Below are 72,089 nucleotides of genomic sequence, written 5' to 3' on the forward strand. Positions count from 1 at the left end.
CTTCATTGTTTGCCACCTTTCAATTTCTCCGAAAAGCCCCACTCGCAAGTTCCAGTGCACAGAAACCATTCTTCACACTATACATCAATACTGGTCACTGCATTGTTCTGAAGATCTAGAACCAAAGGTGCAGATTCCATTAAAATGCAGAGGTATTTATTGAGGTGTAGGATATATGCTGCTGCCAAACATGGGAAAACACACAATAGAGACATCCTGAATATATATATATACTAGGAGTAGTAAATGTTTGGAAGTCAGCAGGTAAACACATCGAGTTCAAGAGAATCCTGAGAAGGTGGAACCCCACAGAACTGTGACCGGCTGCAGAGGTGGGAAGTTGCACAGGTTTTGAAAACTGTTTTTAATAGGGATCGGCAAGTTCAGAGACGAATGGGGGCCATACTGAAATGCCCAGAAAGCCACTGAAGAAATTAACCCCCTAGAGTTCACGATATTGACTGAGCCCCTCAAAAGGAAAGGAATCTCTCTCCTATATAAAGAGATATTCTATAACTAGGCTTAAGGGAAGTGTAGGACAGACCTAAGTGAATTAACAAATGAAGGGTGAACTGAGGATCTACAGGGTCCCAGTGAAGTAGTGATCAGGACACAGCCTATTTCTCTAGGGTATTACTAGCCAAACAAAGATTAACAGAATAATGTCGATGCTTTAAGGGATGCAGACATGCAGAGAGGTTCGTACACACAAATTGGAACATTCCGTGTTACATTGTACTGGGGAAGGGTTGTCAACGGTGAACAACCTTTACAACGAAACTTTTACAACGCACTACCATTACAACGCAACCATTACAACGCAAACCATTACAACGCATTGCGCTGGGGGCGCTGTAGGATAGGAAATAAGTTTAATTTACTATCCAACACCTTCCCTAGTGTCCACGGCGACTGGAGTTGGAATAGTAAATTAAACTTTTCACTATCCAGCACCCCAAAGCGCTATGCGTTGTAAAGGTTTGCGATGTAAAAACCGCGTTGTAAAGGCATGCGTGGTAAAAGTATGCGTTGTAACATCATACATCCGTTGTCAATTGTCATGCTTAGGTGTTCAGAGTCTCAGTGGAACTTGCCATGAAGCTGTGTATCTTTAGGATGTGGGGCTAAGAGGGTGTCCCCAAGGATCAAAGGTTATTCTGCAATCTTGGAATGGTTGTTGGCAGATGTAATGTTGAACAATTGTGGGGTGGAAATGCACCTTCAACACTGGAACAATGTGGGAAAGATTTTTACTAAGGACTTGTACACGAAAGCCATGGAGATTATGGGGACCTTAAAGGTTATACGGAGGATACCAGTGATTTAAATGGAAAGTACTGATACATGTTCAAAATCAACAAGCAATTTTAAAAGGGATTGTCTACCTAATGTTTTTAATGTAAGTGATTCTTTGCCAACTGTAATGACTCACTGTTCTGAATTTGCTTAATATTGAATGCTCCAGTACTATTAAATAGCATAACCTCCATAAACAATATAAAAAAGAAAGAAGATGTTTGCAAGAAATGCAATCTGTATTCTTAGTCCTCTTAGTGCTCCTGGGGAGGTGTCTCATGATTTCCCAGGTATGCTCCTACTATGTAGGAATGCGGACCCTACAGCTCCATATGATGTTTGTGTACTTCAGATCACCAACCGTCTTCATTGTTATTCATCAATCCGGTGCTGGGGTTCAATTGAAATCATTTAGTGAATGCGGACACAATAATGCCCACTACACAATCTCATGTTCTAGCAGCACTTGAAGTTGCACATTGTATAACTTTATAACTGAGCTCAATGAACTTTGTAGTAAGAAGCCAGGGAGTTGTCCATCCATCTGGTCCGTACGGCCTGCCTTCATAGCTCCACCCACCTTATCGATATGCACTATTTAGTTGCTGACCGACATAAGGAAGGGGCTCAAGACCTGGCTCTTGGAATGAGACTTACAGCAAGTGTCTAGGTATCCTCTCAGGTGACAAGTCGCGCTTTACAAATAGTGATTGAATGACTGATAAAAAAGGACACTTTCGAGTGGTTGGTGGTAACTAATGGGAACAGTAAAGTAGCCATCCAGTCTACACAAAACAAGTTATCTTGACCCAGTCCTGCATTACTAAGCATCACTATCAGTAGGCATTCAAAAAAGTTCCTTTGTTTCATCATGTCTTTTTCATCTATTTATTGATTTTACAATTATTTGATATGCCATTATCAAGTAGATCTAACACCGTAATAGAGCTAATTTAAAGCATTAGGTTGTATATTTAAGACACTCTAGTTGCTCTTTAGCGTCTCTTATAATCATCCCATAGTGCAAAGAGTGCTCCTAGGAGATGGCGAGCTGTTTAGGTTTAGATCGGTCCTAAATTAGCTGAAAAATTAATGATAACAATAACATAAAATAATAATTCCCTCTGGCTGTCAATCTCAAACTATCTAAAGGTAGGGTGTTATAATCCTAACTGAAGATTGGGGGGTCTCAAACGGTAGAGTAATGTAATCCTTAGAATGAGCAATATGTCTCTTATGGGCTCCCCTCTTGGCATCCCCATGAAGGGAGGACCTCACTCTATCTCCGTGTAAAAACATCTGCTCTCCAATTCACCAAGGGGAGCTGATGCAGACCTCCAGCATATTACAATCCTTCTTTTTGTAAAAGCAAATGTTAAATCAATAAAAGTAGTACCCTCCCTCTTTCAGCCGGAGGAACAGACCCTAAAGAGTCTGCCGGATAACACAGACCTTCTCTGTTCAGAGTCGACTCAAGGGACCTCGATATTGTTTTCCAGAATGAGGCTACCCTCAGGCAGCTCCTTATCATACGACAGAAGCTAGTGTTGAACAGAACACATAGTCGGCATTAAATTACCTCAAATCCAAGACCGATGTTTATTCATTTAGGCGATATATAAATGCGGTGTGCAGGAAAATAAACTGGGGGTATTTCATACGAGCATTCTTAAATATTATATGAGTGTGTTCAAGAGCCTAAGCAAATTCTTGGTCATCATGTTCCCTGGCAAGATTGTTTTCCCATTTAGATGTAATTGTGCATAAATTATATCTAGTCATGTTTAAGAGGTTCTTGTAGAACCAGGTCACCTGCCTGCAAATGTTCTCCATCATGAAATGGAGCTAAACTGCTTCATGTGTTTGTGGTCCAACTAGCTTTGTTTCCCATTCAGTTCTAATGCTATGCACCAGTTGTTTTTATGCCGGTGATTGGGAGTAAGGTAATCCATGGTCCTGCATCATTGTCTCAAGGGAGAGTAATGCACCCATTTGGAAACAGTTTCCTGCCGTGTCAATACCTTCTTCTGTCCGGAAACCAAGTGGGGCTGTTTCAGACTGCTGCATCACCCTCCATAGACCATATATGGGCACAGATGGGCCTAAAATGTATTGAGGGGTGCCCTATTAACAAATCTCTTCAGGATATCTAAAGCTTTTTGCAATCTAGAAAAATCTTGCTTTGAACCCGTCTTATTGAAATGTGTGTCACATTTCCATGTTGTCTCTCTCAGCCCCAACCCATGTAAGTATCTCCAATCTAACCATCTTGTCATACATTGTATCTGGCCTATTAGATAATATAGCTAGGAATTTGGGGCGCCTAGGACTCTCTACAGGGCTGGTAACTGAAGGATCTTTGAATTCACCCTAGGTCTGCCTGTGCTCATGGAAAATCTTTTAGAAGTGAGTCTAGTTCCCTCAACCATCTTGGAGGAATCCCAATTGGTAATTTGAGGAATTTAATATAATAGTCTACAGAGTATCATCATTTTAGAAAGAGCTACCTTTCCCATAATCGATACATTTTGGAACACACAACATTGGACATTCCCCCTTATAGCCATTAATGCCTGTTCGGGCTTACCTTCAAGAAGATCCTCATCTCGGTTGTAGACATTTACCCCTAGGTACCGAAATCTGTGGCATTCCTGCTTAATATTTTTAAAGTTGGATCTAAGCTGATTTGACTACTGTGACCTGGTCTATTGGATAAGCAAACAACTTATACAAACAAACCTTAGGACCTTAAAATCTACCAAATTCCTCAAGATAGCAAACCACTGGTTCAGCTCCTATTTGTTCATCTTTCAAGAACAGGAGTATATATTCAGCTTAGAGTGATAGGGCATGCACTCAAACCCCTAGCAATATTCCACTTTCTGTACTGTCCGCCCTGATCAATTTCATGAATGGTTATAAGGCAATCATGAAAAAGCATCAGCTAACCATGTCTGGTACCACAGGATGTTCGAAATGAGCTCAAACCCAATCTTCTAGCTCTCACTCTTTGGTGTGGGGTCAGTATACATTCATTCTTTACACCTGATCCTACTTGTTTTATGATGTCTTCTTGGATTTTGAGACCTAGTGTGACATGATTCATCAGATGGATAGGTTTTCATAGACCTGACCAACTCTCTAGCCATGATGACTGCATTTTAAGGCTCCTGATTTTAATGTATTTAATAATTGTTTTATATTTCTTAATGTATTTATCCAGATATATTTGGTTATCTGTATTGATCTGTGTTTAATGTTTTCTGTGAGAATATGCCACAGGCATATAAGAATTTAAACCCATCCCACTGGTATACACTGATAAAGCAAATTTCAAGAGGTAATTGGGTTTCAGTTGCAGGATACGATTCTGAAAGAATATTAATATGTACTGTAATAGTTGCCTACTATCTACTAACTTCTAACTTTTAACACAGGTCCTATTCTTGATGGTGTGAAGCTTTCAATATTTTGAAAAGCTAACTGGAACATAAAAGGCAATATAAAGGTTAATAACATTTTAGGATATGAAAACACTCATCATTTTTCAAGATCTTCGGCATTAAAGTTTGTTGGACGGTATAGTCTGTCAAAATGTGACGACATCCCTTCCCGTTGCATAATCCAACTACTGTAGGCTATAATGCACTTGCAATAAGGCACACAGGACATCTGGCACTGAGCATCCTATCTTCGAGACTCTAAACAAGGACCTCTGTCCGGGGCGTAACTTGGTCAGTAAGATTGGGGGAGAGATGACCGTCAGATTCTCCAACAATCAGGCTGGCATAGAATGATAAAATACATTATATGACTAGCAGGGGGCATAAGAGGGGCTTAGGGGCAGTGGAATAGTAGAGGAATGCGGATTGGTAGGAGTACTAAGAGAACAAGCATTGGCATAGCCAATAGTCTCGTTTTTGGGACCTTATAAGCATTTAGTTATGCAGCACAATAACCTTGGTGCAACAACATTAACTGTTACATGGTTAAAAACCTATAAGGCCCCAAAGGCGAGACCTATTGGCTATGCCAATGCTTGTTTAAAATCGGAGCTCTGAGTAAGCTGGTGATTTGTCAGAACAACTCTCTGAGTGACTTTGGGTATTGTGTGGAGTAGAGTTCTGAGTTGGACAGGATACTGTAAGAAGCAAAGCTCCGGCTGATTCAGAGCTCTGAAAGTCTGTTTGTGTGAGTCAAAAAAGTGGACAATAATGACAATTATAAGGTGACAGTGCTGGCTTTTATACACAACTTTTATGCAAACACATGCTGAGCCATCAGATCCAGCGGCACCGTAATAGAACTCTAGTAACCGGAATAGAGGCACGTACACACCGTGCATAGATAGGATTCGGAGCAAGTGCAAAAAAATACAAAGACGGCGGTAGAATAGCAGGGAAATGAGCAAGCGACGGGAACGAGCGACACACAAAACGAACCAAGACGATGTGAAGTGATGAAGATAATAAGCCAATGGATACGGGGCGACACCCATGGGGAAAAAAACATGCGTGCAAACGTCACAAGATGTGGACCTTACTAAAGCCTTGCATTTGCTGAAAATAAAAAGAAAGAACTGCCAGTTTTATCTTGTGAAAAGACAACGTATTACGAACTCCTGAAACAAGGAGTTAAGCATTAATAAAAAACGGAAGCAGTAACAAAGTATGTAGCGTGAAAGTGATGAACAAAAAAATGCTGATACCTTATGCACGAGGTACGATAATGAACTGCCAGTATCTTGTGAAAAGAGAGCTACCTACTAACTCCTGAAACAAGAAGTTAAGCGTTAAACAACCGAAGCAGTGACAGAATATGCCAAGTAAAAGTGATAAACAGAAGAAAGCTGATACCTTAAGCACTTCAGCAAATGCGGGTCACCTATAACGAAAATGATGAAATACACTAAGGGGCAGATTTACAATTACTGGCGCATCCCTGCAAATTAGCAGGGATGTGCTAGTAATTGTGCGCCGCAGCTCCACCACCCACTTTGCCCCGCATTTACAATGCGGCGCACCATGGGGCAAAAACGGCACAGATGCGTCACGCATCTGTGTCGTAAAGGCGGCGCATTGCTGGAGTTGCTTCTCAAGCGCGACGCAGCTCCAGCAATGCTCTAGGGGGGCCTATTCTTCCAATGCTGCGTTACGCCTGCTTCAAGCAGGTGCAGGGTTTTGACGCAGCATTGGCCTAAAAGTGACTGAGTGAAATCTTGTCTCCTTATGGCGCAGGGCTTTACAACGTGACGCATTTCCCAGATGCGTCACGTTGTAAATACCCCGCACCATGGTGCATCTTTTGCGCCGCCGCTGCGTCACAAAAGTGACGCAACAGCGGCGTAAAAGAGGCGCAAGGGGCTTGTAAATCTGCCCCTATGGGTCATAGCATACTCCCAAAAGGTCTGCATCGGTACAACTAATACAAAGGAAACAGCATCGGATTGCTAACCTGGGCACTCGGGCAATGCCAGAGGGGCCAGTATCCAAATTCCTGCTGTGGGCAGCTTTTTTGAACAGCCTGGGGAGCCGATTTGGGCGTTTTCTGCGTTGTTCAATGCAGCCAGCGGCCCAGTGGGTGCCTGAGTGGCGTTTCTGGAGGTAGTTGATTGTCCATTACCTCCCTTTTATCAACAGCAGAGGTGTCCCTCCCTTTCTCTCGCTGGGCCAGCCAAATAATGTATGCATATTGAGCGGGGCATGAGCAGAAGTGGCCTCACTTGTTTTCAGGTGTGCTTCACCAGTGTAAACTAATCCATGCGTTTTTTTTTAACCCACCCCGCCCCCAACCTTTTTATAAAATTTAAGAAAACTGCTCAGGGGTTTTTAAGAAAACTCAGATATCAAGGGCGCACTGCCTCAATTTCTACGTTACAGTGTGTTGTTTAAATAGTTGACGTGTAGTGCATAAAGAGCAGGCGGAAAAACACCCTTAACCGTCTGAAAAGGTCAAAGACTATACAACAATTACACAGCTGTGCTCTCGCAACTACAATAAGGTGTCACAAAATGTAGTACAATGACCAATGTAATTCAATGAACAGAAGCAGATTCTTTAGTGTGTTTCTTGTCACAGCAAGATGATGGTTTATTGTATCCAGACTTGAGGAATGTCACAGTAAGCTTTGGGGAAAGTCAATATGCAAATGTGGGCCAATTTTTTTTTGCGTGCCCGGGCCGATTTTTAATTCCAATCCAACCCTGAAAGGAAGCCAGGTCCTGAGACTAACCAGAATGTACGCCAAACATTATTCAAACGCTCCTCTTGCGGCTGCAAGTAACACAATGCTATTACAAGCATGTGTATACGCGGGCCCGGTTTTCTAACGTGGGGAAGGACAGTTGATACCGTGGCGGATCGCAGTGAACCCAACAGTATACAGCAACCATATCGGGAAGGTGTGGTGATCCTGAAAGCTCTGGACACCCAAAGTAAAGAGTAGACATAAATAACAGCGCAACGAAGGTTACTGATTGCAATGTGGATTTAATTAGCGACAAGATGAAAAAACCTGAAAAGAGAGACCAGACACATCAGCTGAAGAAAAAACGGTGTGAGAATGCCTGCGTAGGAGTATACAGGAACACGCAGCCTGGTCATGTGCACAAACACTTAGTGGGCAATTGGAAGGCAAATAGTAAGAGGGTACTGTACTTTTAAAAAAACAAGAAGCGCAGAAAACAAGACCCACGGCCGCGAGATGCACTCTGTGGTGGGGGAGGGGGAGGGGCGTTGAAGCGCGAGGAAGACAGAGAGGCGGAATGAGGCGTGCGCCCTTGGGAGAGCGAAAGGAAACCAAATGATGCCTCTGCTCATGCCTGTGCGCGTAATCGCATGCTCTATGCCACCCAAAAAGCTGTGGTCGGCTTTTTAAAGCCCCACTCACTAAATATTTCGCCAGAGCAGCGCATGCGCTGGCTCAGGCAAGAACTAAAATAACACAAAGATTTTGTAAACTAACAGAGAGAGTGAGAGAGTGTGTGTGTGTTTTTGTCTCTTTATATGTAAAAACTTCTGGTGAGATCCGACAGACACCTCACCATAACCGACTGAAAGCGCTTGTACCCAACTACTTGCAGAAAATACACTTATTAAGGGGATGCAACACCACAAACACTCCTCCTCCCCCATGCTACGCCGCTGGCCATTTTGATCATTAGGTGTGTGCGAGGTTGCTATTTTTTCTTAGAACCTTTGAAAAGCTCTTTGAAGTTAGAAGGTTTAATGCTTTTCTCGTGTTTATGTGAAAACTGTAACTTTTGCAACAATTTATGTCATAAAAGTTAAACGTGCAGAAAACATGTTTGTATACATTTGTTATTCTTTGATGAAATTTAATATTATCTTGCAGTGCGGTGAAAGTTACCTTCAATGCACAGAGGGCAAAATCAGAATTGAACCAGGGAACTTTGAAAAGTTCACAAACGTTGAGAATCAGGACTTTGTCAATTTTGCCAGCATATAGTAAGATCTCACTGCCACCAGCCCTGAACTGTATATAATTTCTAATGTGTGCTTAAGACTAGAGGAATCATGGAAAGGTTGCGATATCAGAGAGCAAAGGCAAAAAGAGCTTTGTGTTGCACACCACATGTGGTGTGCAAAGGAAGAACATGCCCACGTTCCAAGTGAAGGATGAAGAGCTAACACTGGATCCTCTTGAGATGAAGACCAGATGTTCATTCCTTCTTAAATATAGTAACATCTAAAGCAGCTGTAACAATGTCAAGTCTTAGATCCCCTTCCAAAGTTTAGTCTAAGAAGAGAGCGAAAGCGTGGTCTCACCAGTGTTTGGTCTTTTCCTGCAGCATAGGGGCCCGAGTGTCTCTGGACCCTGGTGAGGGTGGTTGTGAGAGCTAATCCCAGCTGCACCATTAAGATCCAGCCCTTTCGAGAAATATGTCACTGTAATCCTTTAAAAAGAGACAACATTGGACTCTTTCAGCCAAGATTGCAGATGGATCCAAGTCAAACTTCATCTGCCTACATAAGTCAGAGGGTATGCTCAAGTGAAACAGACACACTTCTGTGGGTGTTACTGCCTGGAAGCACTCATCAGTGGCATGCAACTGGCTTATAAAAAGGGAAGTGCTGTTCAGTCCAACCAAACTGTTGCTGCCCTTTTGGTCACCAAATGTATTGCATATATTTTGATGATCAAGTCTAGCTCTCAAAAATGTTGTAAATTGCAACATATGTAATCTAGAGTTCCACATTTGTAAAGCGAGAATTTATCGCCCACAGGGTATTCAGGTGCGGGGGGGGTCCATTGGGGAGATTAAGTAACCTACTGCCCAGAGTCACATGATGCTGAACTGAGCTGTCGCCGGCAATCAAACCATGAGCCCGCGCACCAGGGTCAGCCAATCAGCTGCTGAACTACACCTCTCCATTGTGGATACAATTGTTGCGAGTGTGTGTTTTACATCCAGGGTTGGGTGTTTACATCCAGAGTTGGGTGTTAACATCCAGGGTTTGGAGTTGAACTGCTTTTGGTAATTGAAATAGTGTCATTTTTGGCCTTCTCATAGAGGGATCTCCTCTTGTAATACACAAACACAAATCTACAAATTCAGTTTGTAGTGACAGTATCAGGTGTATAGTATCTATTTATTTGCCCAGAGGCATGGCATAGTTGGCCTACAGAGGATTAGGTGGACTGTGTGTTTTGGTCTGTCTCAGTACTGAATGCAAAATACATGTTCCTTGCTATCTAGGCCCTTTATGCAAAATAAATCCACTAGTGAGATTGCCTCATTACTGTTTGGTATGGCATTAATGAGTGATTAGGACAGTTTGCTGTAGTCAACACAGGAGAGCTACCCTTCCCATATCCAAGGGCCCAGCAAGACACAAGGGGACGTTGGACAAGGGGACTCCATTAATGTGTGCTGCTAGAACAAAGCTTGAGATTTAGCAAATGTCTGTTAATCTCCTAAACATACTTATCCTTTTACAAACCATTGTCGTAGGAATCCTCTGCAAAGAGGGATATGGCATGCACTAGAACAACTAACAGCATTCCTCTTTTTGCACTGCCTTCTCTGATCAGTCTAATTACTGATTCCAAGACAATCATGAAAAAGATTCACGCAACTCTGTCTGGCTCCACAAGGTATTTGAAATGAGTTGGAAATCAGCCTTACAGCTCTCACTCTGGCAGTGGGGTCAGTACACAATAATTTGATCCACTTGATCCATGTTGCTTTACGATGTCTGCTATAGCCTTAGAGCCGACGTAGTGGGCTCCACCAGCTTTTAAAGGCCTGCTCCAGCCTTTAGCTCCGAGCCTGAGGCCAGGGTCTTTAACAAGGGAGTGGGCCTTTAATGGTCGTTAAAGACCTCTATGGAGGTCTCTAATGCAGACAAAATACAGCACACATTGAAAGAGGAAGTAACGAGGAGAAATAAAGATATTTATCCTCGTTACACATCTGTCGGGTAGGCGATCCATTTTAGTGCAAACCCAGGTATACATGTCTTTAAAAATCTGGGGTTGGGTCAAAATACATGGGTGGATGCATGGGAATGCCCATTCTCCACCCATGTAACGTCTCCCCAACACAAAGTAACACATTTTACTAAAACACGGAAAGCCACAAAAATTTACTATGCATGGGGTAGTAAATACCATAAAGAATTTTGCATCCAGGATGTGCCACAAAAGTGACGCAACCCAGATGGAAAATCTTAGTGCATCTGTGCCCTAGTCTCTGCACAGACATTGCTGGGCAGATGTTTCTTGTTGAAGAGCGTCACCTTTGCGTTCGTGACGAAGGAATGATTATGTAGGGGTGTTTCCCACATGAAATTCCTATAGTTCTTCTGAATGCTACTTTACTACTAGTAGTTGGTAGTTTTTGGTATGTGGGTTTTGTAGTGGAAAACAGGGGCTTGCACCCTTTTTAAGTTGATGCAAAAACATCTGCATCCAGCCACTTTAGAAGTAGTGCGGAAGATGGTTTAAAGACTGTTCACCAGAACACAGCACAGCCATTTTCATAGTCAACTAGTATCTCCAATGAAACAATGGCACTCGTGAAGAAACATTGCCAGTTTGCAGTGAAAAACTGTATGTGACTACAAACAAGAAGAACGAATTCTCAGTGAATGACAGGCGACAAATCGGGATCCATACAAAGCTTTGCTTGCATAATGTACAAGCCCTGGTGCGATGCACCCCCACAGGCAGGAGGCTGGTGTTTGTGTGCACCCGCTCGTACAGGAGACTTCCTGATTTCCGATGCGACCCTTATCAGGGAGCTCCTGGCGCAGCGCCAAGAAGCTTCAGGCCGGCGGGAGACAGGCAAGTCGCCACCCGAGCACAACCTCGACCATTAGCATCCCAAGTGAGATTCAGCATCCCCCGTGAGATTTAGCTTCCCACCTTTCACCCCGTACCTTGCTGAATACCTCCAGGTCATCGTCCTCGTCAAAGTCCAACGCATCAGTGCACAGGGGCAACGTGGCAAGTAGGGCTCCCGGGGGCTGGGCTGGGACGTGGCGGCGCGAGGGAGACGGGGGCGCTCCCCCAGTAGGTTCAAGTCGCTGGACCTCGGGGTTGGCTGACATGGCCCCGGGCAGCGACTTCAGTCGTCCAGAGAGCGATTCTGGCGGCTGCCTTCCAAGGCGTTGTGTTCAGGAGGAAGCAGCCGTGCAGTGAACTTGTGTTTTTTCTCCGTATTTGGAGTGACGCCGGTTAGGCTTTATGTTTACTACTGTATGTTTTTTGTGACGTCACTAGCTCGGATGGGCGCCATATATTTGGGGTTGACGCAGATCGGTACGCGATGTGAAAGGATATATATGGGGTGTGAGAGGCGCTGGGTGATGGATCTGTAACAGGTGCGTTTCGAATGCAGGCACATATTGTAATTTGTGGAATGGCAGCAGGCATGTCTCGTGCGGGACTTCAAGTTTCATTTCACGGGAAATGGCAGGCGAGGGGGGGCGGGAGCAAAGACACGGACAGCGGGAGGGGGGCGGACAGCAGGAGGGGGGCAGGATACAACCACGCAGGACCGGGACGAGGTTAGCAATGAGGAAAATCATCGGTGTAAAAAAAAAAAAGTAAACGCCCACAACTTCATGATGGAAAAAAGGGGCGGGCCTAAAAAAGACAGGAACGCCCACGAATCTGCTCCGAGATTTACTGACATCATTCTCTTCCAATGGCTAGCCTCCATTTATGGAGCTAGCCAATGGAAGAGAGAGGCGGGTTCAACCCCAGTACTAGAAGACATAAGATCTCCCGTGCGAGACTGCACAAGCGCAGCCTTCGCAGGCTTCGACCTAAAAATCGGTATACCCCTAGTGTTCTGTAAACTGAGTATGAAATGTAAACGCTTTGAAAATGTTTACTTAGAGGGGGCAGGGATAATCAGAGTTGATTGACATTGCATGGAAACAATACCAACAGAAATCAAGAGGAATCCATGTCATCCAGGACACAGTGCTCCAGGCCTGAGCTTCATTTAACACAACCTATGCATTCTGGAAGCCTCACCGCTATTTAACTAATTAAGATAGGTAGGAATTGTAAAACAATGAAAAAGCGAGCCAGAGCAGCAGTCGCACCTCCGTCCTTATCCACAAAAGAGTCCAGATATATATCGTAGAGAACAGCGTTGCGTGCACATCCACTGCACCTGCTGTTTCCAAGGTGCGTCCGCAAAGGATCAGAAAAGCTCTACATATATATGTGAAGTGCACCACATAATCAAAATTCCACAAAGAGTTAGTCCATTCTTTTCATATGACATCCAAGGTAATCTTTATTTTTCATAGAAATGGAACAGAACAGCCAACACGTTTTTTCCACCACATGTGGACTTCATCAGGGCTTTAAAACATACAAATACATATACTATAAAACCCAGCAATACAACATATAAACATATACCAGTTGAAAACAACATATAAAAAATACATTAAAGAATTCCTCAACGATATATACAAGGATGCAGGGAACAAGAGAATAACAGAATACAATTTAAAAAAAGTGAAAGAACAACACCACAAACAAACAAAATACCCCAAAATTGAACATAAGTACTTGCTACTTCAACCAAACCCTGTATGTTGGTTAGACACAATTGGAATGAGGTTACCTAGTCGGGCTTTATTGATAATTGTGGCCACGAGCAAGTTGTATTCCATTTCATAGTACTTGAATTGGCAAGTTCTTGATTCGCAAAGTCATCTGCCTAAAAGTCATACTAGTCAAGTCCACTATTGAGTACCACCAAGATATCAATTATATATGTGCAACATTGCGAGTATGATAAATGCAAATAGTGGTAAATGCAAAAATACAAACACACCGTGAAGGAAAAAAAATGAGAAAAAAGTGCCACCTATATACTGAGTGATAATGAGGAAAGCTGTTGAAGTAACATGCGGAAGAGAAAGTGGTAAGAGCAAACCATAGATTTTGACTTTCAAGGTATTGGAGCCAAAGGCGAACAGCAATACATCTTAACATTCACCACATTTTGCATTGATCATACTCGCAATGTTGCATAACGAGGAACATGCAAGCCTCCAAGCCACTGTCTGAGCCCCGAAGCATGGAGGTCAGACGAATGCTGAAGGCTGCGTAGTGGTTGGACAGGGGCTTCTGGGAGGCTGGGAGCTTACTGTTCGCATGGAGGAGATGGAGGAGAAGAGGCAGCACCCGGTGGCATTTAGGTAAGTGAGTGTATTTGTATTTTTATTATTCCCCCTCCGCCCTTCACCACCTGTGCTAAGTAGCAACTGCCAGATAGTAAACACCGGAATATGTATAATTGCAGGTAAATAAACAATTAAATGAATAAAACGAATTTTGTTTTTGAATTTCGTTGTGCGCCCTGCATCGCATTGCAATGCAGGGCGCACAACGAAATTCGTTTTATTCATTTAATTGTTCACTTAGCTGCAATTACCCATATTCTGGTGTTTACTACCCCCTACCCTGCCCCTCCCCCGCACCGCCTTTCCGCCCCACGGAACTCCCTCCACGGGCCGTAACTGCCAGATACTATGTAATAACCTGGTATCTTAAAAATGGATCTACCCTTACATCTTTTTAACCTGGTAAATATCATTAGAACTGGGTAGACAGTGTAGTTGTGTCCTTGATGTATCAGTTCCTCAAAATATACTTTGAGTAGTTTTTGGCTCTACCCAAATGAGTATTGCTCGCTCACCTCATGCCTATTTGGTGTATTACTACATCTTACAGGAAGTGCTTTTAATCAAACAAATGAGGGACTATTATACATCTCAACAGTACACTCAATCAGTGTAGTTTGGGCATTAACAAATGGGAGAAATGAAGAAAGAACTCAACAGTAAATCCATCTGGTCCAGGAGGTTTGTCTTTTTATTTTAGTGTGTAAGTGCATTCAAGAGTTCTTGTTGTGTCAATTTAGTTTCTAGTGGCGATAAATCATCTGAAACTGTCGGGGTTTGTGAATGGATTAGAAGAAATGTGAGTGTGTCATCTGTGAGGTCTGTTTCAGAGGAATACAATTTTTTTTTATCAAATAAAGCGAATTCATTCAAGATTTCTACATCCTTGAACTTTAAAGTACAACTATCATCATAAATAGAATCAATAGTCACTTTGTTCTGTTTGGTTTTAAAATAATTAGCCGGAGGTTTACCTGCCCTGTTTCTTCCACCATAAAATTTTGCACTTGATTTCAATAAATATAACGATGCATTATCTGCAGATTCTTTATTAAATTGAAACTTAGCTTTTATAAGGGAGTTGAGAACATCTTTTGAGTTGGATGTGTAAAAAGAATGTGCCAGTCTCTTAATGTCTTGAAATAAAGAATGTGTCTTCTTACGAGCAACAGTCCGTTTCTTAGTCACGTAGGTTATAATAAAGTCCCTTGCAATAGCTTTAAAAGCATCCCAAATGATTGAAGGAGGTAAGGAATCATTTTGATTTAGGAGAAAGTAATCATCAAAAAATGTTTTAAAAGAAGAAGAGTATTGAGGATCTGAGAGTAGAGAGTTAATGAACCGCCATCTTCTGGGACCATAATTTTAGGTAAAATATCCAAATCAATTGATATAGGGGCATGATCTGATGATCTGATAGTAATATAGGGCCAATTTCCGCAGCAGTCAGTGCTTGCGAAAGGTTATGTGAAACAAAAAAATAATCAAGTCTTGACTGGGAATAAAAAATGTATTCCTTTGTGGTCGGATTACATAATCTCCAGGCATCCAAGAGTTTATGTTGTGTGACCATATGGACAAAAGATTTGTGTGGTTTGTTACGGATAAATGAAACTTTAGAATTCTGATCTAAAAAAGGATGGAAAACCTTATTACAGTCACCTGCCAATATAAAGTTGTCTTCTATATGGAGGGTGATCTGCTTGGCTACTGACAACCAAAAAGAGGAGTCACCTCCAGTAGGGGCATAGACAATGGAAAAAGAGGCTGGAACATCCTTTAGCAATAATTTGACAGTAAGCCAATGACCATCTGTGTCAGAGTCCTGTGAAATGAATTTAAAATGGAGGGACTTGCGACATAACATCATAACCCTGTTACGTTTACCATCACTGCGGGAGTAAAATAATTCACCCATCCAACCTTTTTTTAATTTTAACGATTCAACTGCTGTAAGATGGGTTTCTTGCAGGAAGACTAAATCTGCATTCAACTTAGCTAGATGAGATAGTACTCTCTGTCGTTTAATGGGAGAGTTGAGCCCTCTAACATTCCATGAAACTGACTTTAACGGCATAATAAGCTAGAGATAGCAAAAAACAATAAGAGTCTACAATAAGAAACCAGAAAGATCAAACCTTGAAAATAGACATAAAAAGAAGAAAAAATCGTACAAGTAATAATTATAGCTGGAAAGGAAAAAGAATAATATAAGGAAGATAGTATAAGAAGATACAAAAAATCAAATAAGAAAGAAAGGCAAAAAAATAGCAAAATGATAAAGAAAATTGAACAAAAGAAGTTGGAAAATAGCAACATCAATGGCACATTTAAGTGGAGAACATAGGTTGATATAATAAAAAAACATCACAAAGAAAGAAGATATCAGTGACACCTGAAAAGAAAAGGAAGGTATTAATTAGGAGAAGAAAGAGAAGATGAGTTAGGAATAAAAATAGAGTGGAAACTTCGGAGGATGACGTACTTACATGAGGAAAGAACATGTATACGAGGAGGGGGAATGGAACCACATGGGATGGATGACACATCTACGGACGACTAACCGGGATAACCAGGGACACATCATGTAACAGTGCTAAGGAACCTGTGAATATGGAGGAGATGAGTACAAAGTTAGAATGATGCAATTAAAGCGAAGAAAGAAAAAACAATGATAACAGTGAGTACCGATGATAACAATAATTAACAAATAAATAGAAGCATAAACTGTGAGTAGCACATCTTAAAAATGCAATGCTAAGTAAGGTGAACAAAGAAACCATACAACATTTTAGAAAGACATATCATTAAAGATCAGCCAGTAAATGAAGAAGATGGTCCAGAAGAATCCATAGCAGACGTTTTGCAAGAATTTATGAAACTTTGAAGGCGCAACGGATCTTCATATGTAGTTGTTCTATTGTTGTAGGTAACTTTGAATAAACATGGGTGAAAACGACCATATCTGGCTCCCATTGAACGAAGCTCAGCTCTCATTTTTAGAAAGGCCTTACGTCGATTAGCTGTAGCTTTAGCATACTCTTGGGCAAAAAACAAAGAGGAACTCGACCATGTGATTTTCGGAGAAGATTTAACAGCTGCTAGTACTTTCAATAAATCTGTATATTCTAAAAAATACAGGAGGACTCCTCTCGGCTTTTGTGAAGGTGATGCAAGAGATGGTAACCGACCAAGCCGGTGTGCTCGTTGAATATTAAGAACTGTGTCCTCTAACATGTGAAGAATTTTAGGAAGGAAGGTTTTAAAGAAGGCGAGCAAGTCAGATCCTCCGAGTCCTTCTCCCAATCCATAAATACATAAATTGTTCTATCTGTTGCGATTTTCTTAGTCCTCAACCTGCTTTTGGAGCGTCGAAACTTGAGAATGAAGATGAGAGACAGTGAAACAGGATTATTTTAAAGAAGTAACCGTTTGCTCCACTGAAGAGACCCTTGTTTCAAGTTGTGACCAATTATCCGTCAAGACTTGGAGTTTAGTGTTAGTCTCTTCCATAAAAGGATGGAAAGCTCTGATTTCCTCTAGTAATACCTCCATGGAAACCAGCGACGTTTGTTTAGGAGGCGAAGGAGGATCTTTTTTCAATCGCCTAGTATTAGATTTCCCTGAAGTAATAGGAGGTTCCATTGTAGAATCCAAATCTTGCACAGATGGAGTCAGAGAATCTTCAAATTTGAGGAAGTCAGAAAAAAAAATTGAAATTTTTATAAAGATGTGCCTTGGTTTAGAGGGTGGAGGATGTGGAATATTTAATCTTCCCATAGAACTGTACCACACTCTCTCCTGGCACGCACTAAATTAGAGAAGATCGCAATGCAAAGAGAGTCTCACAAATAGGAGCGTATCCTGAGAGAAATATGTAGCATAAACATTAGCAAATAGTCCTTGAAGGCTGGAACACAGGTAACTCATTCAACTGAAGAGAGCACACAGAAGTGCGTGAGATATCACCTCAAATAGCACGGCATAGTAGCAGACAAAGAACGTACACACAGAATGCATGTGAGAATGAAGCTTAGATAAAGCTAAAATGGCTGCTACACAGTGTGCCTTATCAGGGCTGAGGTAAGTATTAAATGGTAACATACAGCATTAAAGCAGTCATTTCCAGCTTGCAGGAAATCGGAAATGAGAATTATTGGGATTTCATAATCCATGGTAAGCAAGGAATAATTAATATGAGACCCTTTAGTGGCATATGTTTGCTTGAGGAGGCAGATTAGGGAATGAGATAGCTCCTAAAATGGCTGCTCCTCAGAGGATGATGCAAGCGGTAAATATGGCATCTTAAATGTAAGCAAACTCTCCAAGTCTCAAATGTTGCAAAGAAAGTCCTTGTGTGGCATTCTGACAGCATAGGAGAGTGGTTTTGTCAGCAAAGAAATACGTGGAGGAGTGCTCAAAAGCAGAGACAACGTTGCGCGAGTAGTTCGAAATGGCGTCCGTTACATAAACGGAGCCGCAAAAACTCACTGCTCTGAATTTGATGCGTTAACGTTCGTCGGAGGGAGGTTTACATGCCGCAATCCATTCCTGGCATCTTCCGATGGCTGCTTTTGTCCTCGTTACAGGAAAAGAATGGCGCCCAGCCCCAGTTCTCCTGGGTGAGTCTCGGGGCGTCACTCGGCTGCCGCCATCAGCCTCGGGAACCAAGCCACGCCCCATCGTGTGATGTAATTTTTTTACAGGTTTGGAGGTCTATGATCACGTTTGCAAGATCAGGATATCTTAATTAATTTTGTATATTCTCTGTTTTTACATTGCCAACTTTCTAAAAGTGGCATTTTCAGAATTGTGATTCAAAATCCAAATTTAACATTAAAGAGGCCTGCCCTAAAGATGACTATGGTGTATTGAAAAGTAGGTTTGGGCTTGGCAAGAGGTTTTATTGCCCAGTCGAAATTGCAGTTTAAAACTGTGCACACAGGCTACAATGGCAAACCTGAGACATGTTTACAAGGCTATTCAGGTGGGTGGGTGGCACAGTAAGTGCTGCAGGCCCACTTGCAGCATTTAATTTACAGGCCCTGGGTACATGTGCACCTCTTGACTAACTCCTTCGACGCTCATGACGAGCTCAGCTCGTCATGAGGTACACCTCCCGTACACTCATGACGAGCTGAGCTCGTCATGAACGCATAGGTTTCCGTTTGCGGTCAGCGCACAGCAAAAATCTGCACCGCAGGGATGCGGCTAAGGACGTATAAGTGGACTAAATATGTCAATTGAGTGTAAGCCAATTTTACCATGTATAAAGGAAGCTGGAAGGCAAAAGTTGGGGAAAAACCACGCCAAGTATGTCAAGTCCAACAAATGCCCAAAATATGAAACTATTTCAAAAGTTTTAGAAATTGACTCACACAATAACAAATGGTATATGTTTTGGTTGGGGCCCAAAAAATGCCAAGGACTACACTGAAGACGGGGGATGGTTGAGACAGAGAAATAGAGGTGATATATAGAGAGAGATCACCTTATGGGGTTCCCTTTAAAGCTAGAGGGCCTGGGAAAATGCCTTCCTTGCCCATGTCTTAAAATGTGTCTAAATTAGAAGGTGGAAGTGAAACTACTCTGGGCTTGGGTGAGGTTGAGAAAGTTCACTCCAATTCTCAAAGTATGTTGGTCTGCAACTTTGCCCAACAATGTGGGCAGAGGAAGCCACTTCGCCCTCCGGTATTCCTAGGCAGAGCCATTGGAATTATGCGGATGAGGAGGAAAAAGTTATATGGTAGGGCTGACAAAATGATGTGGCAAAGAAAGGCAAATTGTACAGAAAATACAGCTGCTGCAGAATAGTATTATTTCAGTGTCCTTACCTTTGAGGCATTCAGTATCGGCGGCCACAGACAACACACTTCTTTTTTTTTTACAAAAACTGTGCTAAACACCATTGGCACATTTAAGTCACTGATTGCGCCAGAATGATAACTGCTGGCATGCAGAGTAAGTCATATGCATAATATGTGGGCCCACCATTAATTCAGATTAGAAGCTGACTTGGGAGGCCCCGGATTTCTTGCACGGTCCATACTTTGTGCTGTCAATGGCCAGGCAGCACATCCGTCATGCTTACCTGCAAAAAGGTCACGAGCCTGACTCATGCATAAGGGCCTCTGAACGGCTAGCATCTGTTTCCATGGTAACTGCGAGGACAGAACAGCAGCACAGAGAGCGTCCTGCTCAGTTCAGCTTTAGAAACAGATTTACCATTTAGAAATGTTCATAAAACGGATGTGAACAGCAGCGTATGTTCCAAAATCTGCAGGGACCTGCCCCACAGGACTTTAATGAAGCCGGCCAGACCAGCATCAACCTTCATTGGTTATTGGCCAGACCGTTCCGCCCTCGCTCAGAGCGCTAGGACTGTAAATAAAAACGTCTCTGACACAAAAAATCTGAATTTTCAGCATTTGTTGTGGTACCAGATATCTGCTTAGACCGAGCTATTCGCCTGCTGACATTCCTGTTTCCTGGAATTTAGTAGAGATAAGTCTAGCCAAGTGAGGTGATGGGGGTCCATACCGGCGCAGGCAGCAAATGGAAGATTTCCCTATAGGCTGCTACGCATGTGCCTTCTGTGTGGATTCACAATGTACCTAAATATTTTGCCAAACCCCAAAGCAAAGAAAAAAAAATTCTGGGCTCATTCTCAAAAACATTAAAAAATGTTCTCCTAATGTACTATATAGCTGTTTCCATTTACCCAAGAGTAGTTCTGTAATTCCTCTCTGAATGTTAAATCATTCAAAGGCATTCGTACGTGCGTAAATGTGGAACACGCCTTCTAGAGAACATTAGAACATTTATTTCCGGTTTGCCCCCTTTCAATACACCTCATGCGCATTTTAGTATTCAAATTCAATTTTCACCTTGGAAACGGATTTACTTACATTATATTTCCGGCCGTGTCTCAGGATGGAATGTGGAATGAAAAACGTTGTGAATACCCACCCACAGATGTTTGTGGGGGTTTCCAAGCTTCTTAAGGTAGTCTCTCCCCGGAAGGCAAAACCAAGGAGATGTACATTTTTTTACGACTATGAATAGAGTTTACTCCCAAAAATGTTAACTGACAAAACAGCCAATTGCACACCAACATAGGTATGCACAATGCCTTGCAGATTGTACCCACCGTTTTTAACCTGGTCCTTTCAGACTGTACTTGTGTTTGAAACGTTTATTCCACAAACACGCCCATAGGAATTCCATTTTGCTCTTTGCATTCCTTTGGTGCAGTGAGGGGCAAGTAGCACAACATTGAAATGTGCTCCCATTTCTGGCCCAATTCACTGTTCTAATTCCATGCATAAATTCAGGTACCAGAGACTTTTTTTTTTTTTAAAAAGGGCCACATGTACAAGGGAACTGGCGGAGCGTGTCGTTAGCCTCTTTGGTTTAATGACACACTCCGCCACTTCTGAAACGCAGGGCTGGCGCATATTTACAAGAATATAGTGCAGCTGTGCATTTCAGCTTAGCACTGCCGCAGGCACCCTTGCACAATATTGCTAGGATGTATGCGTGCAGAGGAAGGTTGTTTATGTACAGGAAGGTCCCCCTTCCTGCACATAAATAATTTTGAAATGCTGTTTTGTAACTTCTATGTGTGCTGCGCCACAGAAGTTGGAAAACTCCATTTAAAAATTATTATTTTATGTGCAGGAAGGGGGACCTTCCCGTACATAAACAATCATTGACCTTTTGCTGTTTTCATGTGTGCTGTACAACGTAGCACACATGAAAACAGCAAAACCAAGGAGAAATGGTTAAGACCAGGTTTTCCCTGGTCACAATTCTGGTACTCCCTCCTATTTAAGCCTCCCTTATAATTAGGGGCAGCATCAGTATCAATGGGTGTTATGGTGGACCGGCCACAGCAACACCCCATGCCCTCCCCTTTCACGCTAAGAGTAGCATGAAAGGGGGCCTTATTTACGAGAAAGCGTTAAGCCACATACGCTTCCTTGTAAATCAGCGAGGCTCCTATTGGCATCACAATGTCACTAAAAGTGTTGTGATGGTGACAGGGGCTTGTACAGCCATTAAGTCTCTAAGGCTGGAATAGTGGGTCATTCACATGTCAGGATCAACATTCAATTTCTCTCAACGCCAGTTCGGCTCTGGAGCTTTTCTAGCTGCAAAGAAGAGGCGTTTTAAGGCATAGGCAATGTTGGCACCTGCCCAGGCCCCCCACTTTCTAATGCCCCTCTGGTAAAGAGAGTGGGATAGTCCACATTTCAGAATAGTAACAATGCTCGTAAAAGCCAGCTTTTTTCTAATTTGACAGCTGAGCATAGGGTTAAATATTATAATATTTCATGTAACTTTGGTTGCTGTGCTGCGTGAAAGGGTGAGAGCATATGGTGTTACTGTTCTCTTCCCAAACACTGGCACGCAATCTGGCTACTTTGCATGATGGATACTAATATGCATCATTATCCAAAGATGTGCATGTGAGTCTAGTGTAGTTTTTGTTCTGGTAGGATAACATACCAGTACAAAACATTGTGCTTTGATTAACTTTTCCCACTTTGTATGTGTATTGTACCATGCTGCACACATGCAAATTAAGAGGAAAAAAGAATGCTCCCCTACTTTGCGCCTGCCTCAAGGAGGTGTATGTTTTGGCACAGAGTCCCATCTATCACTGTTACTTAACAGAGCTTTGCATAGTAAAATGGTGGTAGCGTGGGCATGACCATACCACCCTTAGGATGCCCCCTCAATGCAAAGTAATGCAAAGTAGCACATTGTGCTACTTTGAATTGCTTTAAGGCAACTTTCCAGTGTTTTGCTCCGGAAAGTATGTCACAAATCAGCACTTTTCATTGGTTTGCAGCCCTTCTGGCTACTTTGCAGTAGGTCAAAGAATTGCAAAATCCGGGACTAAGTGTGCATACTTGACCTGTCTAGCCTTACCACTCACACTTTCAGGTAGTTGACGGAATTAAATTGAAAAATAATCTTGTGATGGCCAGTGGGGGAGAGCACCTGGCACGGGACAGATGGAGAAGGTTGCCATCACAATATCCTGCTACGTTGGTCCCCTCAGGGTGGAGGGAGGAGGGTGGGAGCGGACAGCACAGGAGTTAGGGATGCAGGATGCTATTTGTATGTACTGTTGTTTATCTTTATGTGGTTCGTTGGACATTATACTGGCCAGACTGACAAGTCTTTCACTATGTCAGTTGGTGCTACAGTCACCATATAGTAAATTCTGAGAGTGGTGCCCTCGTATACCTGAGCACGGTCCAGGTGAGGTGAAGTCCAGTCCCCTGTCATTCTGGATCACGTTGAGTATCCAGTGACAAGGAGGATGTGTATATGAATGTAGGTACAGGCTGTATCGTTCCTACTAGTATTATTTATATCCTTTTCACCTATCAGTTGTGTGCTTTATTGTTTTCACACACATATAACAGTAGCAACTAATTTAAAGAGCAGTGGCCCTGATGAAAGCCTTGGGACGTGCTGCCCGGTAGGCAGAAACATGTTGGCCCTATTCGCGACAGTCATTTGTACCATACTGTCATTTGTGCTGTTCCTGTTTTTTAATTAGGGGATGTGCCTTATTCCTATTAAAGAGTGTGTTTAGACACATCACCCTATTTTATATTCACCACCTTTTTTTATGTTGCACTGTGTTTCTATCACTTTTCACCAACCATCATAAATTGGCCAACAATTGGAGGTTCATTTTTCACTGTGGACCCCACCCAGTATTTACGTTGTACTGTGTGGCATGGGGTCTAGATGATCTAGGGACCCGCCAGGCCACGGTGTGGACGGCCAAATGATAGGACGGATCAATTGGTTTGTTTGATGGTTATCCACAAAGTTTGTGTACTGGATTTGGTTGACCAGTTTGTGATTGTTTTCTAGACACTATTTTTCTTGTCTCCTACACACGTGTCTCTCGCTCTTTTCTGTTTAGCCTTCAGAATTTTCTATATGGTGACTGTAGCACCAACTGATATAGCGAAAGACTTGTCAGTCTGGCCAGTATAATGTTTGGCTTATAGACCTCCTGGGTTCTTGTTTGTGATTCATATGATGTTGCTGGGGAAATTAACCAGTAGTAGGTCTTTAATCTTTTCCCTTTGACCCTTCTCCCCCTGTATGTTTTTATCTTTATGTGGTACCTCCCATGTCATTTACTAGTTTGCATTGGTAGAAACTAGCTTCGACAAGAGTAATTGTGATGGCCGATCCCATGCCCTGTTATTTTATGTATTGATTTTGCTTTCTTCACTATTATGGGTTGTCAAGTCAGAATCCTTTGCCTGTAATGGTTCGTCCTCTGCTGTTGATTTTATGTTATTGTGGGCTCAATTGTGGTTGTAGTGTATGATTATGGCAATGAAAAATAATCTTTGTCATTTCACTTTCCTTGCTTCACCTCACCTCTTCTACCTTATCCCTTTCTCTAAAGTTCTATGCAACTACATCCCCTCTCACAGTCTCAGCTGTCTTTAACTCATCTTTATCTACCTCACCTCGGGGGGCGCTAGAGGGCGCACAAGCGGAATGGCCGCTTAGTATCGCAGCTCCCGCTCCTTGGGACACTATCCTACTGTTATCCTCTGCCACGGGGTCCACATCGGTTTACATTCCTGGTGATTCGCAGCAAGACACTTGTCTCTACCCTCGGTCCAAGTTTGGTGCCGCTGGGAGAATTGGAGCCGGAGCGGTGCCTCATTGAAATATTGCCGACGACAGCTCTGGTGTGTTGGAGTACATGCGGCCGGCCCTGCAGTACTACGCTAGGCCAGGGATTACCACGAGGAACTAGGCCTCTCCCCTCGGCGGCTGGCGGACCCCTGGACGGCTCATCGCCGGCGGACCTGGGACGGAGGTGAGGGGCGGCCTGCCCGGTGCTGCGGAGTCCTTCCCCGCCCCCCCCCCCCTGCTGCTCTCGCTGCCCCCATCGGGGAAGCTGCTGCTGCCTCCGTTGCTGCGGGCTGCCGGGGGGCGGACGTTACACAGCCTGCCTGGTCCCCGAGAGGTGCCGGGCCCGATTGGTGGAGGGCGGCGCAGGCCAGTATACTGCCCGGCGGGTGGCTGCCTGTCGGGCCTGGACCCTTGAGGCTGCTGCCGATCCTGCATCGGGCCTTTGCCGGCCCTAGATGCTTACATTGCGCCGGGTCTTGGGACGCTGCCCCTCGCTACAGAACAGCCGCGCCTTCCGTGGGGAGAGGGCTGGGGCCCTTCCACGCTCCCCATCTACTCACCTGGCACTGCTCTGCTGTTTCCTGGCTGTGCTGTGCGGGGCGGACTTGTTACAGGTGCCCCGAATTGACCGCCGCACCTGCGGGGCACGACCCCGCTACGCCTCAGCCCTCCTGCCTTTGACACTTGCCTAGGCCTGCCGAACCGCCATTCTCCACAGCAGTGTTCGCCGGCGGGCCCCACCACCATCGCTGCTGGAACTTCGCTGCCCCATTTCCAGCTACCAGACTGCGCAGGGCCTGCACGGACCCACCAGGACCCGTGCCCTCACCGCCTGGATCCTTGCTGAACACTCCCGACACTGCCCTGCCTTGCTATTGCTGTGGCCCTGCATACTGGTGACAGCGCCCTGGATTGACGACCCGTAGTGCTGCTGCACTTTACGCTCCTGGGGTGTCGTGTCCCGGCACCACCATTGTGCGCCCAGAGAACCGCCAGACCAAGCTCAGCTTCGATGCCGCGAGAAAGGGCGCGAAGTCGACGCAGCTGGACCCGGACCCTGGCACGTCCTCCCCGAAAGCCACCGTCTCCTCAGCTAAAGACGCCGACCTGTCCAGCCTGATACAAGAGATGCGACAGGGCTTCGCCACTGTCGTAGAGAAGGTTGATGGTGTCACCGCACGGCTGGACGCACTGGTGCACAAGGTAGACCGACATGAGGAACGCATCACGGCCGCGGAGCAACGCATCTCCGATACCTCAGACGTGGCCACGTCTCACACCACTCAACTGTCCAGGATGGACAACCTCCTCCGGATCATAGCGGCAAAAAATGAGGATTTGGAAGCCCGTAGTCGCCGTAATAACATACGGATCACCAATGTGCCGGAATCCACAGATACGGGCAGAATGGAACTGTACGTGGAGAAACTGCTCAAGGGATCCATCGGCGAGGACGCTTTTTCGCCTCAGTTCATTGTCGAGAGGGCGCACCGCTCCTTGGCACCTATGCCCAAACCTGGCCTGCCACCGCACCCCATCATTGCTCGGCTGCTGAATTACCGCGACCGAGACTCTGCACTCCGAGCGGCCCGGTCTCAAAGATCGCTGCAATACAATGGAGTCACCTTCTCCATCTACCCGGACTTCACGCCAATGGTGCAGGAGAAGCGGCGTAAGTTCCTACCGGTGAAGAAAAAGCTACGGGAGGCACAGGTCAATTACGCGCTCTTGTACCCTGCAAAGCTGCGCATCACTCATCAGGGCAAGCAACGGTTCTTCACCAACCCACAGAAAGTAGAAGACTTTCTCAAATCGCTCCGGAGGGCGCGCAGGGAGGACCGAGATGCGGAAGAGGCCCGCGACGGAGCAGACTTGTCCCCGGCGCCTCATAGAGACTGACTGCGGATATCCGCTACATTGCGCACCCTACCTGCGGCTGCTTGTGGCTTTCCCGAACATTGATGCACAGGCACGAGAGACCGAACGGACAGTGTCCATGCATGGACTCTTCATCCCTGTGGTAACGTAAACCAAGGACCACTTTCCTGGCAGTAGTCTCCACCGAGGGCGGCACAGATACGAGGCTGGGGTCTAGGAAGTGGCTGTGCGTTCTCTATGTCTTACCCCCACTGGGAGATCCCCTTTGACTTGCTGGCGTTTCAGCTGTTCATGTTACTTGACTTGGGGGAGGGGGGAGGGGGGTGGGTTGTTGGTTGGGATTACTTGGCTGCTGGCATGATTGGGATGCTGGGGTGGGTGGTGGGGTGGGATGTTTCTCTTTTTCTTCGAGGCAATCATCTCTTGGACTGTATGCTTGAACTTTACCTTGGTGTGAGCACCGGTGCTGGTGGTGCGGGGTGGTTTATTTATGCTGCCTAGGTCGGCATTGTTCTGGCTGTTGTTGCCATTCATCCATGGCCACTCCGGTAGCTAACACGCAATTAACTTGTTTATCCTGGAACATCAGAGGGTTGAATAATGCCAGAAAGTGTCGAGATGTCATTGCATACCTTGATAGGCATCATGTGCAAGTCGCTATGCTGCAGGAAACACATCTGTCGCCACAGGACGGTACATCATTTGCGAGTAGGTGGGCCGGAGAACGAGCCTTCTCCTCCTATTCTACCTATTCGAGGGAAGTCGCTATCCTCATTGCCCGCAAGGTTCCTTTTCAGAAGTTTGGAGACCTACTTGACGGGGAGGGCAGATATGCGCTTCTGTGGGGCAGGATAGGCCGCGACACTTTCACATTTGTGTCCATGTATGCGCCTAATGTCGACACACCAGTTTTTTTCACTACACTCTGGGGCAAAATTCTATCTATTGCATCGAAACATGTGGTTTGGGGGGGGACTTTAATCTGGCGATGCAACCACAGCTGGATAGAGCGGATGGGGTCTGTACCTACAAGGCCAAGGCAAGGGAGGCGCTGGAGGGCATCGTTGAGGAGGGCGGACTACTGGACGCCTGGCGACACTTGCACCCCCTGGGGCGGGAAGGCACGCACTTTACATCATATACCGGGACCTGGGCGCGGTTAGACTACTTTCTCATCACAAAAGATGTTGCTGTGGAACTTGTGGGGGTCCGTCACCTGCCGCGGACATACTCTGATCACAGCCCTGTCTTGCTACACTGTCGTACACCAGGCTGGGACAGTCCTCGGCCGCAATGGCGACTTCGCCCTGATATCCTCCTAGATAACCTGTTTCACACTGAGCTAGGGGAAGAGATAGCGGATTTCTTCACTAGGAATAAGGGATCGGTAGACTCTGTTGAGCATATATGGGAGGCATTCAAAGTCACAATCAGGGGGTATTGTATATCCAAAGGCCATGGTGTCCTACGCGCTATCCTTGCATCTATACGCGCATTGGAGAAAGACTTGCGGGATTTGGAACTTAGGATGGTGTCCAACCCCAACCCAGGCCTGCAGGCCACTTTTAGGGAAAAGCTGTCGCGTTATGAAGAGGAAGCTGAGCGGGAAGCAACGTTTAGGGGCAAACACTGGCGGGCCCGCAAATATTGCGAAGGGGACGGGCCCGGGAAGGCACTTGCTGTGATTACACAACCACCACGAGCTCACAACACCATATTAGAACTCACCGACACCTCTGACACTGCTGTTCGCGACTCAGATGCGATTCTCGCTACTTTCGTGGCGCATTACCATTCACTCTACACTTCCACGGTGGGGCCTGATGTCTCCTACACTGACTACCTAAGCGACGTCGCACTGTGTTGGCTTAGTGACGGCGATAGGGAGTTCCTCGCGGCTCCGTTCGAGCTAGATGAGGTGCGAGAGGCCATTATGTCCCTCAAGAATGGCAAAGCCCCAGGACTTGATGGTATACCAGCCGAATTCTACAAAGCTTACATCGACATTATGGCCCCGGTACTCAGCGAGGTCTTCTCGGAATCACTATGCGATGGGGTGCTCCCCTGTTCCATGCGCGAGGTGGTAATCACATCCCTCCTTAAACCCGATAAGGACCCCAGATCCTGTAACTCCTACCGTCCACTCTCCCTCCTAAATTGTGACGTCAAGATCCTTGCCAAGGTCTTGGCCACCCGGCTGTCGTTGTTGATGACCAGACTTGTACTGCCCGACCAATCCGGCTTTGTGGCGGGCAGGTCCACTTCCCACAACCTTCGCACGCTCTTCTCCCTGCTCCGCACGGTGCACCCTGACACACCCGTGGCGGCCATTTTCCTCGACGCGACCAAGGCCTTCGACTCCGTCGAATGGCCATACCTGTTCTCAGTGCTGGCTAGCATGGGATTTTCCAAATTATTTATATCCTGGGTCCGCCTGCTGTATACTCGCCCTATGGCAAGAGTATTGGTCAACGGTCATCTATCTCAGCCCATCGCACTGACCAGGGGTACGAGACAGGGATGCCCTCTCTCTCCCCTATTGTTCGCCATAGCTGTCGAGCCTCTTGCCTGTCGTCTGCGCCAATTAAATCACGGCGGCGCAGTACAATGCTTGCAGCGCCAGATTGATGTGTCCCTCTACGCGGACGATATCACACTTTATGTCAAACATCCCGAAGTATATCTTAACCCGTTACTTAGGGAGTTTGTACTGTTTGGCGGGATGTCTGGTGTCCATATCAACTGGTCCAAGTCGCAGCTCTTCCCCCTGACCGATGCGGTGACGGATTTCCCCCTTGATTACCCACTTGAGTGGTGTTGATCTGACCTCCGATATCTTGGGATATGCATTTCGCGGGACAGGGACGAGACACTGCGATCCAACTACGGGGTAGCGATAACCAAACTGATTGCTTCAGTGGACTGCTGGATCACCCTGCCTCTATCCATGGCTGGGAGAGCGTCGCTCATAAAAATGGTGGTGCTCCCCCGCTTTCTGTACTTCTTTCTCAATATACCTTACTACCCTGGCGCTAATTTTTTCCGTACCCTGCGGTCGGAGCTGCGACGGCTCTTTTGGGGTGGCAGGAACCCCCGACTTAAGTGGTCCACTATTACCCTCCCCTATGAAAAAGGAGGTTTCGATGTTCCTGATTTCGAGGCCTACTATCAATGTGCGCAGGCGCATTTCGCCTACCACTGGATGGCCCCTACTCCCTTTATGCCGCATGTAGCGCTGGAGGACTGGATCGTACATCCTCTCCCGCTCAATGGCTTGCTTCACTGTCCTGAATCTGCCATTACTACACCACATACGTCGGTCTCCTGCACATTGGACGCATGGCGCCGCATCGCCAGGGGGTTGGCTTGTGAACTTCTTTACTCACCCAAATTACCGCTCGCGCATCACCCTGATCTCACCCTCTTGGGGGAACTGGGCTTTCGCAACCTCTGTGCAAGGCTACTAGTCTCTAGCTGGGGAGATCTGTTCTCCAATGGCACCTTCAAGTCAGCAGACCTGTTCTTTGCTGAACATGACCGCACTCCCCTCGACCTCTTCTATTATGTGCGGCTGCGGGCGGGGATGAGAGACATACTGCCAGACTTTCCCAACGAGCCCGACACCCTGCCACCGCTACACTTTTTATTGAGCTCACAGGACGGAGCCCACCTGGTCTCCGGCCTTTATCGACAACTCAGGGGAACTGCCCAGATACCGGAATCCAATGCGCGGATGCGCTGGGCTACCGAACTCGCAATCGACATCTCAGACGAGCAGTGGCATCGCTGCTGCGCGCTCTCATCTCGCATTTCTGCCAGTAGCAGACTAAAGATCATCCATTATAAATACTTGCAGCGAGTATATTACACACCGGCGAGGAAGCGGCGTTTCGGACTGACTGATGACGACCGCTGTGAGCGTTGCCATATTGCTGGTGCTGACTTCCTCCACTTGGCGTGGGCATGCCCTCAGGTTGCGACCTACTGGCAGCGGGTGTTGGATGCTCTTGCTGAGATGGTTGAGGAGCCCGTACCTCTTGATCCTTTGGTGGCCCTGCTTGGGGACTCTGTACGATTTCCCAGATCCTGCCGAAAATTCATTGGACGCCTCCGGGCAACAATTCGCGCTATATAAATCTGCAAGTTTACAAGTTGCAAGTTTACACTGCGCTCCTGCTGGCCAAGAGACGCGTGGCGTGCCGGTGGGGAAGGGGCAGAGCGCCCAAATTTAAGGATTGGCTGGGTGACTTAACTTATTGCCAAGAGCAACACGCAACATTTGCTGAACTGTTGCCTATTTCGTGTCGCCCCGGTGACATTTGGGATCCACTGGTGCGGTATCTACTTACACGCTCAGAAGACACGGACCCGGCAGGTGACCAACCCATTATAGATTAGCGCACTGCTCCAATACTGGACCTGGCTGGGGATCCTCTTTCAGCGTACATGCCTCCTCCTTGTGCGGTCCAGGGGGAGTACCTCCCAGTTCCGACCACTGTACACTCGTTGACCCTCCCCCCCCCCCCCGGACCCCATGCAAAGCCTACACCATGGCTCTACTACCTTCGATTGCCATTACTCCCTCTTACTTACACACGGACCGTATGTGCCCTACCTACCCTATGACATGACACCCACTACAGGCTGACCCTCTGGGACTCCATACCTAACCTGGCTTCTGGCTTATAGAGATCCTCTCGCTGGGACGACTGGGACTTGCACACACTCACATACACACCTCTGCACACATAGCATGCCACACCTGCTCACTGCTGCTTAATTCACCATGTAGCATGACTTGCCTCTTTGTTACTACATTGTTGGGTTGTTTTGTTGAGATGTTGTAAACCCCCTAAAAAAAACGGAGAGGGAGAACTCTCTCTTATCTCCGATGAAAAACACTGTTCTGCTGCTGTTCATCCTTTTCTGCCGTACCACATTGGTGGCGCTACCCCACTTCATTTCTCCCATGTAATGCCGTCGGACCTCCGGGATGCCGACACTAAGGCTGTGTACACTCCTGCACCTATTTGCTGCCGGCCTCCGGGTTGTGGGCACGACAAGCTGTGTGACACGTCTTTAATTACACAATAAAGCAGATTTGAACTCCCAAAAAAAAAAAAATCTTTATCTACCTCACCTCTATCACTATACTCAATATACCTCACTCAACCTCATGTCTCTCCACCGCTCACTCGTGACTTTGCCTTTTATCAGTCTCTATGCCGACCTCTACCTATCACTCTCTACCTCAACTCTCTTTCTCTGTACCTCATACCTCCCTCTGTACCTCAATGCTCTTTTTCCATCTGAAGTTCTACCAAGAGTGTGGCAAGGTGTTTTCTCTGCTTCAGCATTTGGAGTCTTACAATATATTTGGTACAACCAGCAACAGACAACTTAGGGCCTTATTCTGATGCCGAAGCAATGCCTGGGGCAAAGTTCATACACTGTAAAAACAGATTACGTGGGATTTGCTGTCACAATTTGGGAGTCTACTTAAGTGCGTCTCTCCTGGTCAACACAAACTCCTGCAGGAGGATTGTTACTGTAAGAAGTTATTAAGTCACTTTTTGATTAATTATTAGATTCAAAATGTACACATAGGCACCTTTTATGCTTCTTACCTGCTTCTTTGTCTACATGTATGCTTCTAGGTGGAGGAAGAACCCACAGAGAAAGAAACAAAGCATAGAAGAGTGGACCCAACCCTCTTATCTGGTGTGAGAAGAGGGATAATTCCATTTGGCCTCATCTGAATACCCATCAGAGGAGACTCAAGGCCCATCAAGGAACTAGCATTGGTTCAAACTTTACCTGAGAAAGACAATCTATTCCATCAAGCAATGCAACATGAAAGAGTTTCTGCTACGTATCACAGTGCCATTCTTTTGCAAACAGTACACAATACCATTCTGTTTGGAGCATCACACATGATGTAACGGAGGTATTGCTCTCATGCCAAGACCTTTGTGCCTAGAGATAGCCACAGAACCTCTTCACAACTTTTCTTACAGATTAAAAAGTGCTATATAATTGACATACCTCTTGATTGTCTACTACATCTATCTGTCCTATGCCAGAGATGTCCAATGTAGGTCCTAAGGGGTCAGATACATGCGTGATTTTCATTATTGTCAGTGACTATATAAACAAGCACTGGCATAGCTAACAGAGCTTGCTTTTTCGATTCACCTATTGGCTTTGCCAATGCTTTATGCTGAAACTGTGCAGCATTGGCAAAAAAAACGAAAACCTTGAATGAGTGATGATGCGATACATGCAAGAGCACTTTTGCGCCACACTTAATTACAATTTCAAATCTCTTGGTAATAAACAACAAAAGAAAAGGCCACACATCATCCGGAGTTCGTTTTAAATGTATTCCTCCAACTTTACAGTCCAAAAGGTCAACGCATTTCGGCTTGGTTGCCTTACTCACAGCCATCTTTCATATTTTTCTTTACTCAAACAAAAATGGAACATAATATGCAAATGTCAGACTACACCTATATACTCATTTCAGATAACATATATTTCCTTTTAAGAGGCTCAATTGATTGCTTTACAATACATGTATGAAAATAGATTTAAAAATGACCACTGTTTTTGAATTAATGGAGATAGAAATAAGACTACGTTCAAAATATGACTTCTACCAAATGACAATTCTCTTTGCATTGAATATTGTCATGTTCTTCTAAATATATATATATCTTTTGCATAGAATATTGTCATGTTCTACTAAATATATATGTATATATTTATATATTGCGCTCCACTCCTTCACCATACTCCAGGTACCAGAAAGAAATACCGCACTCCTGGGCAAATTCAATCCACTTATTGACAGGACCTCACAGCAACAGACGCGTTTCGGCAGTTGGGACCCTTGATTTGACATTTTGCTTTGTATTTTTTCACAAAACATCCTCATTTATACCAACCGCCTCTTCTGAATGAAACAACACCTGTGAAACAGCGTGCATCCTGCAATGTACTGTGAATTAGACATTGTGAGATTAAACTAATGCACATATTAAGCAGCATCGAGTTGTGTACTGCTAATTTGACCCTGCATATTTATGTCTGTCCCATTCCACTTTATCTCCTTATTTAAATTGGAATCATCAATATTCCATCTAGATGCTCATTGTACCTTTCAACTCGGTCATTGATTTATGGGCTGCCCTTCATCTCCTGATTTTAAGCCATCACAATCCCGTGGTTTTTCAAATTTATCAGGTTCTCTAAAATTCCCAACCCATTGCCGTATTTGTCATGTGCATGTTATCATTCACATGCTGAGTCAATTTATACAGTTCATCAATGTTATCCTTGTTTTCCTTTGTCCACATTTCAAGTTGCTCCTCTACCCATGACAATAGTTGAAATTGAGAAACACAAAAAACGAATATCACTAATAATTCATCAATGTTTACATATCAGCATTGTTTTCCATTTTTTTATTGTTCCGATGATATATTTGTATATACACACACACGCACACACACACACATGCAATAAATAGTGCATTCAAAACCAGTATGCAAGGAATTAAGGTCTTGCTGTAAGGTTAAACACATTGCAGAGACCTCTTCACTGTGAGGAGGGTTGCTTTCAGGTGTGAAACATATTGATATAAAATTTGTTGATTGCAACTGATATCGCAAGAGGCGACCTGGTGCTAAAAAAGAGGGACATCCTTTACATTGCATGTTATACATTGCATGCCATTACAACGCGGTTGTTACAACGACTCCTTTGTTACTTTGCATATACAACGCAAGTTGTTACAATGACTTGCTGTAGGGGGCACAAGGTGTTGGATTTAAAATCCAACACCTTCCCTACTGTTGCACAGAGAGGAGTTGGAATAATAAATTACAGTATTCCAACATCCAGCGCCCCCTACAGCAAGTCGTTTTAACGACTTGCGTTGTAAAGGTATGCGATGTAACAACGCGGTCTTTGTAACAACCATGTCGTAATGGCATGCGATGTATCGCATGCGATGTAGCATTGCATATTCGCTAAAAAAGTATTTGTACTATACAATCAGTGAGGCAGTAAACTGAGTTTTTCTCAGCCAGCTCTTCTTTACTGTGCTAATAAGTTGGAATTTGGCCTTTGCCTTGTAGTAATAAATGTGTCAATGTGAGTTTATTAGTACGGTTGCTTTAAATAACATATGTTGTTCACTCATATTTATTTCACTACCACGGCATTCCAAGCAGATTCATCATGGACTATAGCACATTGCATGCAGAGGTAAAGAAACAGTTACATAAAACTGGAGACTGCTGATGATGGATTAACATGTGCAACATTATCTTATCATTATCTTTCAGCACATACATAGACAATGTACAGAAAACTAGCATCCCTGGCAGATATATTAATGGCTAGTCATTTGAAACCTGAAAGAACTTGACCGCAGACTTGGCTGAATCGTGGAAGGGAAGGCTTCTGGAAGCATGTAAAATGTAATGCCTGTCCACATGAACTAAGACTAGTTTCAAATTACATGATGGCAAAGAAAAGAGAATCATGGAATACGTTACACCTGAATCTAATTTTTAAAATTTTTGCCTAAGAATAAATACACATGCATTAAAAGCAACATAGGCAGTACTGGGAGATTGGATTGCAAAGGGGAGATTGGATTGCAAAGGAAGTTATCTGTCTTCAATGAATAATGCTTGGCTAAACGCCTGACTGTAAATATGGAGAAAACTAAAATCCTATGTTTTGGGAAGAAAACTCAGAATTTTAACTGGTATCTGGGTTCCAGTAAATTAGAAATCGTGAATGAATACAGATACCTTGGTATCTGGTTCGAAAAGTCTTTGAAATGGGACATCCATCTGGTAGCCCAGAATGCCAAAGCCCATACATCAGGATGCGGGCTAAGGAAATTTAGCCAAATCTATGGGGATATGTCACATAGACCTTTACTGAACGCCTGTAAAGCAATGATACCCCCACAAGTGCAGTATGGGGCCGAAGTCTTGTATTTGTGTGGGAAGAACAATTGGGACATTGAGGAAGGGAAATGTCTCAAACCATTGATGTCACTGCCTAGCTCCTCTATGATCCAGGGAATCCGATTGGAGCTGGGAGTGACAGCATGGAACATACAGGTACAAGTGGCTCTTTTAAGATTTTGGAAAAGATTGGGATCGGAGGAAGTTACAAAAGTGTCACAATGGTGTAAAGAGGAGATTTTGCACAGCGATTTAAAATGGGCCAAGGTGATCAGAATGAAATTGTGCGCAATGTGTAAAAGCTTAAAAGTAAAATTTGACCAGGTGACACTATCGGTTGAAGCCTCAAATGGGGAGCTTAGAACAGCAGGAAGAGGAGTATCCAGGCAAAATGACATGATATACCTGAAAAAGAAAGTATCAGGCAATTATATGATGAATAGCTGGGAGAATGATATGTGGTACCCCTATCTGGATACACTACCTAATGCTAGACTAAGAGCTGACGTGCTCAGATGGAGAATAGGGGTTAACCATTGGGCATCTCATGGAAATAGAAAAGCAGAATTGGTACAACCTGACGGTAAATGTCGCTGTGGATTAGGTACCAAGTGTGACAATTTACATATTTTACTAGACTGCCAAAAATTTGTGTCACAGCGGAAATTGTTTTTACGACCTATGTTTTTAAAATATGGTATATTTGAGCGCCCGCTAGCAATTAATCTACTTACTGACATGCCAAACCATCGCCATGGCAAAATATATGAAGGCGGTGAAAAGGACTCTGTTGGAACCAAATATGATTGGATAGAAATTGGCATGGAAATATAGTGGGACTCGCTCAAAGTAAATTGTGTTTAGGTGGAAATACTATCCTTATGTTAGTGTGACTGTTGCTCGTTGCAATTTTAGGAGTATTGTCATATGACATTTTTAAGCTGTGGGAGGGAGGTAGGAATTGTCCGTGAAGGTACCTCCTTTTTAAGTATCAGCGAAATTGTTTTGTATATGTTTTATACTATTTATTGTAATACGTAGCATGTTATTTAGAGACCAATGGTCTAATAAACGTACTTTTACTACTACTACTAACAACAAAATGAAACTAGGAATCCTGCAGAACCTATGAGCAATAATAAACAGAGACTTAAGTTCTCCTGTAGCTAAACATTTTTGGGGAAACATTCATATCCAGAGACTCCAAAGAGGGGGTGACTAAGAAAGTCAATTACGAAGATCAGAGTCCAGATTAATATTACATATGTAATTGAAGTAGTACGGGCCATAATCTGAATGCAGAACTACATGTACATTTATGAGCAGGCTGGCTGAAAAAAAACCAATAAAGATGGAGCTCGGAAAATAGTAGCCAAACAAATTAAGGAGAGGGCTCCCCAGGTGTATCCCGGTAAGACGCACAACAAACATGCATGGCCATTTAATAAAATGGATGCACTTTACAGTTACTTAATGATGATAATTACATTTATTAGTAAGTACATCTGAATTTATCCTTCACAAACAATTCCATGTTGAAGTTGAATTTTCAAAAAATATTAAGGAAGAGTGCCTTTTAGAAAGTTACCTCTTCCTGCCTAAAGTTCATGAGGGCTAATTTGCATTAGCACTCCAATTTCTCCCAGCCAATGATTAGCAGCTGAATATGTGTGAAATGTCTCCCAGGAGCAAACACTAGTCTAACTTTAATGGGCTGAGGTGAGATATTACGGTGCCTTTTGTGTGCTCCTCCTTCAACATCATATGCAATCATTCACAAAGAAGTGGGGTTAACCCACCTGGAATGCTGCTACTTAAACCTAATTTACTGTGGTGCTCAATATGGGTCAAACCTGAGACAGAATTTACAAAGTTATTATTCAGGTTTGTTCAGCAATAGATGATGCTTTCAATTTTCCGTGGCTCTCCTACATCAACAACACTCTTAAATTGGTGTTCCGCTTCCCTGACTCCATGAGCCATCTAGAATTTGCGAGCTCCAGAAGTGTGAGGTTAAGTCCCTTTTCCCTTTTACCTGATGTCTGGGCAAAAAAGAGCTCTTGTTGATGCTAGGAAACCCACGGTTGTTACATATCTTTCATATGCCCTCCCTAAAGGCTTTCAAACGTACCTGTCTCTGGTGACAAATACCCAACACCGCTTCATTTTAACAAGATTGCTGCTGGGTATAATTCATCACCTCACCACTTTTCCTATCATTAATCAATGGCATAAGGCAATGGTACCCTTCCCTTGTGACTGTACCTCAAAACAGAGCACTCAGCATTTTATGCTTTTCTGCCAAATTTATGTTGATTTAAGGAAGCACTTTTTGAAACCAAATTTTATTGCATATAACATTTGGGACCACAATTCTGCCATGCATTTACTGTGTATCATGAAGGCCCCTGCAATATGTTTCAGTTCAATAAGTACAAGGAAAAGCATTCTATATCAATTGTAGTACAGTTTTATGTGTGCATGATGTTAAGCACTATTTTTAATATTTTATTGTTTTTAAAATTACGCTGTACTGTATTTTAAATTATTTGTCATTTTATGGCCTAGGCTGATAGTGCCGAATAAAGACACAAAATATGTAAGGTGGGGCTGTGGGCATCCTTTTTGGCACTTTTTGACAAATCCTGCTGGAGTGTCAAATCCTGCGGGGTTTACATTGAACATTTGGGGTGCATTTGAAAGTAAGGAACCAAGATGCCCAGAAAATTATTGTACATTCACTGTCTTGTTCAGCGGAGACTCCTCCGCAATGGCAGAGGAGCGTCGCCCCATTGGATCTGAGCTAGCAAGTGAAAAATAAAACAATATCTTAGTATCGATTTAAATTTTGTTTGCCCGCTCCGAGCCAATGCAGGAAGGGGTGGAGCTGGGGCATGGGAGGGGGAGGAGGAGCACTATGTGCATTTTTAAGTGCACATATGTGCTTCGCCGGCCGTCTCAGGCCGGCCAAACACACATGCCCACTTCGGTTTCTCCAGCCCAGCTGTTCTGAACAGCCGGGCTGGAGAAACCCAACAGACTCCCTGTCCTGAGAAGAGCGTCTTTTCAGCCCGCTCAAGGCAATTCCTGTGCAGCTTTCATACAAGAGTTTTACGGGGATTGGATAGGAGTCGTGATGCTTTCCCAGGGACTCATGGGACAAGAACTGCATCAGAGTAGCACGAGGCAGACAGGTGAACCAGGTAAGTGTTTATTTTTATTATTAACCCCGTGCTCCCCCCATGTGCTTCCTGCTGGCCCTATTCCCCACCACCCAGGTACCCTCCACCCGCCGGCCGGTATTTTTTCGGGTCGGCTGTCACTGGTCTTGTTGGTTGTGAATCCAGCTTTTGGCCTACCAGACTTCTATCTCTGTGTTTATTGGGGGGGAGCAGTGAGCTGTGGGCTGCTTCAAACTGAATAATAGTATTACATGTAGGAGGACACTAGGATTACCATAGTACACTCCCCACAAAACCCCAGCCCTCAGAGTCCAAGTTTAGTCTGGCTGAAGACTGTTGCCATCTTGAAAATAGTGAAAATTGGTACCAACTTTAGACCACTTCTGGACGTGTGGAAAAACTGACGAGGACTGGACATACTCTGTGACCTAAGAGGAGTTCTGAAGGACTGGACTTGATCCTCCTTGTACCCTTGACAAAGAAGTTGGCTCCAAGGCTCATTCTGGTGATCTGCTGTTCATGCTACACGGATACTACAAGCTACAAATGGCCATTTCCTGGGAGTACCCAGCTGACTAGTGACAATTGAGCCTTGAGTGAACCATGCTGCTGGCTTCTGCCTGACACCCTGTGAGTCTCTAAGTGCCTCCCCTGGGGTCCTGGGGGTTCTTAAGAAATGTACTTCTGTAGTGAATTGCGACTTAAAGAATTAAAGTCAAAAGATAAAGTCTTGGAACAGACAAACCTGATTGGTGGGTCTGACCAACACTAGCTTGTGACCAACATCAATTTCACCTAGTTCCTGCTCTACCTCGACTATTGACTGCCTATTGGCAATCTGTGTAGCTTGTTGCTATTTCTTCTTAATGCTATAAAAATTCAAACTTCAAGGGGTGCATCCTAACTAGGGTTGCGATTATTCCTTGAGGTTGGTAATCATCCACCCCATTTAATAATGTATTTCTTACACTTATGAACAGAGTAGTAAATCTTAAGAGACTCTTATGATAGGCATGGTCATTGCAATTTGAGCGAGGAAAAGGTTGATCAATTCATGGAAAAGCACAATTGCTTTCTGCAATCATCAATAGCAATGCGCTATTGAGAATTTAAGAAAAGAAAAAACGATCTCTACAGCTGTTTTATTAGTATTGATTATATATCTTATAGTACAATATCCTAAGAACTGCCACCACTGTAACAAAACTAATTAAACGTAGAGTTTTCAAGCCTTCCCATAAGGATTCAAACACAGATGAAGGCAATCTCAACAGTGTTGTACATTAGTACATCAGAATATTCTAAGGCTACTGGCACCAAGCAGTGGGACCATGTCCCAGAGGCCAGACCACTGATGCAGTAGCTTCAGTTCAACAACTGAATCATCTTTATGGCACTCCCCATAACCACAAGCCCCAACAACATGATCTAAGTTACGTGAGGCAGAGTCTACAACTACATGGGATTTCGGAATTCATGATTAGAAATCTTCAGTATCTTGACAGTCATTCCATGTCTAAAACTCAAGACACGTGTTTCTCCATCCTTGGGACAGTGAAATAGATCTCATTATGCACCACTAGATGAAATGAAATTGAATCAAAAGAATATCTGGTCCCTTGTAAAAAATAAACTTTTTTTGATGTAGATAGATCATCAGCGCACCCTCTCATCACGAAATCTCCCCGAAGGCAACTACTACAGCTAACTAAAAGAAAAAGCATATAAAAAACAGAGTCATATCAGTTACCCCGACCCCATCATCCTTCTTCCCAGTGAGAGAAGACCTAGTGCCAGGGAATTTACTGGTCTTTTTATACTTCAGGGGTCACCCTAGACCAGAAGTCTTCAAACTGTGGGGTGCAACCCCCTGGGGGGCCATAGAGTGCTGGAAAAGGGGTTGCGCTTTCCCTAGCCTCACTTGTGCCTGGAATCCAAAGCGTTTGCTTTCATTTTAGAGAAAGACAGCCATCCTGGGATGGCTAATTTCGATCGTTAAAATGCTTCATCTGAGTCGCCAGTGCTGTGAAAAGTTTTCCTGCCAGGGTGCCTGCTTGGCTGAAAGAAATACAAATGTGCCCTATTACTTAATCTGCAAGTGTAAAGGGTGCTTGGGACCCGGTGAATCATTCCAAGTTCTGTGATGACAAAGATTTCGTTTTTTTGAGTGGTATAGCAAAGAGTTGACAACTGGGCTGTGAAGTAGCCATATTTACGCAGCCCTTAGTGCCCCTAAGTAGGTGTTGAAGGGACAGTTATGTAAAACAAAATTGGATTACATATGCCCTGGTATTGCTAAAATCTACATTTTGGAAACATCATTTTATGGTAAAACTATTTACACATTTTGTATCAGTCTATCTTCTACTGTGTGAAATGCAATGCAAGTATAAAATAATGATTTACATATTCACAGTGCTTTCTGTCACAGGCTGTGACCTCGTACCATTCATAATACACAAGTCACTATTCTCCACTGAACTATCCAAGTTTTAATTCTGTGGCTCTCTGGTTACACACAGACCACTGCAGTGCATTAACTAATAGAGGTTTCACAGTGTACTACATTGCATTTCCCACTGAGTAACAACTTTTTTTATTTATTTTTCATTTACGCTGCCCATTATTTTATATATCGGTACCTGGTGGTGAAAGACATAAAGAATATTTTGGGGCTTATTTATGAAAGACTTGCTCCGGCGGCGCAAGCATTTCAACCATACCTATGAGTCTGCACACAGTCACCCTGCATTGCTTCAGAAATATGGAGTGAGACAAAGCAGCACAAGTCACTGTGTTGCTTTTCTCTGTATCAAAGAGGTGCTCCATGGGCATTGTGTGGGGGTTCCCACATAACACCCATGGATTTTGATGATGCCCCATATTTACAACACCACGGAAACCTGGGGCAGGGTAAAAAACCTCCCCAGTGGAGGTGCAACAAGAAGACATTTTTTCATTTCTGCTCGCTTTTTTCCTCTTTCCCTGTGTACTGCATTCTGCAGCTCACATAGAAAGAGGAAAACAACTCTCTGGATTGATTTTGTGAAAGAAAGTGCCCCTTCCTGCACAAAAACAATCCTGCCTATGCTGGTGCTAGGTAGCAATTTGTAGGCCAATGCAAAGGGGAAGGACTAGAATGCACCGTACTTTATAATTATGGTGCATTCCTGCCCTTTCGTTGGCGTAGGGCAGCGCAGCAAGAAGACTTGAGGCGCTGTCCTATGCCAATTCCTCATAAATGAGGCCCTTTGTTTTTAGCTCCACCGCATACCCCCATGCTCACTGACCTTTGGTTTGCTAAACACTGTTTACTATTATTTTACCACCGTAAAAATTATTTGCTGTGGGAATTGGGGGGCGTTTATGGTTGTCGATGATGAGGAGTACCAGGTTCTAGAAATCTTTGTCAGGAGGAGTTCCTTACCCCTAAAATATTTTGACAAGGGGGTCTCAGCATCTAAGGTTTGAAGGCCTCTGCCCTTAGATAGTCTGCCATAGCAGCAGCCTTTAACAGCCTGAGATGTTAATCATCCTATTATTAGCAGCACTACTTCAACATTGATGGCCATTATGGGACTGATTTTGAGTTCCAGTGGCACTGGTAATACACTGAATGGGATATCCGTAACATTTGTGATGGAGCAACCTGTCCGCCAAACTCTAAATCAAACCCTTTGTCTTTTAACAGTCTTTGCTACTTGTGTTATATTTACTGAAATGGGGTATTTATTGTCATTTTACAGTGTTTCCTACTCGTGTTATATTTACTAACGTAGGGTATTCCTTATCATTTTTTCAGTGGGTGCACAGTATCAGGTAAGCACTTCTACTGTGGCACAAACATACTTACCTGATGTTGACTCTGTTGGGTTTTTTTTATCGGGCACACTCGTTTCTCACAGGCGCTATCATGAGATGCTGCTATGGAGAAATCTTGCTCCTGGGTACTGCGGCAGTCTCTGAAATATTGGAATATTTCATTTGCTCAATCCCAGAAGTGTGTGAAAGATCTATAGGTTTTCAGCCAATATACTTGATAAATGTGTTGTAAAATATACTATTAGACCCCACTTTTCAATATTTTCTTCAGTCTTGCCTCAAAGGAAAGAGGGGACTTAATGGATACTACATTACATGGCTCAGACAACTAGTTCAGCATTGTGAATTTCATCAAATTCACAGATGAAGATGCAATTGGTCTGCGCATCATTGAGGGCTGCCTACCTGAGTCTTTACAGAGGAAGCTATTAAAGGAACGCTACACTCTGGAGCAAATACAGGAGATGACTCGCATCATGACTCGCATCAATTTCAACAAATTCACAGATGAAGATGCAATTGGTCTGCGCATCATTGAGGGCTGCCTACCTGAGTCTTTACAGAAGATCCTATTAAAGGAAAGCTACATTCTGGGGCAAATACAGGAGATGACTCGCATCAATGAACAGGCCGAGACTCAGGCAAAGAACATTGAAGCCAGTGAGGTGGAAAAAAGAGAGCAAGCATTCCACTTACATGACCGAGAATTTAGAAAATTAGGCAAAGAGTACAGAAGAACATGAAGATCCTGAGACCACACTAAAGAGACCACAGGCAAAATCAGAGAGCAAGATCTCCCATCACAAAGAAAAAAGAGTGCTATAGAAGTGGGAAACCTTACCCACATGAAGGCTAGTGCCCAGAGATAGGATGCACATCATCGGTGTGGCAGAGAGTATCACTATGAGTCAGTTTCCAAGGCTGACCGAGCTGACTCCTAACAACACTGTAGGACAGACAAAAAAGTAATCATCATGCCTGAGAAGTGACTGACAGAAGCAACAGTTTCTTAAGAGTAAGTACACGTTTGTCATTGACAGTAGGGTGCCCCTGAACTACATATATTCCACAGAATACAACAAGATAAAGCTATAGCCAATAAATGTAAAAGTCTTCAACCAGATGGCCAACAAACCTCTCCAATGTCTTAGAAAATTCTGAACAACACTAACATACAAGGCAGCACATTGGAAACAGACGGACGGAGCAGTTCTCACGGAATGCCTGCTCAGCTTTCACACAGCTGAGTAGTTGAAACTAGTCTGCATCCTATATACCATATGGGAAGCAATGCCACTGGTCTAGCAACACCCATAGATGTTCCCTGGGCTGCAAAAAATGGAAATCTATGAGGTTAGGCTACACATCAACGAAAACATCAGACCCTTTGCTCAACATCATCGCAAGATACCTTTCCATCGTCAGAAAGCTGTCAAGAATGAACTTCAAGATTTAGTCAGAGCTGACATCATTGAGGAATCCAAAGGGCCAACTTTGTGGGTGTCCCCGCTGGTGGTGGAACCTATGCGGAATTTGTAGGACTGAGTAAGATTATGTGTCAACTTGAGACAACCCAACACTGCAATTGAGAAACAACGGCATCCTGGTCTGGACACCAATGACATTACTACTACTACTCAATGAGGTCAAGATCTTCTCAAAATTGGATCTAGACAAGGATATCACTAACTTGGACTCCACAAAGACTCCTGATACATCACCACTTTCAGCACTCATCTGGGACTGTTCAGGTACAAGAGACTCAGTTTTGGAGTGCCATCAGCCACAGAAATTTTTCAAGAAGAAATTAGAAGGGTTTTTAGACACACCATAAATGCATTCATATTACAGTGATGACGTTCTGGTCTTCAGGCAGACACGAGAACAACACGATGAAGTGCTCAAGCTTGTTTTTCATGCAGCACAGGAGGCCAACCTAATACTAGGCCTGGGAGGAGTTCTGTGTAGTGACTAAAAAAATCTGGGGAGTTCCGCAAGCGGTGGAGTGAGGCGCGAACTGCCGTTTGTGTTGATCTTCCTGAAGCTCGGGTAGAAATTCTACCCGAACGGCAGCTCATGCCCGCCAACTTACGGTTGGTGATCGAAAGTGAGGAAAAAACTCTGCCCCACATTTTCTGCATTTCGAAGGCTTCGCAGAGTGCAGAAAACTCTGAAAACTCCGCGAACTGAGCAAATTCACCACCCAGGGTTACCTAATACTCAATGCTGGCAAGCTTGAATTTCACAAGGAGCACCTGAAATTATATGGACACATCTTTTCTGAAAAAGGAATGAGACCTGACCTAGACAAGATCAAAGCACTGACCAGCACACCACCACCTCAAGATGTCAGCGAACTTCGATCCTTCCTAGGCATGGCCACATACAGTGCAAAATATGCCAAGGGCTATAATGCCATCAGCTTGCCACTGAGAGTCCTCACAAAAAAAGGAAGAATCTTCAAATAAACTATTGAATGCAAACAAACAATTCAATCAATAAAGAGTTAGTGATGCCGACAATATGGCATGCTTCAATCATACCTGTACACAATACTCACAATTGACATCAGTCATGTAGGGCTGGGTGCCATCCTAGCCTAACATGAACCAAGAGACAACAAGCAAATGATACTTTATTATTCCAGTCACTGGTTGACGGAAATAGAAAACGCATTTTTACAACCAGAAAGGGAAAGTCTAGCAGTTGTGTGGGAATGTGAACACTACCATCGTTCATCTATGGCAAACAGTTCACAATTGTAACAGATTAGGCAAGCCCTGCTTATGATATTTGGCAACACCAAGGCAAAGAAGCCACTGTGCATTGAGCGGTGGGGGTACGACTACAGGAAGACATTGATGTCATAAAACACAGACCAGGGGATCTTCAGAACCTGATAGACTACAAGTCTTGACATCCACTATCAGAGGCAAATTTAAAATCCTTCATTGCTGACGAGTATCTTAACTTCATGATGGAGCAAGCCTCAACCCCATCTGGTCCACTTAATGCTATCATAGAAGCGACCAAAGACAAACCCATCCTGCTTAAAGTAATATGGACTGTGTGACAACAACAATGGAGTCAGAGAGAAAGGAATTAATAGGATTGTGATGTGGATAGTGATGAAGTATCCGACATGTGAATGAAGAACTGATGATGTCCAGCTGCAGGATCCTACTCAGAAGGGGAAGGAAGTGTCATCCAGGAGTGCCTCTGATAGTAAGTCAAGTACCTAACACACAAGGGCCATCAAGGACTAATATCAACCAAGATGGCCCTGAGAGAATGAGTATAGTTCCCACTGCACGACGAAACTTTGGAGAAGACTCTAAAGAAGCACTACATGTGCCAGGGGACCAGTTGACAAGAAGCTCTCCTCCTGTTACATATGTTGAATTACCTGCCAATGTCTGGAACCAAATTGCAGTTAATTTCTTCAGACCACTACAATCTGGAAAGTACCTCTTGTTATACATGGATGAATACTCAAGGTTTCCACTGGTCAAACTGCTGTCATCAACCAGTACATCTATAGTGGTGCCTGCTCTCGATGAGCTAGTCGCCATCCCGGGCATTCCTGATATTGTCAAGAAAGATAATGGACCACCACTTAATAGAATATTTGGATTTCAAACATCGGAAAATCACACCATTGTGGCCCCAAGTGAATGGTATAGTGGATCAATTCTTGGCCACACTAAAAAAGGCACTATAGCAGGAGGAACTAGACAGTTCAGGAGGCACTTGACTCTGTCCTCAGGGTATAGAAAACACTGCACGCAGCACCGCAGGTGCATGCCCGTCTAAACTCTTGTTAGGGTGAGAAGCGAGCACTCAGATACTGCACTAGGTCCGGACAAAGTTCAAGAAGAAGCCCATTCTTTCTTATCAAACATATCTGAGATAAAGCAAAACCCAGAAAAAACAGCCAGAAAGCTACATGGACCCACTTTAAGCGGGGGAAATGTCAAGTCCACTATCTAGCAGGCACTATGACCTTAGGGGGAAACCTGTGATCATCAGCTCCCAAGGCAGAGACCGGAAGTAGCTGGGGTAAGGGAAGTTAGACTCCAAACATACACGAGGATGACGCACAGGCATGCTCCCTATATCCTGAGCCTCTTACCTGCTCAAATAACAAGCATTTGCAATGCAATAGGTCTCACATTTACGAGAGTTTGAGCTATAGTCATTGTAAATGACAATGCCTTTTATTTATGTGTTGTTTTTAAAACAGATAAATAAAAGGCATTGTCATTTACAGTTCCAATAGTTTAGACTCTCGCAAATGCGAGACCTATTGCTATTTGAGAAAATAGTGCTTGGAGGCTGAAATTAAATCCTACTGAGTAACAATACACGTAACAGGGGGTGTCACCATGGGAGGTTACAAAATGAGACAATGCAGTATTACGGAGGGACTACTAAGCCTATTGACCAATGCACAGCCACAGTTTACAGTGGACACAAGCCAATTAAAAATATGGGCGGAGCGTGGGGGGATCTCCAAGTCCCTACCTGAATACAGCAGCCTCGCAGAGCGGCACATGCGCTGCCCAGGCTCGACCTAAAAAGGAAAACAGCCTCCATTTCTCCAGTCTCGGTCTCTCTGTCCTGCGACAGAGTGAGTTCTGTGCTCCAACAGAGCAACACCTTCAAGCCCAACCTGAGAGTATCAAGCTCACCCCCTCGAAGTAAAGTGGGGCTCCAGCTTTAATTGTGCATTGAAGAATAAAAAACACTTGAAAACGCTGATCAGTAACACCCCAGAAACATCTTTCAACATGGCTGCAGGACAGGGCACACAACGCTTCAGGTGGACCCAGCACAGCTGCTGCTTTTGATTTATGCGTCTTTAAAGACCTTATTCATGTTCCCAAACAAAGCGATTTGGGATCCAAATTAAGGTTTTCAGACTTGGGCACATTTGCTGTCCAGATGGCAGTTCCAGATTATTTTTATGGCCAGGACGCAGAAATAAATAGTGAGTGTTCACATTAGATCACTGTGAACTGTGAGCCCCAGTGCACATTTTCCACTTTTTGGCTTTGGAGTGTAAACAGAAAACACGCAGCTCCGTGATGTCTCTGAGCCGAAGTCAAGCGGTTCATACTGTTCCACTTTTTATAGCGATGACGGCAAGCTTTGCTATTATTTTATGAGGCGCTACTTGTTAGGGGAGAGGCAGCTCCAATTGCCTGTGTTGCTTGATCTCCTAACACTGTTTTTCATAAAGTTTAGTACCTCACTGACTCTTCGGATAACATCAGAGGGACTTGGACGGGCTTTTCATTCAGCTCTGACCTCTTGGTTCAACGTCATCCTTTCCCTTGGGGTTTAAATGTTGTGTGTATATGAAATGACACTACCCAGCAGTTTTCAGAGAAGTCTTTTTGTTAATCAGTGAAGGGGCTATTGTAGCCCACATAGTCAACTGTAAGAAGGAGGATACCTTTTTAGGTTGAACCTTATCTAATTACATCTTCTGTTGGGCCAGAGATGCTGCTGCAGAGGTAGGCTTTCAGTCTTTCATCCGACAGAGGTGTGCAGATGTGGCAGGGACTGTGTAGGTGGTCACTCAGCTTCACCCTGCGCTGCCGCTGCCAACCTTCTTACTTTGGTGTGTCTGGAGCGCTGTGAAAGATGTCCCTTTAGAGCTGGACTTCCAGCATGTGATGCCTAGCCTGTAGATAATTAAACAACAGGGGGTGGTGATGGACAGAGTTTCTGAATTAAGCAGAATACTCTCACCCAGTCAAGAGATCAGGGCTTAATCCAACACCGTTTTTTAGCTCACTGCACCATCCCAGCTCAGAACCTGGCTATATGCAAATTAGTCTGTCCCTGGCCCAGTGTATCATGGGAACAGGGCAAACCAAACTACCAAGCCAATTCTTTCACTGGGAAGGAAACAAGCTACCGGGGACCGGTTTCTGGCACTTCAGCCGTCTTCGGCCCGGCTTGCTTGAATCCTGATGGTGCAATGAGCTAGGGACTCACGTCTGAGTATACCCTTCCACGCTTGTAGATATACGGCTGTTCCTTCATCACACAATCTTCCTCTTAATAGGGCGTTCAATCGTGTGGGACTTTCTTGTGTGGTTTTTAAGTGCAGTTTCATAGCCCCTTCGCTGGGGTGCTGTTGCAGGGCATTCAGTAGTGGCCAGTGAGAACCCAGAAGTGGTTGGTTCCAGAGGAAGCAAAAGACAGACAATTGATGGACGTAATGCAGAACACATCAAAACATTCACCCCCAGTCAAGAGATCTGGGTTAAATCCATCATCCTTCTGCTCACCATCCCACCCCAGTTTAGACCTGGCCATATGCAAATCAGTCTTGACCCTGTGCCTCATGGGAACAGTCCAGCCCGAACTGCCAAGCCAGGCCCTCCCTGGACCGGAAACAAGCCTCCAGAAGTTGGATCTGGAACTGTCCAGCATGGGCATACTACTGGGGAGCTCTGACTGATGGTCACATTCCTCCACATTGCACAGTTCATGCTGCATCATTCATGGTGCTCAGCATGTGGAATAACCTTGTTGTGCTCCATTGTGTGGACCCTGAAGGACTGGGTTTTTGCTAAGACCCAGCGGTGCCAGGGATAACACCTAAAACCTTTGTGGGTAACCTGTTCCGGCGTACAAATGACAGAGACACGGGACACTTCCTTCGGCGTCAAAGATTCAAGGTTTATTACTGCAGGGAACACAGAAGTCACAAGAAGTACAACATGTGTAGGTTCGAAGAAACTGCTTCAAATTCTATCTGTGGATCGCTCTTCTTATACAGTTTTCAAGCATAGGATAACATGGTGCACAAAGGTTTACAACTTGGTTCCCATCGTAAAAGTCATAAGGGGTCGCTTTCATGTATTCAGGGCCCGGAACATAATTACAGTAACATTTGGTGGTTTCCCAACTGTAAAAGTACATCTTCCCACCATTTGTACATTCCAATCAGCAGTAAACGAATCAAGGAAGAGACAGAAACAGGTGCAGAGGAAGATGGAAACAGTGAACAGATCGAAAAAGGGTATAGAAGGGGTGGCGTCAGGAAACACAAGTTGCAGGCATCAAAGGGGACGTGCTTAATGAATGTACAACTGAGACAATAGAGCGGCACGGCAAGATGAGCCTCGAGCGGGGCCATCTGCCTTACAGTGCCATCCCCCTCATCATAAAGACACCTCCAAAGGAAACGTGTCTTCCGCAAGAGTTTGAGAATCCCAGGGTCGCGAAGCGGACAACGTCCGTTCGCTGACTACTTGAGGGCAAGAAACAAAATGGATGCCGTATCTAAGAAGGAACCCGTGGGTTCAGATGAAGAAACCCACGAAATAAACGAACGGTTCAGGTTAGCACAGCATAAACGCGTACACCCACTAAACTCGTCATTTGTGGTTCATAGATACCAGACTCGACCATATTCGTGCGAGTCGAAAACACCACTTACATTTGTCACGGAACCTCAGACGCTCCTTTTGCCCTCATGTAGGCAAGCACTAGTCGGAATCATAATCGATCTCGATATTCATCAGACCATCTAGATGCTGCTGCAACATAATTCTATCCATCAGAGTCCCTTTGGTAACAGGCGGCTGCCTTATACACGTCGTAGCACAGAGGCCACATAAAGCAGGACCACACTGCACACAAAGGCAACACGTGAACAGAAATGCTACAACAACCCCGATGATCATCAGAATCTTCCAACCCCAAGTCGACATCAGGCCCCAAAACCACCCAAGTAGCGTCCAATCCCCTACGTCCACGTGTATGGACTCAGAGATCTTGTGCAACTTCGAGATGGCTTGATAGACAGTCGGAGCGTTGTCTGGAATGAATACACAACAACTCGAATGGATCACTCTACATACTCCACCTCGATCTGCTAAGACAACGTCTAAAACCATACGATTTTGTAACGTCATCAACCTATCCGCTTGAAGCTCTGCTGTAATATTACCAAGGGCACTGGCAGTGATATTAGCTGTCGATTCCACCACTCGAGTCAATTGTCTCAGGTTCCTACTATTAATCATAGGCCCCCAAAACGGCAAAAAACCCTTGAAAAAGTCTCCCGCCTCTTGACCGGCAGTGTCCTCTTTGCTAATCACGCCCCTCACAATTCTGGTCTTGTGGTAATCGGAGGCGACTGTAAAAGTCGGTGGCAACAAGTTTGCAATATAACAGGTGCCCGCAAAGTCAAGGGGCAACCATGTATATGCACGGTCATAACAGACAAAGTACGTACCTTTGGCAGTCAGGAGAACAGGGGAAGAGAGCATTGGTAAGACATACGTCTCAGAGCAAGCACTCTCTCCTAGGTGAGCCCTCTGATTTCGACCACGGCCTTTTAGACAGAAATTACCAAGGTGGGGTACGACCCATATTGGAGACGAGCTCCTAAGCTGTCTTTCGCCCACGAGCGCACTATACTCGACCTCACTGAGATCCCTATAGGCTCGTACCTCCTCCTCTGGGATGAGCGACGGCTCATAGATATCCCTATCTAATTCAGCAATCGCTATTGCCAAAGGCTTATGGTACGGACCAGGACCAAAGTGTGGAGAACGTGGCTCTCGATTGGGGTAAGAATCTAGTGCACTTCGAAACATTGTTTGCAATGCTCGAGCTGAACCCTGGGAACTATAAGGAAGGACCAAGTACGGAATTCCCTTATCGGTGGTATGTGGCATTAACCCACACACCCAACAATTGGTAGTGTTCATCACCAACTGATGTTGATGAAGGAGCTGAATGAAGGAATTGTTCATGAATTCCGCACGTCTAGCCTGCTCGTGTTGGGGTAAGATGTGGAAGGAATGAGGAGAAACAGTGGTGGTAAGTTTAGGTTCAGGAGAAGGGGTAGGTGAGGCAGAAGGCAATAATGACTGTATCATATAATACACCCCACCCACCAATAACGAAGAAACAGTTAAGAATAGAAGGAACACCTGAAACATGAAGCATTTTGTGTGTGCAATTCTGCGCAACTCGAGTCTTTTAGCCTGAGCCTTTTCCATGTCCAACAGCTTCGAGAAAGCCATCCTCTAAAACCGTCCGCTACGTTCTTGACGCACTTCGTCCTGTGTAGCAGTAGTCAATCCCCAGGAGTTCCTAGGAATCGACGGTCTCCGACCTAGTGTCAAGGCCTACTAACCAGAAGGAAGTACCCGCGCGGTCCTACGGTCGACCCGGATGTAAGGTATCTTTAATCAATAATATGTACAAAATCTCCTAGCTGTGGAAAAACACATACATGGAAAAAACTCAAAATTTTACGAAATCACAATTATGCAAGTGTGTTCAAACTCTGTAATGGCAATGGGGTAACGTGGATGTCAGGGGAGAAAGCAAATATTCTTATTTTATTAGTCTCTAGTACTGGATCGAAGAAAATATCGGCTTCTCCCAGGACGTGTCTGTTCGTCAAACAGTTGGTCCGATGATGAGACAGAGTTCTGTTGATCAGTGAACTGTTCAGATATTGAGTTTTGTGATGACAAATGTTCAACAATATCGTTCTGCTGCACTGAGGTCTCTCCGACAGGCTGAGCGTCGCTAAATGGGACGAAGGTCGGCACAGTTTCTGCTTCAGACGAAGCGATGCCCTTCCTCACCCACGAGTCTGCTGGTAAAGGTATAGGTACCTTTTTAGTATGGGTGGCATGCACCCAGTTCTTGCGCCCTTCCAAACGAACAGCAGTCCTCGTGGCAAGAAGAACTTGGTGGGGTCCAGTAAAACGAGGCTCAAGGTTGTGCTTCCACTGAAATTCCTCGTCACAACCCAGTCTCCAGGCTGGAGCTGGTGGCCTGGACCCTCCGTCTGCGTCGGCAGCGCTTCAAAGACCTGTTGGTGAATTAACCTCAGTTTAGCAGTCAGATCATGAAGATAATCAATCAACATTGGGTACTCAAGATCAGAGAACACACTGGGTCTAGGGACCCCCCAAACATTTGCAGGGCGGCCGAACACAATCTCATAGGGACTGAGCCCTACTCGGGAGTGTACAGTCGCCCTAGTTGACAGAAGAGCTAAGGGCAAAGCGTCAGGCCACGAGAGACCAGTCGTAGCCTGAATCTTCGCTAGTTTCAGTTTAAGGGTGCTATTATACCCTTCAACCAAACCTGCTGACTGGGGATGATTGGCGCTGTGGAATTTTTGTGTAATTCCAAGGCCCTTACACACATTCTTCATCACACTCCCTACAAACTCACTTCCATTATCAGACCATACAATTCGTGGCATTCCATACCGAGGAAAGTATTCCTTCAGTAGGATTTTTGCAGTGGACAGAGCAGTGTTGTCTTTGAGAGGGTAGGCTTCAATCCATCGGGAGAATGCGCAAACCACCACTAAAACGTACTTCAGGTTATTGCATCGCTCCATATGGATGAAGTCTAGCTGAATCACCTCAAAGGGACATGAAGGGGGAGCAAAATGGCCAGGGGGTGTAGGAGTTCCCTTACCAGGATTGTACAGAATACATATCATACAATTCTTAACCAATCTCTCAGCACACTTAGCAATACCATCATTCTTCCATACAGGGGACAACAACTTACAGATACCTTTCGCACTAATATGTGCCAAGCCATGTGCCATTGTCACAACAGCTAGCACATACGCATCCGGCAACATCCACCTCTTATATTCCGACAAATCAATCCAGCAGCCATTCGCATCCAACTTTCCCGTACTCTCTTTCCACTTCGTCTTTTCAGTCTCGGTGGCCTCGTTCTGAATCGCTTTCACACTCTCAATAGTGTCCTCACACATACCAGTTTCTGCAGGCCACCTTACCGAACTCGTCACATACATTCTAGTGCTAAGGTTCCGGGCAGTCTCCTTAGCAATCTCATCCGCAAACGCATTGCCACGACCAACGTCATCCGTCACCTTACGATGTGCACTACATTTAATAATCGCCACCTGCTTGGGCAATGTAAGTGCATCCAAAAGATCATTCACGAGCTGTCCATGCTGAATCTTCGTACCATGCGATGTCATGAAACCTCTCTCTCTCCACAAACGTCCAAAACTGTGAGCAACACCAAACGCATATTGACTATCAGTAAACACATTCACCCGTTTCCCTTTTGACAACACACACGCTCTAGTCAAAGCAATCAGCTCTGCCGCCTGTGCAGAATTCTGATTCAATCTCGCAGTCTCCACAACCGTACTCAACGTCACCACAGCGTACGCAGTCGTCACATCACCATTCGGCAACTTAAAACACGACCCATCCACATACAGGGTCCCATCGGGATCTTCCAATGGAGTATTTTTCAAATCAACACGACCTTTTGTTTCCTCCTCAGTTCGTAAGTAGCAGTCGTGAGGCGCTACTTCGTCTGACTCCATACTGATCGGCAACAACGTCGCCGGATTCAGGACATTACAGCGCTTTATCTGAATGTGACTTGCCAAAAGCGTCAACTCGTACCCAGACAACCTTGCACTCGTCAGGTGTTGGGTTTTAGTACGATTCAAAAGAGTGTCAACTGCATGCGGAACCATCACCGTAAGCATATTATCCATGACCAATCCTGCGGATTGTCGGATGGACACCGCAGCTGCCGCTGTTGCTCTCAAACAACTCGGCAATGCTCTAGCTACTGGGTCCAAGGTCGAGGAAAAATATGCACATGGACGTTGCTTACCGCCGAATTGTTGCGTTAAAACACTCAACGCACAACCTTCCCTCTCGTGAACGTATAGTGTAAACGGCTTACTGTAGTCAGGGGTACCTAACACAGGGGCCGAACACAACGCGTCACGCAGTTCAGAAAAACTTTTCTGACATTCTTCCGTCCATGGTAAAGGAGTTGGAACATCCTTGCACGTAAGAGCTACCAATGGTTTCGCTAGCAATGTAAAATTTGGAATCCATTGCCTGCAGTATGACGTGATACCTAAAAAGGCACGCACATCTCTCTGAGTTGTTGGCACAGTCATACGAGCAATCGCTGCAATTCTCTCTGGGGTCAACCTTCTTCCCTCCTTTGACAATAAGTGACCTAGATAGGTTACTTCTTGACAACAATATTGCAGTTTAGAAGGTGACACCTTGTGATGTAAGTCACAAAGATGCTGCAACAACGACACCGTGGCAATTCTGCAAATGTCCTGAGTATCCGCAGCCACCAATAAGTCATCGACGTATTGGATCAAGGCCGCACCAGCTGGCAACATAAACGCATCAAGTTGGCTCTTCAAGGCTTGGCTGTATATCGATGGACTCTCACAGTAGCCCTGAGGAGCGCGTTTAAACCTAAAGCTGCGGCCACCAAGAGAGAAACCGAAAAGGTCCCTACTCTCCTCAGCAATCGGAATGCTGAAGAAAGCATTCTTAAGATCGATCACTGAGAACCAAGATGCAGAGGCTGGAATCAGAGTCAGTAGAGCCGTAATGTCAGGCACCACAGGGAACTGAGGAATCACAATTTTATTCACCTCCCGTAAATCAATGACAAAACGATAAACAGGGGGTTTCGATGGATCAGTGCGTTTCAGAATGGGCAGCACAGGGCTATTGCACACGTTTCCCCGAGTCTCTTCGATAACATCTTTCTCAATCAAATCGTAGATGATAGCTAACAGTGCTCGCTCACCATCAAGAGAGATACGATACTGGGGAATACGTGGCAAACAAACATTAGATTTCAGATGAACAACATAAGGGGAGATATCAAGCAGGCCCACGTCATTGGGACCTGTCGCCCACAAAGATGCAGGAAGAGAACTCAATTCCAGTGGGAGCTTGTCGATGGACAAATACATAGGAGAGATAACTTTCTCACCCAATGTAAGCTTTACTCCCGCAGGAGAACAATACAAAGTCGCATACAGACGTTTCAGCAAATCCAGGCCCAAAAGATTCTCACCACAGCCAGTAGTCAAAATCAAAGGAGCTTTCAGCTCACGTGGCCCAATTGTAAGGGGCAACGGGCACGAAACCGGATTGCTAACAGGGGCGCCAGAGAATCCAACGGAAACATTGGTTAAGCCAGACAAAGGTGCGCCAGGGAGTTTCGAATGCATGATGGAACTTTTCGCTGCACCAGTGTCCAACAGAAAAGGCTCAACGACGCCTGAGGTGGCAACTGCAACGTAAGGCCCTCTCTGATCTACCGGAACTGATACTACTCCCTCTCCTTGTCTATGGCTATCCTAGTAATTACCGTCGTCAGTGCCCTGATCGACGTAATAATCATCCACATTGTACTGAGCAGATCTGCCTTGCGACGATCCACGCTGATCGAAACAATTATTAGAATCGGAAGAATTATTGGAACGATCATTTTGAACACCACGACCTCTACCACGTGATGCTTGTTGGGGACCGCTACGACCTCCTCTAAATGAATTACCACTATCTCGCTCACTCAAGACTGGACAATCGAATTTCAAATGACCCTCGTTCCTACAATAGGCACACTAATTGTACCCTAACGTAGCTCTCTGCGAAGAGGAGTCATTTCGTGTTTGCGACCTATTCGGCTGAGACTGCGATCGATTCCGCTGTTGCGAATCATTCTGATTCGAACGTGGAGGATACGCTTGTTGCAACAACACTTTCGTCTTGAGCTCTTTCGTCTTCTTATCGGCACGATCATTTTCCTCTTTCTCTCTATTCTCATAATATTGGCCGTAGCCAATATTTGAGCAGAAGTGGAAACAGCCCACGCACTTTCAGAATTTCTTAATTTGTTGCTTAAGTCCGGCAACAAATTAGACACAAATTTGTCCACGAACAACCTCTGACCTCCCTCAGTACCCATATCCTGACCACTATGATCAATGAATGCCTCCTCAAATCTCGTAAAGAAATCAGAGACACTCTCGTCCTTCTTCTGTTTGCAAGCGGACAACTTGTCCCAATTCACCTTCATAGCTGGCATAAGCGTTTTCATAAGAGTGATTATTCTCTGAGGGAGATTCGTAATTAACTGTTCGGGCTTAGCCCCACCAATTTGTCGTGTATCCGCCGCTATAAGAGCAGCCCAATCACCACCTAACTCTGCTGCATGATTTTCTTGACGAATTTTCGCCCAAACCGGTTGGGGAACTACGTTACCAAACAACATATCGATGTCAGCAAGATTCATTATCGTAGCATCCACAAGCTGCGACAATTCTTTATAGTACCCTGCAGGATTCTTTCGAGGGTCAGGCAAAGATTGCTTCACCTGCAAAACTTCCGATCGTTTCCATGGGAGGTGTATCCACACTCTCTGGAAATGTGGCAAGATCGGTGGAACTTGAGCAGCATCACCCGGCATCCACACTGGTGGAACTTCGCGCATGGGATACTGACCAGGCGCTGCTGGCGGTCCCTCAATGTCTTCTAAAAACAATGCCCGAGGCATTATGGAAGGACGGAAAGATAGCAACTGCTCAACAGCACGTCGAACATTGCTACCCACTATCATTCCGCTCGCAAACTGAAGCTGAAGATTAGTTAGAGCAGTCAATGTATCGTCAGACGCATCAACCGATATCTGATCACGCAAAAGCTTGCACATCTCCTCAAACACAAACCTCTGTGTCGGTACGTTGAACTGAGAGAACGTATCAAGCACCACACGTGGAGGATTCCTAAGGGGATATTTCATCCAAGCCATCGCCATGTCATATAGACAGTCGCGTTCCCTACTACCGGGAAGCTGACTTCGTCTTTGGGGACCATCAGAACCAGCGGACTCAAGAATCGGTCCAAGAGAATTGAAAAAATTAGCAGCAACAGAAGGGACACGACGTCCAGTAGATGGGGTATTAGGGTAACACAACGGGGTAACAAGAGAAGTATCAGGAACAGAAGGAACAGCAGGAGTAACCAGAACGGTAGGAGCAGCGGAAACAGGAGTATGAGGGAGTACAAGTGGAGGAGCAGTAGGGACAGAAGTAGGCAGAGGAGCAGGAACCGTTGGAGGAACGGGAGGGAGCAGGTTGGGGAACAGGTACAGGAACAGGAACAGGGGGAACCACAGGAACTGCGGTACCCTGCGCATACGGAGGTGGTGATTTCAAAAGATAGGACAACAAGGGGTCCTCAGCTACGTCCTCCTTCTTATCCGTACCCGTCGGTAAAACGGGGTAGCACTTATCTATAGTCATGCGCTGCAATCTATCGAAAACTTCCTTTTCCTTATCCTCCTTATCTCGCTGGAACTGCTCTGCGTTTCTTACCGTAGTAACAATTCCCTCTCTCTTATTACGTTTAATCTGCTTGATTTCTTTCTGCTTGGCTTCCTTGCGCCACAACCGAAAGGAATCAAACATGGCCGGCCTTGCTTTTCTTTGGAATAATTTAGCTTCAAGATTATCTAAAATCGGAGTCTCAAAACTACCATGAGGTGGCCAACTAAGGACACCGTCTTTCTTAGTGTATCGAACCCAACACTCATTGAATGTAATCGGACCTAAACCGTGTCGGCTATACAACTCATAAGTTGGAGTTCCAATCGGAGGTATCGGACACCAGCCTTCCAATCGGGAATCCGCACCACAACTTCTAAAGCAACTGAACAAAGTACTACGGCCAGGCATCGTGTACACTAACCGAGTTTCACAAACGTCAAGGGTTATAGGATCACAATATCCCTACAAAGAGCAAAACCCTCGGTTTTTGGCGACTGCAGACGTCAAATATCACAACAAAGAACAAAGTACCAAGAACCACAAATGCAATGGAACCATGCAACAACTAAGCACCCACAATAAAGGACTCTGGGAGCGACCCACAAATACTTAACTCAAAGATCAATGGCGTCACCAGGAAGGCCCGTCAATCGTCTCGCTGTACCAAGGTCTACGCCAGGCGCCAAAACAGGTCTACAGTCAGGGCAGCAGTCCGTCGCAGCCGTCAGGAGGCGGGAATCTTCACGGGAAAAGTCGTCGGGCCACTTGTTTCGACAACAGGATCGATGAAGCGGGGTGCACCTTCCCTCTGAGATTTCACACGAAGTTCCTCACGATCGTCGGGCTTGGACCGGTACCACTGATGCAGCCCCACGTTGGGCGCCAACTGAAGGACTGGGTTTTTGCTAAGACCCAGCAGTGCCAGGGATAACACCTAAAACCTTCGTGGGTAACCTGTTCTGGCGTACAAATGACAGAGACACGGGACACTTCCTTCGGCGTCAAAGATTCGAGGTTTATTACTGCAGGGAACACAGAAGTCACAAGAAGTACAACATGTGTAGGTTCGAGGAAACTGCTTCAAATTCTATCTGTGGATCGCTCTTCTTATACAGTTTTCAAGCATAGGATAACATGGTGCACAAAGGTTTACAACTTGGTTCCCATCGTAAAAGTCATAAGGGGTCGCTTTCATGTATTCAGGGCCCGGAACATAATTACAGTAACATTTGGTGGTTTCCCAACTGTAAAAGTACATCTTCCCACCATTTGTACATTCCAATCAGCAGTAAACGAATCAAGGAAGAGACAGAAACAGGTGCAGAGGAAGATGGAAACAGTGAACAGATCGAAAAAGGGTATAGAAGGGGTGACGTCAGGAAACACGAGTTGCAGGCATCAAAGGGGACGTGCTTAATGAATGCACAACTGAGACAATAGAGCGGCACGGCAAGATGAGCCTCGAGCGGGGCCATCTGCCTTACAGTGCCATCCCCCTCATCATAAAGACACCTCCAAAGGAAACGTGTCTTCCGCAAGAGTTTGGGAATCCCAGGGTCGCGAAGCGGACAACGTCCATTCGCTGACTACTTGAGGGCAAGAAACAAAATGGATGCCGTATCTAAGATGGAACCCGTGGGTTCAGATGAAGAAACCCACGAAATAAACGAACGGTTCAGGTTAGCACAGCATAAACGCGTACACCCACTAAACTCGTCATTTGTGGTTCATAGATACCAGACTCGACCATATTCGTGCGAGTCGAAAACACCACTTACATTTGTCACTGAACCTCAACCCTAAAGTACAACTTTTTGTGTGTTGATTCATGATTATGTCCAGGATCCTTCTGAGGAAATGCGCACCAACACCATTTGCGTGCTTTCTTAGACTGTGAGCCTAAGTAACCGGGGTTGTTAAAAACCATTGTTTACTCGTCTGTGTGAATATATCCGTGAATCCTTTAATACACGGCTGCAGTTGCCTCTTTCTTTCCCTTTCATCAAGGTGTCCTGCAGTTTCACCGGGACCCTCCACCCTGCCCAAGGGGTATTTTCCTGCTCACCTTGAGGTAAATTGACACAGCAGTTGTGCGTGTTTCTAAATCACACCAGTGGAATATGTCTGACGGCTAATCTGCACCTATCATCACACTGATTTGAGAGCCTTCGGCACTAACTGATTGTGCCTCCATGTTTCGTAGAGTTTTAGCACAAGTGCCTGCCTTGAGGTTTTTTTAGGTCGAGTAATTTATTACCCGAACCTATTATATCTGAACCAAAGTCTCTTGAACCAGCCCGATTTCCTGCAATGCATGTTAATTTTTCAACCGTGACGCTTCTCCAGCGCGCGCTTGGCCTGTTCCCTCCCACTCGCTCGCATCCCGCCCCCCCACCAGGCTCTTGAAGCGCGACGCTTCGCCCGCGCTTCCCTCCCACTCGCTCACTACCCCGCCCCCATCCGACTTGGTTTTTTATAGCAGAGACTTCGCCTCACTCCTCCTTTGCCATATCTCCGCTCACCAATCACTGTGTATTAGAATTTAATGTATTATTTTCATCTCTCGCTCCAGCGTGTCTTTTGTTTTCCAAACCTTTTCCCATTATCGCACCCATCTCTCCTGCGCTCTGCACATTTCCTCATTTCTCTCCTTAACCCACATCTTTCCTGATTCTTTCCCAGCTCCTCTACTTGTTAGGCTCATTTGCTCATAGAATCCCTTTTCTCTCTTTTCCCACTCACAATCATATGTATTTTCTTCCTGTTTCTCCACATCTCTTTATTCGTCTGCGTCCTTGCCCCTAGCCTCTTATCAGTATCTCTTTTTACCACGTTTCTCTGCATCACCTCGACCTGTACTCCCCTCTCGCTAGCATCTTTTCAGTTGCATGGACACCTACTTCACACGACTTTCTTTCCATAGCCCTTTCGTCACTCACTGCTTCCTATCAGCCATCTTCTCATACCACTCCCTTTCCCTGTTCTTTCATGTGTAATTTTTGCCACATATTATGCTCTCCAAAGTGTTTTCAGTTTTCCACCTACTTCTACACGCTATTGTGTTTATATCCTGACTCAGTTCGGACCCTACCACTCGATACCCCCGCCTTTCTTCCTGCCTCTGCCACATCCCTACTGTAAGTCTGGCTTCACATTCTCACTCTTCTTTTAAATTTTATGTCCAGCTGTTGGTGAGCTGGAAGCAGGGTGATTTTTTTTTGAGCGGGCAGTGCTTTAAGACTGTCTTATCAGGGCTACAATCCAAGATGTTTGCTTGTTTCTGAAAGCTTGTGGTTGCGAACAGTCTTAATAGAACTCTGAAAGATTGTATAAATGGGCAGTGGTAATGGAGAGAAGGCGTAATTAATTATAGCCCAGCCCAAACGGATGAGTGTTTAACAGTGTACACATAAAATGTAGAAGACCGTGCAGTCCAGCCTCTAAAAAAGACAACTTTATTAAACCATGGGAGATGCAATGCTATCCAAATCTTTTCACAAAGCCGATGAATACATGCCCCACAACACATACAGGGGCACACCGCTGAGTTGTCAGTGTAAAATGTGTGATCTCAAAGTATTTTACATTGGTTGCTCCACTGTTTATTTTTGTGTCTTTTGACACCCCTTAGTACAACAGTTGAAGTGCAGACAGAAGGCTACCGAAAATACATATGGTGTATTTTATTTATAGCGAAGACACTAAGATTGCTCATTGGTTTTGTTGAAGGAACCAGAGCAGTGCATTCATACCTGAAATGCGGATGGCCCATGACTCAATGTACAATAAGAATTGATTTATAGGTTGTCGTACATCCCTCGATACAGGGTTCAAAAGCCAGATTCTGTACAGGTGTGGCGCTGCACGGGGACGCCCCTAGGGCAGCACAGAGACATTTCTCTCATCTATAACACACAGTTCCCTCACTTCTAATTCATGTTTTCCCACCTCTGCTTCATGCTGTGAATACTTGCTAGGCTTCTCTTCTGTGCACTCAGTCTTGTCCAGGTTCAATATGGCACCATTCTGTGCTTCAACTCCTCATTACGCCGAGTGCATGTGCCCGTGCACGCGCTTGCCGTTTGCTCCCCGAGCCACCTCCATTATCGCATCAGACCCGCCACAGCAATGCTGAGAGCTTCACACTTCAAAGGAATGCTCTCCCCGTCTCCCTCTGCGCAATGCCTCTTCTCTCACCCTTTCGCTATCTCCCCCGCCCTCCCACCTTGAGCCTCTTCCTCTGCAGCGCACTCTTTCCCCCGTCCCTCCTCCTCACCCCAACATTTGTCTCTCACACCACAGGCTGCTGCTCCCCCGCCCACCCAGCAATGCCGAGAGCTATTCCCTCCCACTTACTGGCTCCCCTGCTCCCCCACCCAACTTGAAAGGAAGCCTCGCACACCACGACCAGGAAAACAAACACACACATTCACAGCAAGATTTTTCTGTGTTTTAAACGCTCGCTGCTGACATCTTCAGTTATGTAATAAAGGTCATCAGTTCACATCCTGGCAGGACCAACTCACACACGTGCTATTTAGTGCTAATTCTTTCACACACATGCACGCACACATACACGCACACACACACACACACGCACACATACACACATGCACAGCAAGATTTTTCTGTTTTAAATGCTCGCTGCTGACATCTTCAGTCATGTAATAAAGGTCTTCAGTTCACATCCTGGCAGGACCAACTCACACACGTGCTATTTAGTGCTAATTCTTGCACACACATGCACGCACCCACACACATATTCACAGCAAGATTTTTCTGTGTTTTAAACGCTCGCTGCTGACATCTTCAGTTATGTAATGAAGGTCATCAGTTCACATCCTGGCAGGACCAACTCACACACGTGCTATATAGTGCTAATTCTTTCACACACATGCACGCACACACACACATTCACAGCAAGATTTTTCTGTGTTTTAAACGCTCGCTGCTGACATTTTCAGTTATGTAATAAAGGTCTTCAGTTCACATCCTGGCAGGACCAACTCACACACGTGCTATTTAGTGCTAATTCTTTCACACACATGCACGCACACATACACGCACACACACACACACACGCACACATACACACATGCACAGCAAGATTTTTCTGTTTTAAATGCTCGCTGCTGACATCTTCAGTCATGTAATAAAGGTCTTCAGTTCACATCCTGGCAGGACCAACTCACACACGTGCTATTTAGTGCTAATTCTTGCACACACATGCACGCACCCACACACATATTCACAGCAAGATTTTTCTGTGTTTTAAACGCTCGCTGCTGACATCTTCAGTTATGTAATGAAGGTCATCAGTTCACATCCTGGCAGGACCAACTCACACACGTGCTATATAGTGCTAATTCTTTCACACACATGCAGGCATGCACACACACATACGCACACACACACACATTCACAGCAAGATTTTTCTGTGTTTTAAATGCTCGCTGCATACATCTGCAGTTATGTAATGAAGGCCATCAATTCACATCCTGGCAGGACCTACTCACACTTCCAGCTTCTAAGGTGGATGAATTGAGTACCGTTACATAATAGTAATAGTAGTTCATTTTCATTGTGTTGTTAGTGCACCTGCTGGCCAAAATAGACTGCCACATTAACGCATGCATGCAACACATAGAGCCAGTGGTTCAACGGCTACGGCTAAGGGGGATACATTTATCACTTTGTGTGCAGACTAATTACTGAGATTCATGCACATCAGCAAAAATGGAGGCCTGCGGGTCGGCAATTCTCATCACATTCTCTGCTCTCTCGTCATACCGTCACTGTAAATTGCCTGGAATGCGGCTCACACAAAGCCTCCCTTTACCTGGGGAATACTTCTGAGGAGCACGCTGCCCACAGCAGAAAATTATTAACTCACTCTATCTGTCTATCCATCGCACTCAATCTATCGCCAACACTCTATCTATCTATCTCTCGCCCTCCCTCTATCTATCTATTGCACTCACTCTATTGCATCCCCACAGCATCACTCAGCACCACCACAGCATCACTCAGCACCACCACAGCATCACTCGGGGGCACCACATCACTACTATGCGCTACCACAGCATCACTGAAAGCCACAGCATCACTCGTCACAACCACAACATCACTCAGCGCCACCACAGCATCAGTCTGTGCAACCATTCAACAACAACTGGTTCAAATATGTTCTCTCAATGTTTCAAGCTTTATTACAAATGTCACAAAAAGATGTTAATATTTCACTTCTGTTCTTGGATTTTAGTCACAATAAAATACACTGAACATAATCTTCACAAAAGTTATTTACCAAAGTTTAAGCTATTGCCATTATAAATTACAATAACTTTTATTTAAGTATTAATTATTAAAAATAAATTAAAGCCATTGTCATTTTTAATATTAATACATCTAAGTCACGTTAATACAATACATATTGCATTACAAATGCTATAGGTGTCACATTTGCGAAAGTTAAAACTATTGGCATTGTAAATGACAAAGCTATTAATTTTGCTATTTTCAAAACCAACACATAAATAACAAATTTGTCATTTAAAATACCAATAGCTCAAACTTTCCTAATGCGAGACCTATTGCATTGTAAATGGTTGTTTAAAAAAAACGTCTGTCTCACTTGCCAGTCGTGAAGACGCACACCATTATTTATGAGTACACATTATGAACAAATTAATTTGTACAGCTGCATTGTGGATCTAGGTTCCCGTTCTAATTCTTTTGCATGTGCTTTTCCACCTCGTGTCTTTCTCTCTCCCTTAGGTGGAATCATAGTGCGGCAATCATTCAAGTGCAGTATTGTGTGTGTTGATTGGCCATCCTTCACTTGAAAGGAGGTCATATGCCCCTCAGGGGCGATAAATTACTTTTTGTTTTGGTCCAGATGAAATACAGACTGACCCCTTCAGCAATCAAGGCATGAAACCTGTCGACCTCACTTTGTTAATAGCTGTCCAGGTACATTGTGACTGAATGATAGCACTGTTTTTAGCTAGTGCTTTTACCCTTACCCCATATATAATTGTTCTTAGGGCACCAGAGTCTATTTTAGACACTCTTCACTTTGCACTAGACACACTTCCACACTGTCCCCTCTCATGCATTCACCTAAATGGCATATTCGGATCAAAAGATTTCCGACCATCAGCCCACAGGCCCATCTGGCATTGCAGCGCCGGCCGGACAAGGAGTGCCCAATGATGAAGCATGACACCCTAACAGGTGTGTGAGGCCATTAAGATCTGACTTTCTGGTCTCCCTGCGACAGTATTGACCAGCCTTGTGGTTTCACCACCTAGTTATCACTTTGCTTACGAGGAACTACTCCTACTTTGATGGTTAGTCAGTCTACCTCTGGGAGGAGCATAGGCATAGGACCTCTTTAAATATTGAACTCTATGTCGCCCCTTTGTTATAATAGTGTGGTCCTGATGCGACCATTGTGGAGTGCATTGGCTTCTGGATGAAGGTGGAATGCAGTACAGGACAGATTGCTGGGCGCCAGATGCTTTCAAGCAGTGCTTAATTCATAAACAAATAAGTGACAGGGCTCTCGTCAGGAGGCCACTGCAGCTTGCACCACACATTGGCCCTGTGATTCTGCTAATGGTAGGAACAAAACATCTACTAACCATTACGTTCCAACAAGTGTGACAATTCAGACTATTTCAGGCCCCCAAAGCTACAAGAAGGGCTTGGCCGACACGTAATAGTCATTTCTAAAGTACATTGTATTAATAACTGTTGTTGTGTTCATCTTTAAATTAGCCAGACAGCGCCACCTTGTGGCAGACTGCACAAGTGCCGGTGCTGTCATTTAGGTGCCGAGCACCGGAAATCACTGTCTCAAATGAAGCACCGCTTTCAAGTGATGAACAAGCTCCTGGTCAAATTGCTGAGTGCTGGGCTGCAGTTACTGAACAGTCTTTCAGTCAAAGAGTCTCCGTAGTATAGTCTGGAGGATGAATTGCACTCAGTGAATTTTGGATGGCATTTAAGACGCTAATAGCGATTGGAGGGGTAGCCTGCACAGATTAAAGGAGAAGAACATTAGAGCAACTTTTGATTGTAGAACCGTAAGAAAAATACTTATACACAGATTAAAGTAGGGGTTACATGTCTTTTGTTTCTATGCTCTTGACTAAATTCTTCTGTAAGAGTAATTGATCAGATATGGATCACAGCAAGCTACACTCCAGTACAATCATCCCAAAATTTAAAAACAGCAGAAAATGCCAGAGATTCACCCACATATTATTAACAATTTTACAAACCAGTGCAGACTCCTCACCACAAGCTGGAACCCCATAGGAATGATCCTGCTTGTTGGTCTCACACAACTGTTACTCCTAGGAAGTGTCCGCTAGTCCCCGACAGCAGAGTCCATTCCTATGTGGCATTAGATCTTGTACCTTGCACAACAATCTGTGTGTTTGAAACACTACTTTCATGGAATGTCCAACCCCAACAGCATAGTAATCTATTGTGAATTGCTGGCTCCCCTCACTTGAAGGCAATTGTGTGCACTTGCTTTCAGTTTTCAAGAGCTCCCTCTCTCCCGTCTGTTGGCTGATCATCAATGACTTCTCCAGGACATAAGCTAACCATGCGACTCACCACCATCATCCACTGGAGAAGTAAGATCTCGCAAAGCGAGAGACATGGGAAAGGAATAGGTTCTTTTCGATGCTTCTTAAACTCTGATGTTGTATAGAATGGAGCCAGAACTGATGCCTCCTGTGACACATTGTATTGTTCTTCTAAAAATCAAGGGAGTGGGAATTTACTCTTCAAAGCGTACCAGCACCATGCTTAGGCAGCATGAATTACACCACTAACTGGAATATGAATTGCCTGCCTCTTAACCCCGAGCCCAGGTGCCCTCATTTGGCTCTTTAGCAGCCATAATTTGCCGGTAAAGCAATACGAGTTCATCCTTAGGATTTTTTGCATCATCGAGGCTGGGGTTTGGAGTATTGACGGTTCAGGGGCTTGGTAACTGTTGCGAACGGCTTTCTTAAGAGGTTGCTTTCCATCCCCACCAATACAAGTTCTTTCATTTGTCACCTTGAGGTGGGGCTGGGCTCTATCAAAGACTTTATAAAAATGCAACATCTGTTACTTTGGCTCCGACTATGGACTGGGGAACAGACGGATCTTGGCAGGGCTATCCCAGCAGATTGTTTGCAACTGGACCTCTCCATGGACATTGCTAAAGTATATCCATCATAGTTCTCAGAGCCTGGAGCTCGACGATTTGTTTAGGACCCTGAGCAGCCTCAAAGCAAATTTTGCTGCACAATTGAAGACCACATTGAAATCTTATCATAGAGACCATAGGTTACGAAAGGAGGCTAACAAACGAAGGGCCTCATTTATGAGGCTGTGCGTCACTTTTACGCCGCCGTGACGCACCAGTGGCGTAAAAATGTGCCTTGTTGCGCCATATTTACAAAGTGATGCATCTAGGTAGATACGTCACTTTGTAAACCCCTGCGCCACATTATACCTGCGCCAGGTATAATGTATGCAAGGGGGGCGTATTGACGCAAGAAAGGGTCGTAGAAGTGACGCAGTGAAATCTATAAGATTTCACTGCACCACTTCTAGGATGCAAATGCGTTAATATCTTACGCCTGCCTCACCGCAGGCGTAAGACTGACGCAGGCCCTTTCACATGGGGCTTGCCCCATGTGAAAGGACGCATTGCTGGAGTTGCGTCACTTTTGTGACACACTCCAGCAATGAGTCACTTTTGCACCATACAGATACGTCAGAAATACTGATGTATCTGTAACTCCTTGCGCAATGATGCGTCATACTGTAAATATGACGCATCAGGTATGTCGCAAGGAGGGCGCAATGAAAAGTGACGCATCGCTGTTTTCACGCAGCGATGCGTCACTTTTCATAAATGAGGCCCGAAGTGTCCAGGCATATGCTGAGATCCCGACTAACCCAGGTATGGCTCCATACTTAAAGTGGGTGGCGAATAAAAGTTACCTGTTTTTGCTGGTGACGCTTAGGTTTGGCACTGTTCAACTGTTGGTGGCCTTTCCAACCCAGGGCCCCTTTTTTAAGTGCCTACCTGCCTGTGATGGTTGTTCGACCCAAATCACGCTGCACTTTATATGTTTTTTTTACCAATTTTATGTCTTTTTGAGGATAGTTTCTCTTGTACCGTTTTTAAAAAAAAAGCGAAGATTCGCCTTACTAATGCAGCTTTTATTTATTTATGCCTGCCGAAGCCGCTGATTGCGCATTTAACTGCAACCTATATAACTGTGTAATAATATGATCTCTTGTTCAGCTTACTCCCATCAACCGGCAATCTAATGTAATTTATGTAATTGTTTATTATAATGTGATGGAATGTTTTAATCTGTTCTATGTATTTTATTGCTTCTTTTATGATCACGATTGGGATTGAATGAAAATATTTGAACTGTATTTAAGAAAATGCATCATCGAGTGTGAACAACATTGTTTAATCGCCCTCTAAGAAGTGTGATGGTCTTTAAGCATTTAAAGCATTTTTCATGTTTACAGAAATGATGTCAAATAGCCCTCTGCCATGTGGGTGACCTTCCATCAGTCTGGTGTTTTTTCTGGCAATACTACTAACACCAGGTCAATCTTAGACTGACCGAGAAAATGAACTACAAGGGTCCAATTCTAAAGTGTAAGTGGCTAATAAACGAGATGTACTCACAACCTGGGTCAAACATCAGCTTTCTGCTTCAGCAGAGACCACAAGGTACTATCTTTATTGATGTTTTAGATTGAAAGAGCAAGATGCCAGTCTTGGCAAGCTCCACCCTTGGAAAATGTTTGTCAAGGTCATTCTTGGAGAATTGTTTTTTTCCTGGTTTGTTGGAAATCTAAAAGTAGTGGGTCATTTTACTTTTTTTGTACAGCAAATCAATGTGAGTTTTCTGTTCCATATTCCTCCATATTCCAGGTTGTCAATTTTCCAGACTCTTTACTGGTTGGTGTCTTAGATAATCTCAGCAGTCCATGCTGGTCAACTTTGATTTACTGTCAGAGTATCCATGGAGAGACACATAGGATTACTCGGTGGTACCTGTGGAAGCTTACTTAATATGGATATTGGTGGGTGTCACTATGTTTGTCCCTTGCATTTGATCAGCGGTTGCTTTTTGCCTATCAGCGGCTGAAGTCTGATTGTTGTTCGAGAAGTGATAGCCCAACAGTGTGCCTATGTCTGAAAGGATTGCCCCTAGAAAGGCTGACTTTTGGCCCCTCTAAAAGGTTAGACAGTTCTGTTGGAATTGCAGTATTGTACCAATGGTCATCAAGAGTGGCAAGTCTTGTACCAGGATGAATCTGCCTCAACGTTTGGCCTGGGCAATTGTATTATACTGTAGTTGAATTTACACAAAACCTGATATCCATGACCTGGGGCCAAAGCACATATATGGGTAGCGAGCATGCTACACCATACCATGTTTGGTTGGAAGAATGGTGAATTGCAGTGTGGCCTATGTGGAAAGTGTTCTAGTGGTGTTCATGACCACGATAAGAGTGCCCTTACCTTGACATCGGTTGCTGTGCTTATGCATGTATAGAAGCAAGGACAGACAGTCAGGGGTGAAATTGAGGAGTTTTATATCGATATACTGGTATATATAGTTGTATTTTTGTGGGTTATGACTGTGGCCTCGTTGGAAATGTTTTGGTGTCAATGGTGATGAATGGTGGATCCACACATCTTGCCTTTCTACGATATTGGAACGGAGCGATAGATAGTAGAGTATCTGATCTTACATACCATCCTTGAGAGGGAATGGGTTCTGGTTCTTCAGTAGGTATGATCTCAAGCCCCCTCAAACCCCTAACCCAAATCTCTGGTAGATTTCAAATCCTTCCAGCTCAACCCGCTGAAGAATTAATATGGCAAAAGCCACATTCATTCCAGTAGCCGACTTAGCGGCCTGTGCAACAACATTACGTTTTTGAGTCTTAGGGATGGCAAATGGACGGGTGGACTTGAGGATGTCTGCAGGGGGTAGTTGAGTGACAAACTCATGGGTCATGCAGGGAGGGCTTTGACCCATGAAGGGCACAGAACCTTGAACTCAACCCAGAATCCCACAGGGAGCAAATGTAGAATTTTCAAGGCTGGTGGGATACGGTCTTGTTTTTCACTCCTCGCCACAGTCCGGCTGCCAGACTATAAGGCCAATTTCTACATCTGTAGAAAGCAGAATTCGCTCTCACAAAATATTATTAGACAAACATTTCAACCACATTAAGTTACAAATATGAAATGACTGCATATAAATCTTTTAATATTTATTGAAATCAAAATCGTACCATTCCAATGCTTGTTTCTTTCCCTAAACAAACAAGTTAATTAAAAGCGTGCTAAAAGGCATTATTGACAGGGTGCAACCTGGCAGGTCGTCTGACAGAAATCAAAAAATGCTCTCAGGGGAACACGCCTAAGAGGTGGAAGTTAATTGTGACTGGCAGGTTTACGGTCTCTTTGACCAAAAACTGCGTTTGACAGACACCGCTGCTCCACTGGAGTCACATGCCCACAGGAGTCTGACATTTCATCGTGAAAGTATAGTATGCCTTAGTAAAAAGGCTGTTTCAGCATAAAAGATAAAGTGGGCTTGTACAAGTTCAGAATTAGACGTTTGGGCGCTGGAACAACAGACATTTTTGACAGGCCCCTTGCGAAAAAACACATATGCCACGCAGTTTTTTAGGCCCCAGGAACCCACATGAGTTAAGGAAGGGAGGATTTAAAATAAACAAGCATTTGCAATGCAATAGGTCTCGCATTAATTAAGTTTGAGCTATTGGCATTGCTAAATATTGCAACACCAAATGCAACAAAAGTCTATAAATTGTAGGCCAAAAAAATGTGTATTTATTTTTGTAGCAATCGTGGCATGCTGCGCTTTAGATGAATATGTTTAAAAGTAAAGTGTGCCATACTGCGATTGCTACAATAGTTAATTGCGGATGCGTTAACAATTGATGTGTGCACTGATGGCTGGTGGTGTGTGTGCCTGTAGAAATTGTGCACTGATGGCTGGTGGTGTGTGTGCCTGGTGGAAGCGTGCACTGACGGCTGGTGGTGTGCGTGCCTGGTGAAAGCGTGCACTGACGGCTGGTGGTGTGTGTGCCTGGTGAAAGCCTGCACTGACGGCTGGTGGTGTGTGTGTGCCTGGTGAAAGCGTGCACTGACGGCTGGTGGTGTGTGTGCCTGGTGAAAGCCTGCACTGACGGCTGGTGGTGTGTGTGTGCCTGGTGAAAGCTTGCACTGACGGCTGGTGGTGTGTGTGTGCCTGGTGAAAGCATGCAGTGACGGCTGGTGGTGTGTGTGCCTGGTGAAAGCGTGCATTGACGGCTGGCGATGTGGGCCTGGTGGAAGCGTGCACTGATGGCTGGTGGTGTTTGTGCCTGGTGAAAGCGTGCACTGGGGACTGGTGATGTTTGTGCCAGGTGAAAGCGTGCACTGACGACTGATGGTGTCTGTGAGTGTTGAAAGTGTGCACTGACTGTGTGGCTGTGTGTGTGGTTGTGTGTGTGTGGTTGTGTGTGTGTGGTTGTGTGTGTGGTAGTGTGTGTGGTTGTGTGTGTGTGTGTGATTGTGAGAGTGGTAGTGTGTGTTTTTGTGTGTGTGTGGTTCTATGTGTGGTGGTATGTGTGGTTGTGGTTGTGTGTGTGGTTGTGTGTGTGTGTGGAAGCACTAATGCACTGTGCAGCCTGCGGTTGGTCACCCTTGAATCACAGCTGACCTTTGGATATCATGAATTTATTATACTTGAGCTCGATGAATATGCAGTCTATTGTACAAACATCAGCGATGCAATGGAGTGAGGGCCCAAACACCACAGAATAATCAAGTCTTGTATGTGTACATATTGTAATTAGCAGAGGCTTGCATGAGCAGCAGAACTCGTGTGCCCTTTCTCTTCCAGTTGTGGCTGCAGCGTTATATTCCTCTTATAATTCTCCTTGAAGGTCAGCCAGTGCTTTACATGGGCCGGTACTGAGTACCTGCACTTCTGAGCTGGCAGGGGCAGAATGAGAACATCTTAATACAAGTCATTAAAGTGTTTTACATATTACTAAATACTTGCGGCAAAAATGCTATGTGTGTGGTGAAGTTGGGGGAGGAGGGGTGCTAGTAAACTATTGATGTTTGACAGGAATGCCTCCTAGACAGGGCACAAGTCGTAAAAAAAGAAGTGGGGGGATGCTGAGCCCTGCTCCTAGACCTAACTACTCATTTAGAGAGTGGCTTTGTGTTTTTTGTAAGGCGCAATTAAAGCAATAAATCCCAGTGCCGATTTAATCATTTGCGCCTGATCGGACTCGTGCCCAGAATGATTAGGCCAGTGGTTC

This window comes from Lissotriton vulgaris, chromosome 12, assembly GCF_964263255.1.
Source record: "Lissotriton vulgaris chromosome 12, aLisVul1.2, whole genome shotgun sequence".
NCBI classification, from domain to species: domain Eukaryota; kingdom Metazoa; phylum Chordata; class Amphibia; order Caudata; family Salamandridae; genus Lissotriton; species Lissotriton vulgaris.